A 72,089-nucleotide genomic window follows, 5' to 3' on the forward strand; every position below is an offset into this window, starting at 1 on the left:
GGCTGTACAAACTTACATTCCAACCAGCAGTGGAGGAGAGTTCCCCTTGCATAAGCTGTCTGCAGTGTTTTTGATCTTAGCCATTCTGACAGGTATAAGGTGATATCTCAGAGTCATTTTGATTTGCATTTCCCAGACAATTAGGGATGTTGAGCAATTCCTTAAATGTCTTTCAGCCATTTGAGCTTCCTCTGTTGAGAATTCTCTGTTTAGTTTTATAGCCCATTTCTTAATTGGATTGTTGGGCATTTTGATGTCTAATTTCTTGAGTTCTTTATATATTCTGGATATCAGCCCTATGTTAGATGTGAGGCTGGTGAAGACCTTTTCCCATTCTGTAGGCAGTCACTTTGTCTTGTTGACCATGTCCTTTGTTCTACAAAAGCTTCTCAGTTTCAACAGGCCCCATTGCTTGATTGTTTCTCTCAGTGTCTGTACTACTGGTGTTATATTTACAAAGTGCTCTCTTGTGCCAATGCATTGAAGACTACTTCCTACTTTCTCTTCTATCAGGTTCAGAGTAACTGGATTAATTTTGAGGTCTTTGATCCACTTGTACTTAAGTTTTGTGCATGGTGACAGATATGGATCGATTTGCAGCCTTCTACATGTTTACCTCCAGTTATGCCAGCACCATTTGTTGAAGATGCTTTCTTTTTTCCATTGTACATTTTTGGCTTCTTTGTCGATTCCATTGGTCCACATGTTGGTTCTTATGCCATTACCAAGGTGGTTTTATTATGGTAGCTCTATAGTAGAGCTTGAGGTTGGGAATTGTGATGCCTCTAGAGGTTGTTTTATTGTACAGGATTCTTTTGGCTTTCCTGGGTTTTTTGTTTTTCCATATGAAGTTGAGTATTATTCTTTCCAGGTCTGTGAAGAATTGTGTTGGTAATTTGATGGGGATTATGTTGAATCTGTAGATTGCTTTTGGTAAGATCGCCATTTTTACTGTGTTAATCCTGTCTATCCATGAGTCTGGGAGATCTTTCCATTTTCTGATATCTTCTTCAATTTCTTTTTTCAGGGACTTAAAGTTCTTGTCATATAGGTCCTTCACATTCTTAGTTAGAGTAGCCCCAAGGTATTTTATATCATTTGTGGCTATTGTAAAGAGTGATGTATCTCTGATTTCCTTCTCAGCCTGTTTGTCTGCCATATATAGGAGGGCTACTGATTTTTTTCATTGATCTTGTATCCTGCTATGTTGCTGAAGGTGTTTATAATCTGTATCAGTTCCTTGGTTGAATTTTTGGGGTCACTCATGTATACTATCCTGTCATCCGCAAATAGGTAAAGCTTGACTTCTTCCTTTCCAATTTGTATCCCCTTAATCTCCTTATGTTGTCTTATTGCTCTGGCTAGAACTTCAAGTACTATATTGAATAAGTATGGGGAGAGGGGACAGCCTTGCCTTGTTCCTGATTTTAGTGGTATTGCTTTGAGTTTCTCTCCATTTAATTTGATGTTGGCTGTTGGCTTGATGTGGATTGCCTTTATTATGTTTAGGTATGTTCCCTGTATTCTTGATTACTTCAAGACCTTTATCATGAAAGTGTGTTGGATTTTGTCAAATGCCTTTTCTGCATCTAGTGAGATGATCATGTGGTTTTTTTCTTTGAGTTTGTTTATATGGTGTATTACATTGAAGGACTTCCATCTGTTGAACCACCCTTGCATCCCTGGGATGAAGCTTACTTGATCATGGTGGATAATTATAATTGTTTTGATGTGTTCTTGGAGTCTGTTTGCCATTATTTTATTCAGTATTCTTGCATCAATATTGATGAGGGAGCTCGGTCTATAGTTCTCTTTCTTTGTCTTTGTTTGGGAATAATTGTAAATGACTCAGAGATACCACCTTACACCTGTCAGAATGACTAAGATCAAAAACACAGAAGTCAGCTTATGCTGGAGAGGATGTGGAACAAGGGGCACTCTTCTCTACTGCTGATGGGAATGCAAGCTTGTACAGCCACTTTGAAAATCAATATGGCACTTCCTAAAATCATATCTTTTAATGTCAGAAAAAGTAATGCTAAAAAAACAATTGGCTATGTCCATATAGTTGCTACAGAGATAACCCAACAAATATATAGAATCCTTTATTTTACAAAGATGAAGCATTTACTTACATATGTAACAAACTTGACCTGTGAAAATCATTGTCTAACTATTATACAGCACAATACAGCACATGTTTAATGTGTAAAAATTAATCAACAGAAAATACATAGGCTAATCATTTAAATTTAAAAAAAATAATTATTTTACAATAAAAAGATATTGAGGCTCAGTAGTATTGCTCTTATTTTTCATTGATAAGAAGGAAGCTAATAAAGGTTAATATTGTCAATGACAAACAATATAAATTAAGTGAAGTAGGAAAATAACTGAACAAGAAAGATTATAACCTAAGTCCTCTAGAGAAGCAGTCAGTGTTTTCTACTGGTAAGCCACCTCTAACTTTACCACCTTCTATTCCTGTACAAGTATATATTTAATAATAGTAATCTATCTCAGAGACTTAAAAATTCCAGATGTATACTCTACTAGTGAAGTGAAACTGTAGCACTACTCATTTAGAGTAATAATTTTTGACAAATACATTTCTAGATACTATTTCATTCATGGAAACAGAAACCCATGGATTTCAAACCAAGTGGTGTATCATATGGAATCACATTTATACCAGATCACAAATGGACAAATATACCTTCAACAGTTATAATATTTGAAAATATTAAGAAAAGTATTACCTAATATTTTGAAATTAGTCTCAAAATACTTCTATAAAGTTACTAGATGCAAGGGAGAAAATGAAGATGGCTATGTACATTTGCACCACCATGGAGAGCTCCAGTGCATAAATTTTCCATGTTTGCTGAGAAAAATCTGTTTTTTGCATTCTGGGGTAAGATTGGGTATAAGCCATATCACAAAAGGCCATAGTGGAATCAAATTCCAATAGTTATTGAAACAAGCATGTAATGTCTTCTTTATTAACTTATTTTATCGTTTTCTGTCCCTTCCCCTTACAGTTGCTCCCTGGATTCCTTCCCAATTAAACCTTATCCATGATGATCTTGTTATGGATGCTAGTTTTTAATCTCACCTAATGCAAAATACCAGGGAAGTAGCATAAATCACAAACACAATAGAATATTTTATTAATTGTTGTGATTTTGGAACAATTATAAAATATTTATGTGACAAATGATGTAATTTAACCTATATTCACTTTGTATTAGAAATGTCAAAATCATAATATATATTATAAAACTTTAGATTGTATAGTTTTATATTCCAACATACAATAGTTACTAATATCAGTCTAGAGAACATATGTATTATTAGAAAATATTTTTTAAACTGATACTTTTCTAGTTTTTATAATAATAAATTTGTTGACATTTTTCCTTCACTCTTTATTTACATTTAGCAATTATGATAAACTTGATCATTATCAAACAATGCTATTTCTTAAAAGGAACCTCCAGTGGTATCTAGGACATAAATAAATACATAGAGTTACTCAAGATAGGAACATCAACAGAATTACAGTCCAGATTTTGCCAGCAAAGAAGTTCTTGTCAAGGACCCAAAATGTCATCTAATCTTGGACTCTGTCAGTATATGACACACAGTGACTTTTCTTCAACCAATTTTTCAAGCAATATTTATGATTTCATGAGAAGAAATATTTACAGCAGATCCATGAGCAACACAAATAGACACAGGGCATGGGCAGAACTAACAGGTGAGTGAAAACATGAGTATATTGTCATGATCTTTCCTGGAAAATGACCAAGACCTTCTCAGTTATTGAATAATGTACTAAGCACTGTCCTCAACGTGTTAATTTGATGACATTGTCAGCCACACTCAAAATTCTTATCCATGAAATGAGTAGGAGGTACCTATATACTTAATGTGTTGTAATATTGTGTCAAGGGACTTAGCAGCACTAACAGTCAGTCATGCTGTTATTGATTGTCCAATGCGGAGTGATCAGCCCTAAAAGCTTATATTCTCAAACAATAAAAAAGGACTCAGTAAGTTTTATATGTATATTTGTGAATAAGCATATATATTTATGTATGTAATAATAATGTGAATAACAATAACGTGTAATTATATATTTGTAGGTATGAATTATAATCAAGGCAAAAGTGGCTATCATCTCGAGAGTGGGGGAGGGAAATGAAAGGGGTTGGGGAGAGATACTCTGGAGTAGCTGGAGGGAAAAAAGAGGGGAATCATTCTATTTCAATTAAAAACATTGAAACAAAACCAAGAAATATCAAAATAATTAGCTTCCCCCAAAATACCTACTTATAACATAAAATAACCACAATTATGAGTTTGTGAGATATATTGCCACAGAATTTTAGTACATTCTTAGTATTTACTATATGTACACTTAAGAAGAAATAGTAACAAAATAATGAAAATTAAAGTTTTAATTTGTAACTATGAAAATTAGAGGGTCTGCAAGAATTCTTACTAAGCCCTAAACCAAATAACTTCTACTAGCAGATGCTCAGGCTCACCTGAGTCCTTGGTCATTAACAGTAAATATTTCTCAATGACAATCAATGGTTGAAATTTCCTGGCTTGGTTCCAAAAATATTCTACCAGCACTTGCTCAACCACATGAAGAATGGAAATATGAATTAGCCACGTGACTCACTCTGCTGAATTTAAGTGACAATGGTAGTGAAGGAAGTCAATTGAGAGACCCTTCTACAGAGCTGAGACAAACATCTACTTTAGGACAATCTACAATTCCACATACTCCACAGCTTTTTAACTTGGTGATGAAATATGAACGACATTCTCCATTTTATTCAGAAGCTTGGAAAACATGGTATAATCTAGCTAACTACCACTTTCCTTAGAGAATATGCTTTGTATCTTTCATGTAAATGTAAACTGTTCCCTAGTCATCAGAGAGAAGGATACAGTGGACACCAAAAACTTGGTATTTGATACGAGTGACCTAGTTGATAAAATCTGCTTAAGAAGTCATACAAAAATTTAGATAGTTGGATGGGACATCATCGTCATTTGGGAATCTTTCTAATCTTGTTAATGGCATTAAAAGTACTAAAGTCCACACAGGTTCAAGGGTATTATACCATTTCCAATCACACACATTTGCATGGATCTTTGATTATTTCTATACACACACACACACACACACACACACACACACACACACACACACACAAACATTTTACAATGCTTTTCTTAAATCCCAGTCACATATTTACAAACTAAAAGATTATATATTATGATAAATGAGGACAAAACAGACTATATGCATAGGGTTACAATATTCAATGCTTTTCCAACAATAAATATCAGTATTGACACATTTTAGGAAACTTAGAAGTGATATTATGTTTTAAATATGCCACAGTTAAACATTAGCTAATGAATCAAATCTAGCCCTGTGCTCTTTGGGGTAGCATTTTATTGACCACACCCACTCAAATTGTGTCTTCTTTTTTTATACTCCAATGGCAGAACTGAGTAAAAATGACAAAATGTGTATGGCAGAAATAGTTGTAATACCTGTTTAAATGATAAAATTAAAAATTTAAGAGAGCGTTGCAATAAATATTTACATGGAATTCCACTTGTCCTACCATGTATTGATTGCTTGATCTAATCTAAGGAACATTTTTAGTGTTTATTTCAATTTTATAGCCAGATATCTAGTTATTGAATTTTGGAAGGATTATCAAAGAACTGTATGAACAATTTTGCAGATTTTTCTGACTCGCCTTGTTTTTAAGGAAAATATATTTTCAAATTCACTATTGAATATTGAGATGTAGTATTTCTTCTTAATTTTATGAATTAATTCACAATATCCAGAGTGAATATTTTAAGATATTTGAGAGCATAAATATAATTTACAGTATTAGTTTATCAAACTTGCATTTCTGTTAATATTCTATGAATTCTAAAACTATTAATATTTTAATTTTACTTCTGATAGCCCAGTTTTCTATGCAATTGCTTCCAGTGAACATTTGACACTCTTTGTTTGCATCCCCACTGATGTCAGTAAACTTGTTTTGGTGGGTATTTGGAAGGGCATAAAACATAAAATGATTTAATCAAATGATAATGAGCATACACTTTCAACAAATACAATGTTCGACATTTGTAGCTTCAAAGCACCTTCCCCTGTATATCTGAGCATGTGCCTGTGCCTGTTTCTCTCTGTCTCTCTGTCTCTCTGTCTCTGTCTCTCTCTCTGTCTCTGTCTCTGTCTCTGTCTCTCTCTCTCTCTCTCTCTCTCTGTGTGTGTGTGTGTGTGTGTGTGTGTGTGTGTGTGTGTGTGTGTGCAAAATATCTGATTAGAATAGGCAACCATGTTTTTAAACTGGGTAAACAGTCAGGTTATTACATACTTTGAATCCAGAAATAACCTGTAGTTTTATGAAGAGTGGAAAGTGTATGTTCTACACCATTCTATCTCCAAAGTTTAAACTCCAGATATCTATTCGTTCACTGTATAAATTTCAAGTCAATCTATCGCCACTTAAATCTAAATCTCTACTATTTATTGTCCCAGTTCAAAACCTATGAGACACACAGGTGTATTTTCAATTCTATATAAATTCTAACAATTGTTTCTGTTCAAGTGTAATTTTCCTACAAGTTGTGTCCTTGGGTAACTTGCAAGGATAACTTGGGATTATTAACTCTTTAGTGTAACTTGAAAATTCCTATGTATATTAGCTCTCAGTGTTCTTTCTTTCTTATCATCTAACACTGATTTCTGCTCCTTCTTAATACATAGTGTGTCTCTCAGTCAAGTACCACAAACAAGGGTTTCCATTTGTCTAATACAGCACTGTGGTCTTTTCTTTCCATAGAATTGCTTGTAATTACTACCTTCTCAAGATATAGAAAAAAAATAACATGTTGGATACCAAACACATTGAAATGATATTCAATGACACCATTCTCATGTGAGGTACAGACAGCTTATTCACTGATAACTAGTTAGTCAGTGGCAGGAAGTAAAGACCATCCTATGTATATAGAATAGGCTGTATTTTCTCACAAATACAATTTCCTCACCAATATTTCATTTTATCTTTTGTTCAATTATTGAAAACTAAAAGTTAAATATAGCATAAATATAAGCTATAAACATACTCCCAATTGATCATTCAATTCAAGAATGTTTAAGTTGAGACCTGGTGAGTTTATAATTAGTTAGTCCAAATTATTTTTTTTATATTTTGTACTAAGATGTTAAAAATATTGCTATGTTGCCAACAGAATTTGAATATTAAATAATTCCTTAATCTCATGATGCATTCAGGTTTTCAGATGACTTGTAGCTATTTGCATCCACAAATTTAATCGGTACGCTGGGACCTGTTAAAGTCCTCTAATAAATATTCAGTAGACAGCCATGTGAATGTAAATAAGAGCTCACAAAACAACATGTGTATCATAACACTGGTAAGTCTCATTTATTTTTTCTCTCAGAAAGAGATAAGATTGTTAGGTTCGCATGCAGGACACACTCCCTTGGGCAAACTACATGTATGACAGCAAAACAAATCACTCTGGAATTTCACACCTTGAACAAGTCTTTGCTGTGTTTTCAGCAGTCATTCTGAGCATGTATCTTAAAGCAGTAGATTTGGGGTACATCCACATTCCCAGTGAATACTGTTTCAATAGGACCCTATCAGAAAGCAATTAGATTTGCAAAATTTTACAAAATATTAATGTTTTCTGATTAATAAGATTCATGTAAAGTCAACTACTTTAGTTTCCCTGGTGTTACAAATAAATGAGTTGCTACTTTCTCACCAAGGATGTTGACAGAGAAACATGACAAGAAAATTATGTTTAGCAGTGCTGGAACTGACCGATGTGGGATTAAACTCTAGTTGAATTGTATATTGCTTTGTATCAGCAATTTTCTTATGGGTATTTTTCAAAGTTATAACTGTTATTAGGATATGCAGTCATAGATAATATTTCTTCATTATTAATTTAATATCAAAAAATCAAATGTCTGAGCACTCCCAACATAATGAAGCCTAAATCTCAATATGATGGCATTTAAAGAACAAGCCTTATTTCCTCAGGTTTCAAGCATGCTATTTGTTGGAACTAAATTGTAATATTAGTGGACTTATGATATAGGAACTTAAAATCTGAGTTCATTCCACCACCCTATGAGTATAGTTATATTTTATTTGTACTGAAATGTAATTTTATTTGTATATTAATAAAGTTGCCTTGAGGTCAGAGCAAGTCATAGCAGAAGCTGGGTGGTGGTGGTGCACGCCTTTAATCCCAGCACTTGGGAGGCAGAGCTAGGCAGGATCTCTGTGTGTTCAAGGATACAGCCCGCATGGCAACACACACCTTTAATCTCAATACCAACCATAGAAGACCTGGAGGTCTGTAGGACAGGCAGTGAAGTGGAGGTCATGTGGCTGGGTTTACAACCAATGAGAAAACAGAACAGAAAGTCTATTAAAAAAAAAGAAAAAAAAACACACACACAGAAGTAGCTCTCTTGTGGAGAAGAAAGGCAGAGCAGCAGTGAAGGGAAAGGTTTTCAGCTCTCAGCTATTGCTCTGACCTCTTTGCTTTTAACTCTGCAACTGGCCCTGTGTTTCTTATTTAACAAGATGGTTACATATACATATGAGATCACAAATAAGCTGTCTTTTCAAAAGATACAAAGAATCCCAATAAGAATGTGAATATTTTAGCATCTTCCCTTGTAATTGATAAAAATAAGTTCTAGTTGAACATGCAGTCACTTCTACATTGCTCAAGATGGTCATAATTAGATCTAATGCCTAAAGACAAACAAAAATGACAGACAATTGGGAAAGGCATCAAGGGAAGATTAGAGAAGTACAAGTCTTATTAGTCAAAGTCTAAGTGTGAAAAATACAGATTGCAGTTCATGAAAATCTCCCTGTTAGTCAACATGTGTGAAGGAAACACACAGACATGTTAGGGGAGTAGATCTAACCATTTCCCTCTTATCTAAATTTTTTAATATGTACTCTTGAAGAGAACTTGTACTGATAGTACCAAAAAGCAAGAACCTAAATACATTTTTGATAGTTTTGGTACAAAAATGCATTTTCTGCCGTAATTTTTAGCAAAAACAAAATGAACTCAGCTTCATAAGCATTATACAAAGAAACAGTATGTAAGACAATGTGATGAAAACATCATGTACCATATATAATATTTTAATGTAAATTATCGCTGATCTATGTGTTTATTTACTGCTTATAAGTTTCTATATATTCGTGTGTATCTCAGCACCTGTGTGGAGGTCAGTGAAAAGCTTACTGGAATTTGCTATGTTCTTCTAACCTGTTGATGTATGAGTCAGGTTACCATGCTTTGTGCTCAGTGCTGTTCCAAGCTGATAAATCCCATAGGCCCATGTATCATTTAACATATATAAAATTGTGTTGTTATTAATACTATTTTGAATCAAAGGGAGATGGTAACATTAGAGGCTTATCAGGAAAATATCAACGGGCTATTTAATTGGTTTATTTTAGTACATCTGTAGTTAGAGTTTTCCTGCCTGGCCCAGTCAGGACAAATCTCTCTTACCCACCAGTCCCACAGTCGCTCAGACCCAACCAAGAAAGCACACAGAAACTAACATTGTTTAGAAGCTGTATGGCCATGGCAGGCTGCTTGTTATCTACTTCTCTCTTAAATTAACCCATTTCTGTTAATCTATACTTTGCCACATGGCTTGTGGCTTACCAGTGTCTTTACATGTTGCTTCTCATGGCGGCGGCTGGCAGTGTCTCCCCAGCCTTCTACTTCCCAGAATTGTCTTTTCTCTTGTCCCGCCTATACTTCCTGCCTGGCCACTGGCCAATCAGAACTTTATTTACACAGAGCGATATCCACAGCACTTTCCCTTTTCTTTTTTTTTAAGGAAGGTTTTAACTTTTACATAGTACAATTACATATAACAAAACAATTATCAAGCAAGAATTACAGTTACAATATTATAGAAGTTATCCTATCTATCTTAGATTTATAAGTCTAAGGTTTTATATCTAACGTATCTTTTATCATAACTGAGGAAATTATAACTATCTAGTCTTTAATCACATCAAAGACCTCAGAAGGATATAATATTACCTGAGAACTGGGAGAAGGATGTAAGCATTTTTCAGGAGTCTTGCAAGAGTAGACAGAGACAGCTGGCAGCCTGGACAGTCACCTAATGATCCTTTGTAAAGTTGGGGCATTTCTCTTCAGCCCACAGGGCTAGAGTCTCTCGGTCATTTCTCTCAGTGTCCTGTAGAATGTCTGGCAGTTACCTCTGCGGAGCAGGAACCTGAAGGACCATTTTGTCAAGCAAAGTTCAGTGGTCACCTTTCTATAGGTCCTGCATGTCCAGTTGATCGACCTGTCCAGGCAAGAACAGTTTCTTGCCCAAATGGCTATTTTTGCCAGGGTGAAGATAAACTCCATATGAAGTGTCTTCAATGTCCATCCTCCTCTCTGAAGTAAATTGGTGCTGCCAGGAGCCGACATGTCTCACTGTCCAGAAAGTCTAAATTTTAAAAATATTTTAAATGCCATATTCTGAAGACCTTTGAAGTGTTTGAGGATTACCTGTCTATCTGAAATATCTCTCTGTATATCTAGAAGACTTAACTAACATGGCTACGAGTATGATTATCATAGATGACTAATTATTAATCTATTTTTAATTATCCATTTCAATTTAAAATGAGCTATACAAACATAATACCTTAAACACGATTAGAAATATACACACAGTATAACAAAATTAACTTTAAGTTTGTATCAATAGACTAAAATCTATACCGATGTAAAACATTTTAAACAAGTTGTTGCTCTTTAGAAGTAAGTTCCTTAATCTACCCTTTCATCCTATTATATCTGTATCATATCCCCTTTTCTTCTTTAGAAAGAGATCTCATTTATAATCAAACTGCTTTAAAGAAAATTATTGGTTTTTCTCTGTCCCACACCAGAGGGCTCTTCTGATTTGGGACACAAGAATCTCTTAACCTTTTCTTTTAGCAATATGTCTGGGTTTAGAGAAGGAGTGAGCCAATTCCATCTCCAAAGCCAGCTTGATAATTTTGGGAACATGGGTGTAGTTTCTCTTACTACTTCCTGCTGGATGTGGGTGCTGTATCTTATGGGGACACAAAGAAAATTTTAGGATTATGGAGTAGTCCATTAGGGTGAACCTCTGAGCCATTTGCCTAGAAAGCATTCTGGATGTTGGATCATTTGGGCCATGGTGTCATCGGAGACCTTTCAGGTGGTCTTGGCTGATCAAACCTGATGTATCTTAATCTGGAACAAATCCACAGCCTCTGGCTTTCTGTGGAAACAAAAGCAGAGACTCTTTTCCAAAGCAACATATCCTTATATCCAAATTTTGAAGTCAAGTTACCTTTAAAATTTACATATTTGTTTAACTCAACAGCTTTTACAATCAAATCTTTTTCTGTAGTTAAAAATCCCAAAGACAAGACAAACCAGATTCTCTGTGTAATATCCATCTTTGTAAGACTGAAACGCCACTGTGGCTGCTGGCTCCACCCACCTCAGCTTCCCAACATGGTGGTGGTACAGTTTACCACCAGCTCTGGGTCTGGAGCCATGTGTACCATCAACTATCAGAAGCAGTTTTGTCAAAGCAGTGCATAGCCCAGAAACTTTTTTTTTTTTAAACTACCAAAGGCTAAATTCACCACGCAGCATACATCCTTAATAAACTCTTCATAAGAAAACTCTCAGGTTCCTGGACTCTCTCTGACATCCCCTCAGACAATGGTTTCTAAGCAATGACAATTTGGTGAGTATATCTTAGCCAACTGCTTCTCCTTTGTGAACAATGTGTTGGATGGACATTTACCATCAACAAAGATGGCAAGAAATGAGGGTTTTAATCAGACGGCATTTGAATCTAATGCATTTTTAATTTTACTCCCATCATATCTTTTTGTCATTTAAGCTGCTTCAGGAGCTTTCTCCACAAAGTTCTGTTGGTTCTACCTTAATTTTCAAACTTAAACATCATATTTTCTGAAAAGACATGTGGCTTTAATCCAGAGTTACCTAGTGGATTATGTCTATTAAAAGCTAAGAAAGCATATCAAATGCTAATAAATAAAAAAATAAATAAGACAAAAAAATGAAATAAAATTTTTCTTAAGCTGTCTGCTATATTGATACCAGATGGTATATAAATATTCTCCCATGGTGTTTCAATTTTTTTATATATCTAGCTGAATATAGCAGAACCTTATTAAGATGAACAAATTAAAGTAGAAACAATGCATTGTGTGTGTGTATGTATGTGATCAATGTGTTCATGTGCATATATGTTATTGCTGTGGTTGGAGGTTAGAGATGGCTTTGCTGAGTCTTTGTTTTCAGCATTATATGGGGTCCAGAGATGGAACATATGTTGTCAATACATCACTACATGCACCCTCACTGTCTGAGGCATCTTTGTCTGCCCAAAATAGATTGTTTTTAAAGCAAAAATATTTCTGTGAATAGTCATATTTTAAAAATCATTGATTTACTATCATTGTGATATATAAAAAGGTGTATGTCAAAAGTAGCATAAAGTGATGTTTATAAATTACTCATTTTGAATTCAATACTTATAGTTGGAAGTTTTTCTGTGTCCCACCTGGTCCTGCAGCCACTTGGACCCAAGTAAACACACAGAGGCTTATATTATTTGCGAACTTTATGGCATAATGTCTCAGGCTTTATGCTAGCTAGCTCTCACAACTTAACTCAGCCCATTTCTACAATTCTGTGCATTGGTATGTGGCTTTGTGGCTTACCAGGACTTACATATCTTGCTTCTCCTGGAGGTAGCTTGTAGTGTCTGACCCATGTTCCTTCTTATCTCTCTCCAGTTCTAATATACCGCTTAATCTTATTCTGTCTCACCATTGGCCAAACAGCTTTATTTATCAACCAATCAGAGAAACACATATTCACAGTGTACAGAAAGACAGCCCACAGCACATACTGCATATTATTTAGTTTCACATTTTGGAAGCCAAATGTAGACAGAGAATTTCTGAGACTGTCTGGATATTATATTCTTAATCGACATTTAGGTTCTCCTAATCATAACAACAGCTACTATAATTGTAATTTACTCCATTTCTTATTTTCATGTACACTTAACTTTTATTTTAAATATCAGTATTTTCCCCCAGGCTCCCTGATTCTTTGAGGAACACTGTATACTAGAAGCAAAAACTTTTGTTTACTGATATTTGCATGAATAATTACAAACCCCTCACAATGCTGTCTCCAAGCTTCCTTAGCGGAATTAACCTGGTTTTCTAGTTAAGCAAATGTAATGTTTTCACTGTTCCACAGTAGAAGCGTAGTGCCATTCCATTCTATGTAAATTATACATAATTAATTACACGTTAGGTCACTTCCAATGTCACTTCATGGTCACAACAATAATGACTCTGCCGTTTTCTCCTAGATCTCTACTACATAAAAATACATAGATTTATTGCACTTCAAACTAAATAACATTTGAACATAAAATTTTTGACTTACTGGCCTCTGTACAGCCTCGGATTCAGATCTGTAAATGGTAAAATCTAGTTTTATAGGCCATTAATTTGTCTATGCTTGAGAGGTAGAAAGTACTGGCAAGACTAAATCATTTCACTAAGTCCTTGATCGTGAATAGAATCTCTGAAAAAATTATTTTCTATGATGTGTTTTTACATTTATTAGTTCAATTCGCTTGAGTATGTTTACAAGATAAAGGTAGAATAAACCCCTAAAGTGCGGCTCCCTTTCACTGTTTTATACACTTGCAAATAACAGTTTGAATAGGAATGCTGCTGCAGTAAACAGTCATACCCAGACATCTCTTCTACAGTGGTCCATTATAAACTGATTGGAAACTGGAGATTTTACAGTCTCTCTGGTGTTTTATCTCTATGGTGCTATCAGAGACAATGATCTTTGAAATGAGATATTTCATTCACATTTAAGTTTCCTCTCTTGTAATGGTATTCACTGCTTGACCCTCATGGAACAAGAGCCTAGTCAATTATACCACTTAATCTAATATGGATTTATTTAGATTTAAAATGTTAAATATCTGAATGATTTTTATGTCATTTTTAACACCCATTTTAAAAGCACGTTTTATTGTAAAGGAGAAAATTTTAGTTATCAAACAACACAATCAACAATTTTGAGATATCAAAACTATCATTAAGTTAGACTTAAGTGAAATGATTTCCTAAATCTGTTACTGAATTCTATCTACCTTAGTCATCTTTCTTTGGTATGAATATTATTGTCTTCCCAGGAAAAGGATTTAACACATTTGTTACTTACATACAGCCCAACAAAGCCCAACATGAGTTTTGGAGGGCCTCCCATACATCCCTTGTTATGGTATGTGGTAAATATAGTAGAGCCTGAACATTCGGAAGGTGGAACATCTGTGAGTACCAACCTGTTTGGGCAACCTTTTCCATTTGAAATGGTACACTATGATTCCCTGCTATGAGTATTAGGGAGTATGAAGCTGAGCTTCATTTAAGTGGACAGTCCTTTGTAGGAATCCCAAAGTGGACATCTTTCCCTAGGTGATTTACAGTGGTATATGTCCTGGATGATTAAAGCCAGCTGTATGAGTCTAGGGATTTCCCCAAAGCTTGGTCTTACATGGAAAGAACAGCAATGGCATTGGCGGAAAGACTTGTGAATACCATCTGCCACACTAGCCTCTGATTTGACAATAAAAATGGGAGAAAAGAAAGATGAACTAGATATGTTGGCTTTCCATTTCTTATTCCTGATGAGGGAAAATCCAAACATAAAAAAAAAAAATTATGGTGTACTAAAAGTATTTTTATGAGACACAAAACTTGGAATGTGTGAGAATGACTTGACAGTGAAGGAGAATGTAAAATAGAAGTGAGAGTTGATACTTCTCAGGTCTAGATTTAATACTGAGGAGGAAACCCATGTCTCAACCTCTACACTGAGGCTTCCATGAGGTATCTCACAAAAACAAAATATGATCTGTGGAGAATAGTCTGCATGTGAACTGTGTGCATTAAAAAAAAAGAGCCTTTCATAGCTGGGCACATAAGACTATGGGACAATGAATGATGTAGATAGGTTCTGTCTGCTATAATGGAAAAACCTGAATAATTAAAACACTCAGTCTCGCTTGAAGGAAAGGATGCATAAGGTGAGGTAATAGAGTGAAAAATGTCATTACCAAAATGACTCATATGATCTATAAGTGATGCTTGGTTATTGCCAGTTGAAATTACCAAGGGAATCAAGGACTGGAAGGCAGTATGAGAAGGACCTGTATTATTGAGGGAAATAAGCACACTACAGATAGTGCTCAGTGTCCAGTGTTCTGTTAAGAAGAGTTAAGAAAGATTCTATGCAATGGGACATTCGGGAATATCATAGAATATCATTGTTTTTTCTACCCTCATTGTGGGGCAGATTCTTTAGTGTTAGTCATAGTTCAATGATATGCTGTATATCTCTCAACCCTCATCCAATAAGCTTATATTAATAGTAGATGGTTATTAACAGTGACCCACATCTTGCCAATGTTCACAGAATAAGATGTTGTGGACCTCTCATTGGTAAGGTGACATATATATTGCCACTCCATCCCTACATCTCAGGAATCGCCATGGAAGCAGAGTGAAAGAAAATAAGCCAGAAGCAGTGGTTAAGGAAACCATACTGACAAATAGGACAACTGTGTGTATGTACTTACAGTGTTTCGATGCCATGCAGAAAATTTGTACAAGCTCAAGACAGACCAAATCTCAGCACAAATTTGTCTCAATAGATGAAAAACAATATAAGACACAACTGTTGGTGTGTAGGGATGAGGGCAGCATCTGGGACAAATAGAAGAAGGAGGAGAATATGATCAAATGCATCATAGATAATGCTCGGGTAATTGAGAAAATAAAAATGGAGGACTTGATGAATCTGAATGATCAAGAGCAGCATATAAATCAGGTTCAAAGTCCGTGTGTCACTCAGAACAGGATTCAAAACAGTTCCTTAAAGACACAGTGTAAGAAAATTTAACTTGAGCTTGAGATCTTGGGAAAATTATTTCTAAGAAACTGAATTAAAGGTAGGTGAAGATCAGAAAACTCTAAAGATTGACCAACTTCCAAAGAGGAAACAATAGAGCCCTTTTTAGATTAATAACAGCAACAGAAACAAAACTTTTCAAAATGACAAGCAGTTGCCTATCCAAAGTATCATATGTAGTTTTGTCTTAGAGTAAACTGTACTGGTGGGATATTTTGTCCCAAGATTTGGCTCTTTTAACAACTCTGTGTGTCTGATAGAAAAAGGAGCTGGCTTTACTATTCAGTATAAAGGAAATGACAGGTAAGAACTTGGCTGTATTCTTCCTTGACCCCATATATTGAAAGTGTACATACAGTCTGGCAGTGTTGAGCCTGTCACAGGTTGACATTTGCAACATGGCTTATGGCATTATTCCATGATGAGTGTCTGGGTTGTTAAAAGAATATAAGCATGCATTGTAAGCATGTAGTGATCCCTTGCTCATACCTCTGTTCTCATCATTGCTCATTGGATGAAATAACTGATTTAAATCATAGGGATTTTTAGTGTTACATTGTACTATGATAATTACCCCTTTAATGGTAGGCTTCAGAATGAGTAAATATTTTTACCAACTGCACATCTGATCAAGGGCTTATATCCAAAATATATAAAGAACTCAAATAACTTATGGTCAAGAAAACAAATAGTCCAATTATTGTGATGAGGATGTGGAATAAGGGAAACATTGTCTACTTTCTATAGGATGGTTTTATTTGGATAAAGAAAGAAGGAAAAAATAGAAGAAGTCATAAAGAAACAGAGAAAGAAAAAATTTGTAGAATACTAATCTTTGCAAAAACATTTGAAAGAGCAATGGATGCAGCTGTTGAGCTATTCTATTCAAAGGTGGACATGGGAAGACAAAGGAACACACATGAGCCTTACATCAATTCTGCTGCAACTGTAGGCATTGATCAGTAGGCTTCTGTATGGTAGTGGTATTATTGACACTGCAGAGTCCTAACTGGTCAAAGTGTTTACCACAAAAGACTGTGGCTGTAGCATGGTGGCTGAATACTCAAGATAAATGAAAGAAAATAACAATACATCTATATTCCCCTCTATAAGCCTTACAGAACTTTACAGGAGGAAGAGGCAGGATGAATATGAGAACTGAAAGAATGGATAGAGTGTTTTGTATCTGTGTCTTCTTTATTAAACTATTCCCTCCAAGAAGGATAGGGAATACTCTAAAAGATGATGTACTTACATATGACTTAAAAACATTATACAGTTTCAATATTTGACTCATGGGGACTCTTCCCAAGGTTTTGTCACAGTAATCCAATACTTGGAAAGTGGAAACCATTTAATAATAAGTTGTGCAGTATGCTCCAATGATGTAATTTTGATTCATTTCACTCATACTTTGGAGAAATATTTCACTGATGCAGTGAATAGAAAGGTCAAAGAAACCTTTATCCACTACACAAGAAGTAAATCCAATAAACACTTTGTTTCTCCAGTTCTTTATCATATCTGACACTGATCTTACTGTATGACATGTATATTGTTTCCATTAAAATTTATTCTACAATCTAGCGAGGCTTGATAACAAAGAAAGCCAAAAGAACACTGAATGGATTTCCCTGGGAAGAGCAAATAGTAGAGATCTCTTGGGTAAACTGTGGGCAGCGGTGTGGGGGATGAGAACTTGAGGGAGCTATTGGGTAGGTTGAGCTCAGGAGACAGCTTGGCAGCAGGATGGAGGGAGAGAATACCAAAAGAGAAATCTTGATTGAGGGACTTTTGGGTACAAGGTACTCCCAGAAACCACAAGGATGACCCCAGCTAAGACTCATAGTAACACAGGAGAGGGTGCCTGAACTGGCCATCTATGGTAATCTGGCTGGTGACTCCCCTAATTGGCAAAAGAGAGCCTTTATTCAGTAAATGATGGAAGCAAATACAGAGATTCACAGCCAAGCTCTAGGCCAAGCCCAAGGAGTCCTGCTGAAGAAAGCGAAGAGGAATTATACTAGCCAAAGGGCTAAGGTTATGACTAGGGAACTCACAGAGACAGCTGGCCTGAGCTCATGGCAGCACATGTATTCTGGTCCAATAGTCAGGGAGCCTGAATGGGACCAACTTAGGCCCTCTGCATATCTGTGACAGTTGTGTAGCTTGATCTGTTTATAAGGCTCCTAGCAGAGAGGCCAGGACTTGTCCCTGGAGCTTTGCTGGCTTTGGGGAACCTGTTCCCCATGCTGTATTACCTCACTTGGCCTATATGCAGGGGAAGGAACTCAGTCCTACCTCAACTTGAATTGACATGCCATGCTTTGTTCAAATCCATGGGAGGAATGCCCCTTTCTGAATGGAGATGGAGGAAGAGTGGATGGGGGGGAGATAGATCTAAGTGAGTGAGTGAATGGGAGGAGAGGAGGGAGGGGAAACTGTGTTTCATATGTAAAATAAATGAAAATAAATAAATTAAATTTTAAAAAATGTTTAAAATATAGGCAGTATATGATTATGGGCAGTAGCTTAACAATTTATACATTTCAGGTATTCTTCGGATGACTAAGTTAGACAATGCAGTGAGTATCCTTTATTGGTTCTACAATGAAACAAATTAATACTTCAGTATATAAATTGACATATATCTGTAGTAAATCTAAAAACCATTTTGTTACATCAGTGATACTTGTATGAGAAAAAATGACATGGAAAAGCAGTGAAACAACATCATTTTATTATGTTAAAGTGGTCTGACGTTATTTTGTGCTTCAATGAATTCACAGTGTTACTCAATGATTATTTATGAACATTGTATTATTGCAATAAATGAAAAGGAATATAAGATAATAGTCAAATTTTAAAATATTTTAATGTAAAATCCTCTAAATGTGATATTTGCTAAATACATTATATTTCTTTGAAATACCATAGGGAAAATTATATAATGTTTAGTGATATCCTATTATGTGAATTTATTGATAAAATAATCCAGCACCACATACTTTGTCCACTTTTCCAAAATTATGACCACTTTTAGTATACCACATTTTGTACACACAGATAAACATAGAGAAATAAAAAAATGAACTGTTTAATGGTAACATTGACTCATGGACATGACAGTTTTATATATAAGTAATAACAGCATGTCAGACCTAAAGAGTTGGATCAATTATAAAAATCCTCTCCATTGTCTGAGATGACATTGAATTATTTTAAAAGAAGATAAGAAATATTTTAAAAAGTGAGTAAAAGAAGATAAGACACATGGATAAATAACTCAGACATTTACTTAATTATCTTAATTTCCTGTTTGTGAACTGTGACTTAATAAATCTTGGAACTCATAATTATAGGTGCTCCAATGTTTGAAATATGACTCTATATTTTGCAGAATTTAAGCTAAAGATCTGATTTTTAAGAAGAAAAAAATACACAAAAAATATGTCTTGATTCCCATCTGCTGTTTTATGATTTTATGCCAGTAATTAATTGAGGTAAAATGAATGTCTTTAAACAAGAAATAGTGATAATAACAGTAGATAATAAATATTTTTATGCATCAGTAAAAGCAAAAGCAGTTTTAGTACTTAGTTGGATCTCATTTACAGAAATAAAATTGGTGTAGATGAGCTGATGTTGCTTTGAATTCTGGCTTAATAATTAAGGAGATTATAGGATCTGCTTTTTTCTGGGGTACTCTGAGTCACAATTGTTCACTGCCTAGTTTACTGGGTCTTCTTTAAATTCCAAGTGATAACTTCCAAGTAAGTGTAGCCTTCCTGATACCTGCTTCTGAACCAGTATTTGAATGAAGACTTTGTACCCTTTATTTGAAAGAAGTTACTAATTAAATACAACCCACTCAATACCAGATGGAGAGAAAGACTTGACAGTCCATATTCATAATCCACAAAATGGTAATATATAAAAACAGAACTTTAAAATAGATATATGCTTATAGTTTAATTTTACACATCAACAGGTAATGTGGAAAATGAAAAGTAAGAACAACTTGAATTTGGGAGGATTTTCAAAGAGAATCCCTGTAGGAAAGTTAGCATCATGTCAGCATCCCTAGACAATTTAGTTTCTTAATTATTGTGCAATCTTATTGCCATTAAGTCATTAGAGTAGGAAGTGTGCATTCATGTAGATGGAAGTCTAATCAGCTTTGGTTTTGCTTGATTGTCTCTAAAGCTTTAATAAGAGAAAGAAAAAAAATAAAGGAACAAAACAAGAGCACATCAAATAAATTATGGAGTGTTCAGTAGAGGAATGGGAAATGTCCAGGAGGTACGTTCTCATAAATTCAGGGATTGGCCAAAATTATAAGGAGTGGCTAGAGGTAGCTCCCTACTATGTGAAAGAAATTTGGCTGGGAATTTAAAATTGACAGCAAAGACAGGGAAGAGGAAAGGTTTGTATTTCAAGAGCAGATCAGTAACATAAATCAATGATAGAGAAAAGGATGCAGGATAAATACAACTTTTGGGGGAATATCAAATAGACTTAATGGAGGAAAATGAGATATAGTGATGAACACCAAATTCCATATATTAATATATTGCATCTAGTAGATCTTGAAGAACTGTTTCACATTATATTTGCTATGTTTTTCATTCTAACTGTTGCCTTAGCAAATACTTGCATGACTTAACAGACAGAATGCACACCACCCTCTCAATATGGAATGTTTATGCATTGCTTCTCCAGAGAACCTATGAAACAGATGAAGATAAGAACCTACTAGGCTTTCACTGGTGCATGATAAATCTCCTGGCAGCCACAAGTTTAAAACAACCACACCCACCCACCCCCTCACACACAAAATCTCATTCCCCTATCAATAATCAACTGCCAATAAATTACTCCTCATAAAAAGATGAAGTCCAACGAGCGCATTTCCCACCTATGTTGAATTTTGTCTATCTTAATCTTGTTCCGGTCTTATGCCTGTGATCATGATGGTGAGGGTCATGAGATTAATCACCATGTAAGGTCAAAGATATTGCCTTTCACAGCAGTCCTATTCTTGTTTACTTCTTTTGTGCTTTGGTAGGCTGTGTTGGATGGTATTTTTTTGTAGATGAAAAGGAAAATTTGGGTGATGGATTCTATCATATTTTATTGTATATATGTTTGGGAATTCTCAAGAATAAAGAAATTTTAGCACCAAGATGAAACCCACTAAACATTCTGTGGAGTTAAATTTATTATATTGTATCTTGAGAAATGGGAAAGAAAATAAACAAATAAAAACCTTTATTTTATGCAATAAAAATGCTGAAAATGTGTATCGGTCTAGTATTTTAGAATTGGATTTGCAATTAGCATCTAGTGTTGTTTATGGTTAATTCTGCTTCTATCTGGACAGTTGCTTCCCCAGAGGTGACCTTTATGCAGTTGAGTACCACTCTAAATAAACCCTTTTTTTAATGGGTATCTATATCTGCCAATGTCTTTCCCAAACCATTCAGTAAACAACAACCCAAACAAACTCCAAGAATTCATGCTGACACCAAGTTGATGACTTACTTCTTCTGATACTATAATGGAGGTTACAGTTAAAGAATAGGCCATTCAAATTTTCTGTATGGGATTGGAATTATAGACATTGTGAATAACAGTTAGTAAAAACAGAAACAAATGTCAGCTCACAAAGGGAAACATATCTTCTATTTACACATCTCATTTCCAATTTAATTATATCTGGCTGAAAATTTGTATATCTCAACTTTTTAGAGTTCTCATTTTCTTCCTTTTTTTGTATTCTATTTCCTTTTCTTTAGTCTTGGGTATATTGTTTGGCTTATTTCCTGTAATATAGTAAGAGGCAGACCATGTTTTTCTAGGTTACTAAGCCAGTAATGAAATAGTGTTCATTAACCAAGGAAAGCAAAACAACTATTTCTTTGAACAGGTTTATTAAACAGACTTGAGGTATCCTTACTTATAATTTACTATATTAATTTCTTAATACAAAATTTTCCAGTTTTTTTCTTATTGCAGGTACACTTGATCTTTTCTTATGAAATACATTCATGAAAATTTTTATGTAGTTTGAATGTACTTAAGTAAGACAAAATTTAATTAGCTGTCCAAATAGCTATAGGAAAATTAAACTAAATTAACTAAAAAGTAAGACTCACTATTATGTGAACAACTTCCTTAATTTGACCTTCATGATGTCTATAAAATATATTGTTAATTTATTCTTAGGGCATGTAAAACTATACAATAAAACAAATAAAATGTATTAAAAGCATTATTTAATTTTGTATTACAGCCTGGAAGAATAGGTATTGAAAAGCAAAGTCTCTAGAAGAGGCTCTATCATAACACAGGCTCTATCCAAGAGAAAATGAGTAAACTTAGTGAAGAGAAATACAGAAAGAAAGGCTCTGTGATCTTTGAAATTTAGGGATTGGCCTAACTGGGGTGATGGAAACTGAAAAACCACAGACATATGAACAGAAAAGCTGACCTCAGGTGGGTCACATGTTCTGATGGAGATTAAGACACACCCGCAGTAACCTGGAGCCTCAACATTTACTACATTCAACATGGAGAGAAGGAGGAGGATTTGTTCTTAGTGGGAGAGGTCTCTGTATTAGAATAATCTCAGGCTGCCATCATTTCAGAATATGGGACCACCACTGACAGTTTCTGCGTACTGACATTTAGGTAAATGTCACCTGTTTGTAAACATCTGTACTTTTACCAGAGGGAGGCTTTACATTTCTGAACATGAAGTGGGAGGCATTTGCAATTCCCATGAGTCTAAGGCACTGAAGTCTTGACTTGGCTGTGCTCATGTCAACAATATACATTAAGGGTTCTTGAATAAACTATAGGGAAAAAAATTATTTTTTGTAACTTAAATGAAGTTACACAACTTACAGTGATGGTATTACTGCCCACCATAACCATAGACAATCTAACAAAAACAAAACAAAACAACAACAACGAAAACAAAAACCAAAAAACCGAAAAAAACAAACAGAATTAGGAGAGGGAGATGTCCCTTCTAGTGCCTGGTCAGGGGATTATAAGAGACTTCCAAACAAAATAGCTATTACTATTCAATGTGACCATCTTAAGAAAAAAAAAAAAGGTCATATTATACTGATGAAGACATCACATACATTATACACAGGATGGAGTAATCAAGTTGAAACTGAACTGGAACCTCCTCCTTGTGGACTAGTTCTCATAGCACCCAGTGATACTGTGAAACTACCAAAGGAGGAAAGCAATCACCAGTTTCATCCATCATGAATGCCCACAAACAGCAGCAATGATCATGACAATATATCCTGAAGGGTGCAATAATACCCGTATTTTGGGGGCATTGAAGAGTTGTCTAATTGGACTGAAGACCCTCACAGCAGGGAGTAACAGTCTGGTGTTATAAACTTAAGAGAATGTCTCCTGCTTTAAAAGTCACTGACTCAGGAGGAGAACTTCAAACTGCCAGTTTTCCTTCAACAATTGTGAAGATTGTAATCTTCAAATTTAAGCCAAATAAAGCCTCTCCTACAAAAATAATGGGCAAACTGACTGAAAAATCAAAGAAAAGAAATCAAACTCTTCTTGTTTATGACTTGCATAGTATTTGTAACCACAATATTCTAAAATGCTTTTGATAAATTTTATATTTACTGTTACTGTCCAAATGACAACTGACAGAATACTGTATTATAAATTACAGTTATGTAAAGGGAGGAGTTTATGATGCTTTTTTTACTTTATAATTTTTTTCAGATTATAATAAAACAATAATTATTTTAATAAAGATACATATGCATCAATTGTTTTTCAAAAGCAAACCTCTAGAATTAGGAACAATTCTATCAATGAAACGAATGTCACATTGTAAGTGTGTGAATTGCATTCTTTAAGTGTACGGAAACAGTTATTAAAGTGCTTTTCACACATCATTTAGCCCTTCTCCTGATCTTACAGCAGAGCTGTTGGAAGATCTTCATTGTAGTTTATACCTATGGCTTTGCTACTTGACAAGGAATCAGATTCTCAATTAAATCTCCAATGTTTGAACAATTGACTTCTTTTAACAATAGAAGGAGATAGATGTGATAAAGAGTTAGAATTCTTTTGTATAATCTTGCACCAATGAGTCCAAGTGAGAGAACGTCGTCCTCCAGTCATACTATATGGTAATTTAGAAAACATTACCACAGCTTTGTTTTCTTGAAGTATATTTAACAATAAATGCATTAAAATAGAGATGCATGTGAACAAACTTCAGAGCCATTTTCCTTTGATGAGAAGGCAAAGAAATAATGAGTGGCTATATCCAGCCTTTTTATAATGCAACATGTTTCTCAAATTTTATATTCTAAGCATATAGTAACATGAAAATCAGAATAAAAAAAGAAAAAAAAGCTCCACAGCTGATAAGCATAATGTTATTTATTTTAGGCGAAATAGTTTTTAATATTTAATTTTACTTATTTATGCATATGTGAATTTGTGTGTGAGGTGTGGAATGTCCCTTTACACTGTATGCATATATATCACTGTGATTGGTTTAACAAAGAATATGACTTCCCAGAGGCTGGACAAGATAAGGTTAGATGAGAGAACCAGTCTAAGGACACTGCAAAGAAGGAGGATAGAGTCAGAGAAGTTGCCAGCCAGATACAGAAAGATAACAGGAGGTGCAAGATGAAAGAGGGGTAATGTCACATGGCAGAATGTAGATTAATATAAATGGGTTAATTTAATTTGTAAGAGTTAGCTAATAAGAAGCCTGAGCTATTGGCCGAGTATTTATAATTAAGTTTCCAGGTGGTTATTTGGGAGTGACTGCTGAGACATAGAGAAACTCCACCTACATGTGGGTGTGTATAGAGTCAAGAAGAGGACATTAGATCTCCTGGAGCTGAATTTACAAAGGTCATAAGACACCTGACATAGTTCCTAAGAACTGAACTTCCACTGTATGAGCAACAAGTGCACATAACTGTTATACTCTCTCTACACCCCATCAAAACAGCTTTTACTGAAGAATTTATAATCATTACATATTTTAGTATTTTTTAAAGAATAATTTTATTGTAATGTTTTGTGTTTAAAAATTTATTATCTATTTTTTGCTCTGATTCAATCATGGTTTCTATGCCCTCTATTGATACAATATGACTGATAATACTCCTTCCATTTGAACAGTACACAGAATTAATGAGAGAACTCTAAAACTGGACAAACTGGAAGGTTTCTATATCACTGAGCATCTGTTCTTGAATGAAAGTGTGTCTCTAATCTCTTCAGTTTTCCCTCTGTTCATAGTTCAAGAACTGATGACTTATTAAATATTCCCACCTTCAGTACCCACATGATGATGGGATACAGCCAAGACAGAATCATGATGAAGATTCAATTACTTTTGTTAATACTTGGAACATTTACCTAGCAACTTTGAATTAAGCACACCTCTTTACAAGTATTCTATGCTGATTACCTTGGTATAATAAGAAGCTCATTTAGATAATTTTACATAAATTGCATGACTGGATAGTGAACATTTATTTAATTGATGTGATTTTTCCCTTTTTCCCTTCTGTTGTCTCTGAGCTACTATATTGGAATACAACACATTTAAAAATCTTAAATAGTAATATATATATCACAAACACATTGGATAATGAAGCCAAGTTTTCCTACATTAAGAAAACCTAATTCTTGGTTATTTGTTAACTTGACTTTCTTATGAAAATTGAAATGATTTATACATATTATAGAAATAGAGAAAGCATTATGTTGATCATGTTCCCAAGGGATCTTTATCAACATGGCTATTTGAAATATTTTCTTTCATTTTTTTGTTTTTATATGTGTATATTTATTTGTGTGTATGTGTTAGAGTTTTTGTTTATGTATCTGCATGTGATTGTATATATGCCAGAACTGGATTTGTGTAGTTGGAAACAAGCAAAACAGGATGATGTTAACATTCCCAGGAGGTTTCATTAAAGAGGCTGGAGATGAAGTCATTTCTTTCTGTGTATGTACATATGGAAGTATATAGCTTCATGGTTTACTTATTTTTCTAAAGTTCTAAAAGCTTAAAGCATACCTTTGTAAGTGACTTCATCTCAATTTCAACTAGATACACATTCAAGTCCCAAATGGCAGGACACATTTTTTGGCACAATATCTTTAAATGATATTATGGAAATTATTGAGAATTTTATAGGCAATGCTATTCTCTGAATCAAAAGGCATAGTAATAAAGGTTTCCCAAAGTGTAATTTTCTCATGTTAAGAAAGACCTTCCATTTTGCATTAAAGAGGAGAATTGGACTCAATTTAATTATGTATAGGCCATGCAAAAAAAGGATAATTACGTTTCTCATTATCATCACAGCCTGGAATGGTCACAGTCTGTCTTGAGACTACAATTAAAGAAAAATTGGCTGGATGCCTTAACCATTTCCAAACTTTCTTCCCTTTTATGCCTGAAGCTCTACCTTGGATCTTTAGCTCCTGTGCCTCTAGAGATAAACATTATGATCAGCACAGTCTCATACATTTGGTTTATAGGGTCATTGTCATTGCTTGAGATACTTTTTGTTTTCTAGCCCTCAGCTATGTTATTCAATAGGACTCTCTTTGTACTATCAGTCTTTTCAACACATTTTAGAAAGTGTTCATTATTTTTCTTGTAAGCAGCATAACAGTATATAAAAGTTGAAGGGACAGTAAATATTAAAGTAATTTTAATTTACAGAAATTATACATTATGCCATTGATTTTCAACTTTTATACTTCTAACAAAATTATTTAAAAAATCAACTTTAAGACTGTATAAGTTTTCAGTGAGTGTCCAGATGTTTTAATTCTGTCAAGAGCCCTATTGTAGCTACTAATATATGTGGTCCTTTTCCTCAAAATAAAATGATTTGTTCAAAGAAGATATTATAAGATTTGTTGGTAGACACTTGCATCCTTGCTTTTGTTTTCCTAAATATATTCACTTACAGGATATTATCATGTAAAATGGGCAGTGGAAATAGAAATGGCCAGAGTTTGGAAGAAAGTTAGCATTGCCCCTGAACTTATCCTAGCTGCATATACAGAGCTGGAAGGGATAGAGACCACATGGTAATTTCCATGTACTCAGCCTTGGAACTCTGTAGTAGGTATTGGGGTGAACGCTGAATGATCAGAGAAACAGACCATGCCTCAGCTACCTCACCTGGCCAGTTCCTCAGCTGATCCCGTTTCCTCCGACTGGAAGCCTCTGTGTCCTTATTCTAATGGGTCTCAGCTGAACTGCTGCTAGAAGTCTAAAAGCTTCACCAGCCAAATGCTTCTAGTTTCTGCTTTTCACGCTTTATATATCTTTCTACTTTCTGCTGTCACTCTCTGGGATTAAAGGCTCGATTTCTGGGATTAAAGGCATGTGTCACCATGCCTGGCTGTTTCTAATGTTGCCTTGAACTCAGAGATCCAGAGGTATTTCTTTCTTGGAATGCTAGGATTAAAGGCATGTGCTGCCACTGCCTATCCTCTATGATTAATATTGTGGCTTTTCTGTTCTCTGACCCCAGATAAGTTTATTAGCCTGCACAATATTTCGGGGAACACAATACCACCACAGAACTCAATCTTCAGTCTCACTGTCACTCTCTATTAGCTCTCCCTCATTCCTGTCAATACTCCACCCTACAAATCCCTTTAAATGAACAATTCCTGCTAGTACTTTGTTAGAAATTGCATTAAACTTTAAAATTGTGTTTAATGAGAATTCACAATTTTAATGCATAACTTCTCTTCTTTTTGTACTTAATTAGGTCAAATTGCAGGTATAATACATGTAGAATAATATTTAGAAAAAGTATGTTAAATCTTATACTCTCTGAAGTTAATTTCCATGCTTTCATAGGATTAAACCACTTGTTGGTCATAAATGATTTTGGTATCTTTGAAACTCTCCATTTTGCTAATAATGTACCTAAGTATACTTTATCTGCTTATTTGGTTGATTAAATATGACAGTAATAAAGGAAATCAAGGTAAAATCCTAAAGATCTTAAAAATTCTGATTCAAGGAATTTATGCTAATCATCACAGTTGATCCATTGATTTTTTTGCTGCTATCTTGTTTAACTTTTGATTTGTAAAATAAAACAATAGCTGTTGGGACATATGGAAGACACACATTTTTATCCATGATTCTACGTGCTGGTAACTTTGAACCTCTCATGACTCAATTGCACATGTAGGGTCTTTACACTCCATCATTTCTCATGATGAAAGCCAAGGCATTACAGAGAGTAGGAAGGAGCAGAACTTGGTCTTTTAAAGTGATATTCCTATGAGTGGAACCTTCATGCTCTAAGCATCTCAGGAAACTATTAAAAATAAGTTTAATGTGAATATTAGATGGGCCAGATAGTCTAAGTAAGTCATATGACTTACTTCATGTATAATTTATTAGTTTACACTAAATTAAATGTGGGAAGTATAAAGCTCTAGTCCATTGACTTCTGGTTGAATTCTGAATTATATTATTTAATTGTACGACAATCATATTATTGGTGCATGTTTGTTTTATGCTGTGTTTACTATATTATCTCTCTCCCCATGTAATGTTTTATAAATGTAAGCTAGTTTAACTGCATAAAAGAAAGTGTTTCATCTTGGCTTTTGAGTAACGTCTTTGGCTAAATTTTGTGTATTGTGCTTTCTGCAACTCTTCCTTGTCTTTCCTTCACTTTCACTTTTTCTTTTCTCTTTTAATTACATTTTTGAGACAGGATCATTTAACCCAGGCTGGTCTGGAACTCCTCGCACAGCCCAGGAGTACCTTGAACAACTTCATGGATGATGGGTGTGACGACTTCTGTATTATACTTTTCACCCTGTAGTAGCCAGGAAGCAGAGAGATACAGCAGGTGATACTGGCAAGCTGGGCCAGCTCTGTCAGATGAACATCTCCAGCACCTTAATACCACACTTGATTGGAATTGCTGGTATCAGTGTAGGCTGAACTGAGAACTTTGGACTCATACGACTTTTGTTCTTTTCTGTGAGTTTGCTCCCCCCCTTCTTTCCTCCCTTTTCTCTTCCCTTTTCTCCTTCCTCTCTTACTCTCCTTTTTATGTCTTCTTTTCTCTTTTTTAACATTTTCATGAAACATGAGCACTTTGTTTATGGCATAAAATGAAATTAAGATTATTTTTCAATCTTTTCTTGAGATGATCACCAACTATGATGATTCCTGCTTATAATCTAGTAGTAGGATCCAGAATCACCTAGGACACAAGCCTCCAATTATACCTGTGAGGAATATTTAATTTCCTTTAATATCTTGGCATGCCCATTAGAGTATTGTTGAGTTAGGCTAAATTGGGAAAGTCATCATTTATTTTACCATATTGTCAATGTGCATCTATGGTTTGAATACAAAGATTTCCTCAAAGTAGCTCACATGTTGAATTCTTGGCCCCTCCTTGTGGCAACATCAGGAGGTGATTGGATTTTGAAGGCACTAACTTTAATAGTTATTCCATTGTTCAGTTTGTAGAGAATGGGGTATTGAGAGTTGAGGCCCTGGATAAAGAATTGGGCAACTAAAAGTATATGTTTGAAAGTAATATCTGCCTCTCTGAACTCAAACCACCTCCTTTGACTCCTGGCAAGTACATAGTAAGCAGCTTTGCCTTATTTCTCTTCTCTATTGGCATAATGCTCAACTTCACCAAAGCTCTATGTCAATTCAATAATGAAACCATGGGTTGCAAACTCTAGAATTCTGAGCAAAACAAAACCACCTATCCTTTACATAGACTTACTCACATATTTTGTTTGATAATGAAAATGAACTCTAACCGCAATTATAGGTACTTCAAAACAGTATTCAGCAAGAACCATAGTTTTTAAATGTCCTCTTTATTCAGCATTTCCATTTTTATTTTCATCAAAATGACTATAGAGTACTTATCAATATTTTATATCATACACTAATTTAAATTTTAATATCTTATTTTCTTTTTCCTATTCTTAGATCTGAATCTTCTTTTTATTTTAGAGATATGATAAATATTGCAGTTGATCTTGAATTCATAATTTTCAGGTACTTACCTATTTTTATTCTATTTCTCAGAAATTTTGAAATAAATTAGACTGAAAATATATTTGCACTGAATTAAGATTTTAATAATTAACAAAGAAGCTTTATCCATTAATTAAGCCAAGCAATTGTTCCAAGACTCTAAAGCTATTTAATGAGTTAAACTGACTTGAATTGACTGCTAATTTTTGTTGTATTTAATACATATCACCAGAATGTCATGGATGGATTCTGGTTATTTTACTTTAACTGTCTGAAAAAACATAATTGTAAAGGATTAGATATATAGTCTGAAAGAAAATACAGTCATACAGGAATGATTTTTTTTTGATGATGGTTATTATCCTTAAGTGGAGAAACTATGACTTCTAAAGATTGAACTTATTACATGACAATCATTATGCCAAAGAACATCACAGCTTCATTTGTTTTACTGAAATAAACAGATTATGTTTGATGAAAGGATATCATGTTGGAAGGATTCTAAACTTGAAAATGGGAAGATTTAACATTTTTCCTGTACATAACTAAGCAAAGTACGTACTTTTAGTCATAGATGGCTTTTAAATGAATCAACCTGTTTTAATAACATTGAAGTAATGACTAAACTCAATTTGTGAGAAAAATGCAATAGAGATATTTATTTTATGATATTATTTATAGAAATCCTTAAAATTTTATACTAAAAATTAGGAAAGCTATTTACAGCTACTTAGCTATTTTGAGTCTTGAAGGCATCATTTGAAGTAACAAATGCTTCAGTGCACTGTTATAAAAGCAGCCTCAAAACTGTAAACTATTGCTGAAATAGCCTTTGGGGACTATTTTAAGTATCTGAAGGAACCCACTCATTAGTGCATTGATTTGAAATGTTACTACAATGCTAAACACACAAACTTCCAAGTATACATCATTTATGGAAAATTAATTCCCAGATATTTTACATCTCTATTATCTCTACATTATACAAGCTAAGGGGATATATTATTCCATTCTTTTTACAAAGATCAAGATAAAAATTAGTGGTAGAAAATTATAAAAAGCTTAAGTAGAGGCATTTATAAAATTAAATATATTTTTAAAAATGATGAAAGTTTTATGATTTTAATGTTATGAATATCTGTAAATGTTAGAAATTAACTGTGGAATTTATTGTATACCAAATAAAACAGGTAACTATGATTTCCAGTTTTTAAATTAACGATATTTATATTGCTTTAAAAAATTAGTCTATATTTGTTGTACTATTTCAGAGAGTATGTCACATCTTTCTATTACACAAACAAGCAAAAAGGTTTACTAAAAATTGTTTAATTAAAATATTATTGCATCACTTTGACTGTCACTATCCTCCTTTTAAACCCTACCATTTATCCTTCCTCCAGCATTTCCCATGTTTCTTCTGTACTTTGCTGGACATGTCTTTCTATGTGCTGTGAATGTGAATGTGTTGCTCCAATTGATTGATAAATACTTGAAGACTAGATAGTTATAATTCCCTTAGTATGATAAAAGATAATGTAAAACCTTAGACTCAAATGTAGGATAGATAGGATATCTTCTTTAATTTTGCCAAATACAAATACACTAGATATTATAACTATAATTCTTGCTTGATAATTGTTTTTTTTATATGTAATTTTACTATGTTATAGTTAAAACCTTCCTTTTTGAAAGAAAGGGGGAAGTGCTGGGATGTTTTTCTGTATGCTGTGATTGTGTTGCTCTGATTGATTGATAAATAAAAGGCTGATTGGCTAGTAACCAGGTAGGAAGTATAGTATAGGCAGGATACGCAGAGAAGAGAATTCTGGGAAGTGGAAGCCTAAGGCAGGAGATGCTGCCAGCGATTGCCATGAGAAGCAAGATGTAAAGTACTGGTAAGCCAAGTGCCATGTCGCAACTTATAAACTTATATAAATGGATTAATTTAAGATATAAGAACTAGATAGCAAGAAATTTGAGACATTAGGCTAAACAGTCAAAGTAATATAAGTGTCTGTGTGTTTATTTGGCTCAGGGTGGCTGCAGGCCAAAGAGGGACTAGAGATAACTCCAGCTACAGTACTTGCTTTCAAAATGATTACCTAGTTTTTTTTTTTCTTTTTTCTTTTCTTTTCATTTCTTTTCTTTTCTTTTCTTCTTTTCTTTCTTTTTTTCTTACTCTTTTTGGTGTGTATGTGTGTGTGTGTGTGTATAAAGGGTTGAATCCATTTACTGTGGGTTTTGAGTATATCACTTCAATAGCCACTAATACTGTCAATGCTAAATACTTTAATTGTGTTAGAAATTACATTCATAAACCGATTCAAAACCTATTTGTAAACACAAAAGAAAAATAAAACATGTTTTTGTTACTAATATCAAAATTCTGTTGAAAGCATTCAATCAATATGTAATTGGTAACAGAGATTGTCTTCTTCATGGAAAGCAAAAATAACATAATAAGATATAAATATTTCCCAGATTGCCTACATGCATTTCTTATCAAATTAACAATATTTTTAGAAGAAATATGTATGTCTATGGACAAAAGTCTGCAAAACAGTGAATTCATCTAGCATCTTTGTCCAATCTTTTGCCCAAAACTGTATGCTCTGAATGCTGCCCAAAACAAAATTTCAGGCATACTTCATTGAGACATTAGTAGATTATTTTAATTCTCTTTGAGACTTGGTTGCACAATTATTAAATTTTAATGCTATAAATGGCAATGTTGTGTCATGATGTCAATACCTTAATCAGGCCTATCAGATACTGTTGGAAATTTCAAAGAAAATAAGCTTTAGGTCAATATTATAATTTAATAATATGTTCAAATAAATTGTTCGATACCTTTTGAAGTTCTTTGAATTATATCAAAAAAGGGTTCAAAAATAAAAAAAAATCAGTAATTTATAAAATTTAAAACTTAAGATTTCAGTCCAAAATAAAGTTATTATACAATATGTACCTGAATAAAAATCAAAAGTATTGTAAACAAGAATTAAAAACTAAGAAATTGAAATTTAAAATCCAATAGATTCTAGCATACTACTGGGTGTTTAGAATGAAAATGGACCTGATAGGATCATATATTTGAATGCTTAATCATTAGGAAGTGGAATTGTCTTGGAAGGGTTGGGAGATGTGACCTTATTGGAAGAGTTGTGTCCCCAAAAGTTAAAATTTGGGGTTTTCAAGTACCTACTCACTCCAGGCCCTGTGTTGTTCATTATCTGTCTGCTGCCTGACTATCAGAATGTCAACCTCTCAGCTACTCCTTCTATGTTATACCTCTCTGTTCTCTGCCATGATGATCATGGACTGAGCCTCTGAAACTGTAATCAAGACCCAGTTAAATGTTTTATTTGATAAAAGTTGCCTTAGTCATGAAGCCTCTACACAGAAATAGAGCAGTAACTCAAAGAGTCAGTTCACTTAAAAACATAAATAAAAAAACATTCGGGTGGGTAAGCATAATAGGAGAAAACAAATTTATCAGAATATTTTCAAAGTCATTGGCTAGGATGAGAATTAAGTTGGTATAAAATACACAAGAAATATGCAGATTAATTTAATTTAATACTACATTATATATTTCAGATGTATCAAATATATTTTTATTTTCCATATATGGGTATTTTGTCTGCATTTGAGCATATGTGCTCTGTCCATTCCTTATGCCCAAAAAGGTCTAAAGAGGGTGTAGGATCTTCTGGATCTAGAGTTATGTTTGGCTGTGAGCCAAAAGTAGCATTTGTTACATAGACCTGGGTCCTCTATAAGAACAGTTTGTGCTCTTCATTATTGAGTCATCATTCCAGGACCAAACATACACACACACACACACACACACACACACACACACACACACACTCACCTACACAAACACACACACACAAACACACACACACACATACACATACATACACACACACACACACACACACACACACACACACAAGTACTAAATATTCATATATTTAATAGAATGTAAAAGACAAGTGACAAAGAATGGATTATGAAACTAATACAACCACAAGGCAAAAGAACTTTTAGCAAATACTTCAACATTTCATAATTTATATTAGGAAATGCTAAACACTATTAATACAGAATGAAAAAGAAAAAAAGTAGTGATTTTTTGTATAACAAGAAAAATAAATCCTAAATTTATTTAAATTCAGATCTATCATATTTATTTTACTCTATTAAACTCTATTATGGGTACAGATATATATACTTGTCAGATAAAATGTTAAATCAAATACTTTTATCTGCCTTTTTTTAAACATAAATTGGCCAAAACAGTGAAGTTGATATATTCACTGGTGAGAATTCTCATTCACATGTTGGCTCAAGGCAACTGGTTTTCATTCTGTTCTACTTACTTCAAACAATAAACACTCCACAGAAATTTAGAAATGTTTTACTTTTAAAGTTAATTTCTTTTAAAATTTTATGAGAAATAAAGTTCATGGGGACATTTGGAGGATTGTATTTTTAAGTTAAATAATTTTGGAAAATAAAACTTTAAGAAAAAAGGGAATTCAAATCCATGGAAGCCTGTAAACCCAGAAACAATGAAGCAGTTGATTTGGTGATATTCTTCTTTGGAGAGTTTTTTTTTTTTTTAATTTTTTAACAAAGTCTCCTGAAACTATCCTTTTTCAAACCTTTTTAAAAATTCATAAAGTGATTGGAGTTGTGCTAACTTTGTTCCTTAAATTTATTATTTATTTATAAGATTGTACAGTGTCATTTTGAATAGCACTATTCCTATATAGGAAGCAAATGCAAAGATTGAATTTTTAAGTGATTTTTGGTGGATCTATATTTCATGCACAAATGTACAATTAATGATCCATCATTGAAATTGTAATATGCTACAGCTCTTTGAAATATGGAGCAGAATGAATATCACAAGTGAAGAATTATCAGTAGGATTTTATCAAGAACTTATTTCAGTCCTCTCAGTATCTGAATAATAGAGCAAAATCACATCTCCACTAAATCATTACTCATGCAAAAAATGAAAATTTGAAAGATTACTCTGGTACATAACACATATAATTTTGTGTAAATTGACAATGTGGTTTATCTTATATCCTTCACTGTTTACTGAGGTAAAAATAGTTTAACAGAAAACACCAATGTGAATACTACCCTAGAGAAACATTCCAAGATCATGAGTATATTGCAAATTTTGTTGATGCTTCTTTTGAGTTCAGAAATGTGTCTATCTGTTTTGTGATCACAATTACTTCAGATTGTTAGGTTTCATATACTCTGCTGAAACCCCAAAAATTTCTTCCATAATGTACCATTGATATTTTACATAATTTATATCCAAATTATATAGTATAAAAGTTTCTAAACTGTGATCATAAAACGAAAAAGTTGAAAATTCAGAAACTTTTACTAAAACTTTGGCATATTAAAGAAGAATATAAACTGGCATAGCCTATCAGTTTCAATAATATTCAAACTTTAGTATTTCTTCATTACATTTTGAAGACTAATTTGTAGTCTTACTTATAAAACAAACCCTAAGATTAAGAGAAGTTTTAAAACAAACATTGAGTGTTGTTTTCAATGAATTCTTATCTTTTTTATATTTTATTAATTGGAATATAGACAATATATGTGCTACATGAATTCCTATCTACATATGTATCTGTGAATTATTGAAACACAATAATGAAATGAGTATATATGGATAAATATGAACAGAAATATGCATGCAAAAAAGAAATTCATTTCTATAGAACTATGGAATTTCTCATGGAGAATTATTGTGATGAACTCAGAATAATGATACAAGACTGACTTGATGCTCAATAATAATAAAGGAAAGTTTGATTAGATTGAAATGTGTATGTTTTGTAGACACAATATTTGTGATTATGTATAATGTAGTTATTTTAGAAAATATCAGTAATTAATGTCTATTCACATAACATAAAATAAATAGATGTGCTTGGAAAGTAGAGAGTAGGAATGCTTTTCTCTCTACCTTTGTCTTATTTGAGCTCTGACAAGATTTTATGGCACATACCTAAACTAGGAAGAATACTTGATTATCTATTTCAATCTGTCCAAATTTCAACCTTACATGGTAACATTGCCATGGAGAAAAATCACACTTAATCTGAAATTTTCATGACTACTAAATTTGGTATATATGATTACATATTTTGACAACTACTTTTGTCTTAGTTGAGTTATAACACATGTGAGTTCAGGTAGGAACCAATAATTTAATATAAATAAGTAAATTTCAATTCTATTAAGCTAAGAGAATCTCACATCACAGATGGTATTTCTTCTGACTTCAAAATAATTCCACTATTATGTCTCTAGTTGTGATTATATCTTCGAGAAGGTGATTGTACACATTTACTATAGAGAGAAAATAATACTTATCAGTTTAATAAATGACAAAACACAGAAGAATGAGGTGCTGAGGTCTGTCCACTGTGTTCTACTTGGAGGAATAACAGTAAGAAGTAACAAATTTCTCATATGAGCCTTATTTTTACTATTCACAGACACATATTAAGATATATGTCAATCTTGGTCTCAACAATTCACACTCTTACAGTCCCTCCTCTTTCTCGACAATTGGACTCCTGGAGCTCCACCTGGGGCCTGGCCGAGGATGTCTGCATCAACTTCCATCAGTTATTGGATGAGAGATCCAGCATGACCGTTAGGGTGTTTGACCATCTGATCACCAGACTAGGTCAGATCAGGCTTTCTCTCAAACAATGCCAGCAGTCTACAGTGGATGTATTATTGTGGATTTCTGGGGACGTCTCCAGCACTCTGCCTATTCCAGTTTTCATGTGTTCATCGGGGGATTCTTGGCCCTGGAGGAGATGGGAATGGAGGGGAGGGGCTGGGAGAAAGGTGGGGGTAAGGGAGGGAGGGGGAGGACAGGGAAACCCATGGCTGATGTGCAAAATTAAAACACAAATATAATAAATTTTAAAAAAGGGAAAAAGATATATGTCAAATATATTTTAATGTATAAAGTGCTATAGCAATAAATAAAATGGAAAAATGGGTCTTGGCATTTTACATATTATCTTAATAGAACACATTTTGAGAAGAGACCATGTGATCAAATAATAGACCTAATTCACAGAATAAGTCCTGTAATTGTATAGAATAGTAGACAACAACAGGAAGATATCATATCTCTGAGCTGTTATTTCATTGATTATTGGTGGAAAATATTTAGAGGAATATACCAGGAAAAGAATTGTAGAAAAGATTCAGAATTAATAGGGCTTTAACAGTATCAGACAATGTTAGTCTTACAAAGACTTTTCGTTAGCATTTTATTCAGATGAAAGTAGGACTTCAACAGAATTGAATAAGCATAAATATTATTTATCTCACTCTACCTAACATGTGGAAATCAGATTGCAGGATAACAAGAATGGAAGCAGATAGACAAGCCATGAAGCAATTGGAATATTCCAGGAATGAGATCACCAAATTCCACCATTCATTAGGAGTCTATGTTGCATGTCTTATGTCTTAACACAATGATTTTTCACTCAGGCAGAGTTTCTTCCTGAGATTGGCTATATGAAGCATGCCATTTATCTGTGTTATTTCCTGAGCGTATATACCAGTCATCCTTAACCTGGGACTGTTCTATACCTCTACTCGATACAATGGAGAAATCTTTTAGCTGTTCTTCCTTAGGAAAAGATTTACAGCTATATTCTTGTGGATAAAGTAAAATGATGCTGCTAAACATTCTACATCTGATAATACTCCAAAATTTATCTAGCCCCAAATGTTAATAATACTGTAATTTAGAAACTAATTTCTGTACCCAGTTCCTGGTGATTTCAGGCATGGAAATATTGCCTAGAATACAGTCCTTGAGCTTTTTCTGACTCTCATATCCTTTATCTGGTGCAACACCCATCTAATTTCATATCATAAGATGGAGTATAATTGTAATACCCTAAAATTTAAATTACAACCCTAGAATTACACTAGATGGTAAGCAGCATTACTTCTAATCTCTGACGCCTCCATCAACTCCATATTTTAATTATATAAACCAACTATCTTCTAACATGCTACATTTACTTTCTAATCCACCATTGAGAGTTGTTTTTTCCTAGTAAATCTGGTTTATTCCACTTTTCAAATTTATCAAACCTTCAGACTCTCTTCTCATTCCTACTATTTTCAATGTTGATTACCTTATATAATGTTTAATTTTTACTTCTTTGGACATTCAGATTCATTTCTTTCCACAGCAATCCATGATTGTTTATGCAATAAATGATTCAATATCTTAGGTGATATCTTTTTACAATGAATAAATATTTTCACTATTATGAATATATTCGCTTCCATGACATTCATGAAAATGCGAATTGATACTGGCTACAAATGAATTGGTTGCAATGCACAAGAATAGCCAATCATTTTATGAGCCTTTCAATGATCTTTCTATATAAAATGATCCTAGAGAGTTCCAAATCTTTTCAATGGATGAAAAACTAGAAAACAAAAACATTATGAGATGGTAAATAATATCTATTCCATAAAAAGGCATATCCAACATAATAAATACTACCAATTTTATCTCTCAACTTCATCCTAGAGAATACAAAGAAAAATTAAACAGTTTCTCGTTCTGTGTATGTTTTCTGTATAACTTGTTACCATGGTTGTCACAGTGCATCATATTGATGGCATTCAATATTATTCCTTATATATATACATTTTCATTGTAGTCCCACCATGTTTTCTCAAACTAAAAAAGCAAGAGTCGGTGTATCATTTAATTGTAATTTTTTTTAAAGATTTCTTATATTTTTGAGATTATAATATGATTACATTTCCTCCATTCTTTTCCTCATTCCAAAATTTCCTATGTGCTTCTCCTTCTTCTTTTCAAACTCATGGTCCCTATTGCTTTCTTCTTTTCAATTATTATATATATATATATATATATATATATATATATATATATATATTTATAAATATATTCTAAGAAGTATAGTAATGTATACCTTTTATATATAAATACATACTAATACATATGCCAATATGTATGTTTATGCATATATATTCTAATAAGTATATATATATATGTGCATATACTCCTTAATACTTAAACATTAAGCTGTTCAATATGCATAGTGTTACTTGAATATATGTTTTTAAGACAATGTATACTGTTTCTGTATTTGTTCAGTTCATGTTTAGTTCACATAGAGAGCAAAATACACCTTTACTGAAAGAATGAATATGAGTGTTCCAAGTGTGCAGTTAAATGTGCAGGATAAGGAAAGAACAAAATTCGACAATTTACAGAAGTTCATGGAATCTTTAATGTAAAAATGACACTTCAGCCGGGCGGTGGTGGCTCATGCCTTAAATCCCAACTCTCAAGAGGCAGAGGCAGGTGGTTCTTTGTGATTTCGAGGCCAGCCTGGTCTACAGAGCGAGATCCAGGAAAGGCACAAAGCTACACAAAGAAACCCTGTCTCGAAAAACAAAAACAAAACAAAACAAAACAAACAAACAAACAATACACTTCATATAAGTAAAAACAAGAGCACCTGCTTACATAATATAAATTTTATTTTCTCATGCTGTAATTATTTTATGCTATGAAACTATACTCTAAAATATTTTATAATCAGTCATTTTATCTCCAGATGAAATAGACTTATAATTAATTTTATAAATATATGGTATTAGTGAGCATTGCAATGAAGTTAAGGCACATTGTATATATAAAGTGAATAAACAGTTATTCAAATATATCTTTTGTTCATACACACAAGGATATTTAATAAATTTTTACATTAAATATAAAATAATATCACTTCTTAAGTCTTTGCCAAACAATCTTCATCCCTTCACTTTAAGGTGATATCTGTCTTGGGAGGAGCAGCACTTGGGAGGCTCATGTCTTTGATCCCACCTCATGAGGTGGAGACAGGAATATAAAGTGTGCAGAGCCAGCATCTTGGGTCCTTTTCAGTATGATGATCCAGAGAGGTAAGAAGTCACTAGTGGCTGCTCCTTTGCATCTCTAATCTTTTAGGGTATTATCCTGATGTCTGACTCCTGGTTTTTATTAATAAGGCTAGTTAGGATCATGCTTCAGGTGAGCTGTGTATTTGGATCTCACAAATTTAGCTTTCAGGTCACAGGTCTGGAGATAGGCACTTGTGTGTAGAGAAGGAAATGGACAGAGGGAAGGATGGGATAAGAAAAAGAGGCATGTCAGTAACTAAACCATGTTCACTTGCAAAGCTTATTCAAAACCCATAGATCCAAAACTAGGTTGGTGGGTATGGAGATGACCAGGTGGGGTAAAGTATGAGGAAAGGAGGAGTGAAGTGACTTACCGGGTAACACCATATGTAGAGTAGCATTTTTGAGAACTCCTGACAGTGCAAGTGAGTGAGTCTCTCTTTTGCTTGCCAATGGGGCTGTTTTCCTCCTGTTGGATTGCCATGTCCAACTTTGATATGAAACTTTTGCTTCCTTTTATTATATTTTACTTTGTTGTCTTTGCTTATTTCTTAAAAGTCTGTTCTTTTCTGAGAGACAGAGAGGTAGTGGACCCAGAAGAAAGGGAGGTAGGAAGGAACTGGGAAGAGTAAAGGGAAGGGAAATTATAATTTGGATATAATGTATGATAACACTATTTTTCGAATAAAATATTATAAGAAGAAAAAAGTGTGAACTGATGGAAAATGTCCCCTCAAATATGCCCTGCTGGTTTGATTATCAAACTAGAAATTTTCTCAGAATGATGATTGAAATATAGAAAATAATACATACCTTAAAGAACTATAGGGGTTGGGGATTTAGCTCAGTGGTAGAGCGCCTGCCTAGCAAGCACAAGTCCCTGGGTTTGGTCCTCAGCTCCAGGGGTGGGGAGAGAATTATAACCCTGCTGAGTGAAAAGTAATGGTACTGACCAGAGCTGGTTTAGGGATCCAGATGTCAAAGCAAATCGCATGAAAACAAACCACCATCAATTCACACGCTGTTTCCCACAAGACTCCAGGAAGGCATTTACTATGCCCGAAGAAGGTATTCCACAGCCATGGGAAAGCAACATGAACAAAATTTCCATAATTATCCATTTTGTGAATAATCTGTTCATCCTAATAGGAAAACAAACAAACAAACAAACAAACAAACAAAAAACAGGCTACTCTTAATAGTAAGCAAAGAAAAAACAATTAGAGAAAAAGGATAAAAATGTATACCACATATTTTTCCCATTATTTAATTTCAAACTATGTATCTACTTAAAAGGAATCACACTTGATTCCAATCCATAAAGATACAACATTCTGTGTTCTGCTTTATGCATTCTAGGGCATATGCATAATGATTTCACATCTCATAAAACTTGTTTGTCTCATTTTAAGACAAACAGTAAGAAAAATTTAATTATAAGGACATCTACATAAAATAGTGAGTGGTGTTCAAAGAAAGATGGCCAATATCTGTGCATGTCTATCATAAACAGGGTCTAGTGTAAAGAAGGAATTAGATACACAGTCTTTGGTCTTTGTGTAGTTATGCTAATAACCTGAGCCTGCTTTGCTGAACATTCCTCTCATAATTCTATCCACATTCTCACTGCCTTCAGCCAGCATGTCAAATTCTATGCTTCTAACTCTCTTCTTACTACCAGAGGGAGGGGACAGATTTGTTCATAATTTTTTTCTTTCCATCTGTATCATTTTCCATGTTTGCTATTACAGTATTGTATCATCAAGACAAATAAAAGGAACACATCAGTACATATTTACTGATACAATGTAGGCTTGTATGACACTATGTTGTAACTTAAATATCTTTCCTTATTAAATACAGAACATAGTTGAGCAAAGTACACATGCTTTTCTTACCTCTTTTACCAAAAATGTTTAGACTGATGCTCAATTTTCCCATTGGTACTATTATTAATGTATGTAGACAAGTTGTTAAATTATCTTATTAAATTTAAAAAAAAAAAAACAAAAAACAAAAAACAACAGAGCCAGAAGTTGGGGTTAAAGCCTGAGAGAGATCAGAGGAATAGGAAAAGCCTCAAGCTAACTTCACCTCACCAACACTTCAGTTCCCAGAGAGGGAGCTTCTTCCTGTATACCCATGCCTATATTCCTTTGTGTTCTGTTCTCTTATTGGTTCTCTCAGCCCAGCTACATTACTTACTCTTCCTGCCAAGCTCGGTCATTTTCTGTCTGTCTGTACAGACCTCCAGACCTCTATGGTTAGTGCTGAGATTAAATGCAGGTGTCATCACACACTCAGTGTGGCCTTGAATTCACAGAGATCCAGACATATCCTTGCCTTCCAAGTGATAGGATTAAAGTCATTGCCTGACTTCTATGTTAATATAGTGGCTGGCTTTTTCCTCTGATCCTCAGGTAAATTTTATTGGGAGACACAATACATCACTACAAATGTATCCCATGCTATTAAATATTGTTGTCCAGTGAGTACAAAATTCTAAAAAGATTTTGAATATATATATATGGACAATAAATATTATTATTGTGTGTTATGTACCACTTTTATAACAGACAATGTATTTATATGTTGAATATGTGTTTATGATCTAAAATAAATGTCAGTTATCCTTCTTTAACTTGTTTTGCCTTTGAATTATTCTTCAAACATTTTCCCCTGCCTACAATAAACTTGATAAGGGTTTATTTTAATACACATATTTAGGATTCGCTCTCCATTTATATAAAGAATCCTAGTGAAAACATGTAGCATTACTAGTTCAACTTAATAATTCAAAGGGTGATGCTTTCAATTACTTTTAAATCTTCCTCAGTCCAGTTGTAATAATGGACTGCCCCCAAACTCCAAAGGTATTTTGTGTTTCATAGATCAATATAAGTATGCACTCAAGGAAATCCAAAATAGGTCGTTCAAAATTGTATATAAGGAATTCTAAAATATGTCCTGTATAAAAGTGTTTGAAATTAAGAAGAAAAATGACTTACATTCATATTAAGTACTTGGACTCTGAAAGACATAGATAAAGAAATGCAGCTTAAAGTGAAACCATAACATCTCGGGTTATAGTCTAACAGTGACAGCAGCACTCAAGTTCTTATATTGATAAGAATATAACATTTTCAAGGTCAATAGTTTACAATGCTGCAATACAATTCCAAAATGCTTTCAGCAAAATCCACAGATGTGAGACATTATAATATAGATTTGCTTAGGGCAGCAACGTAGAAAATTATGTAAATATGTAATTTTTGGCCTTTTCATGGGACAAATTACTGAAAAGGTTCTTTGAAGTGTTTTCCTATGCAGGAGGGAAAAATGCTTTTGGTTTACTGAGTTTCATGCATAACCTTTCCACAGTTGTAACAATCACAATGTAAAGTAATTTGTCAAGTCCCAACACAATTCAATGATTGGGAGTAATGATCCATATAATCATATTATCAATTTGTTTTGCAGAAATAAATAGTAATGATATGAATATCAAGTGAGGTATTTACTTCCTTATACACAATTTATTTTTGCCTAAATATTTTTATAACTATATGACATATAAAAATTATTGCAGAAAATGGACTTGTCTTTCTAGTCTTGAAAATTATTTCAAACATAAGGTATAGAAAATATTTTAAATTGGATACATTAAAAAATAAATAAAAAACTTTTCAAATGGGTTTTGTAGGAGCCAGTGGAGAGGAGGACACCATGAGACCATAGCCCACAGAATCAACTAAGCAGGGTTCATAGCATCTCACAGACACTGACCCAACAACCACTGACCCTGCAGTGGTCTGCTCTAAGTCCTCTGCAAATGTGTTATGGTTGTTTAGCTTGGGGTTTTTGTGCATCTTCAAATAGTGGGTTTGTGTGTCTACTTTTTGCCTGCTCTTGGCACCATTTTCCTCCTACTGGATTGCCTGATCCAATCTTGATATAAGGGTTTGGCCATAGTCTTATTGTGTCTTGTTATGATGTGTTTGGTTGTTATCCCTGGAGGTCTGCTCTTTTCTTAAAGGAAACAGAGGAGCAGGGATCTGTGGGATAGGGTAAATGGGAAGAGAGTACTGGGAGGAATGGAGGAAGGGGATGCTATGATTGGAATGTATTGTATGAGAGAAGAATAAAAACAAAAGATTATTGGTGAATTGAATATGTTAAAAGTTTATCAGATACTAGATATTTCAAATTGATTTTGTTAAAGAGATGCCCTTATATTGATGTGTATCTTTTGTTACACAGTTTTATGAAGAGAAGAAATAGAATGGTATATACTTTTGAAATCGCCTGTCTTTTCAGGGAGGAGGTCAGGGTCATACTATATAACCCCGATTGACCTGGAACTTACTATGTAGATCAGAATACCCTCTAACTCATAGAGATATGCCAGCATTATATCCCACATGCAGAGATTAAAGGTTTGAATCACTGCTATTATTCTCTATATGTACATAGTAATATATTAACCCCTAACTTATTATCTTTATTCCCATAGAATATTGCTTCTCTCGCCAGGCAGTGGTGGCACATGCCCTTAATCTTAGCACTCGGGAGGCCAGCCTGGTCTACAGAGCAAGATCCAGAATAGGCACTAAAACTACACTAAGAAACCCTGTCTCGGGGAAAAAAATATTGCTTCTTTATCTTCCTCAAAGAAGATTATTATTATTATTATTATTATTATTATTATTATTATTTTACAATAGATGATGACTAACAAAGAGACCTGCATTTGGCCAAGGTGCAGAGAATAAGAGACAAAGGAATACAAAGCCCTAAATGGAACCTTTATCGCCCTTCCTTTTCCCAAGGCTTAGAAATGAGCTGGAAAGAGCGCCAGAAAGATTGTAGTATCCAAGGACAGTGGATGATTACAGTGAAACAGCGTTTATCAAATACAAAATGGAGCACATGAACCCACAGTGCCCATGAATGTTTTCAAAGGATCTGCACAAGAAAAACCCAGCATGAAGGGGAAAGGTAGTCAGGGAACCTGCCCTTGACTGAGGAACTATTGGAAACTGATGGCTGCTGGGAGAGCGAGAGTCAGGTTTCTCAGGAATCTGGACATTGAGAGACTAATGATGATCCAGTAGATGACCTTACATCTGTGTTCATAGGGTCAGCTCTAAACGGGCTCAGCCGAGGCAGAAAAGAGAGGCTTTGGAGTGGATTAAAACACCTTCTTTGTATGTATGAAATTATTAGATAATAAACATTTTTATTTGCAATCATTTTATTTTTAGTTTGACAATTTTGTAGATGAGGTAGCAACACTACAATAAGGCAATTAATATTAAAAATGTCAACCGAAGTTTTAAAAAATAGAAGATCTTATCTACTATCATAGTTCTCATAAAAGTATTTAGTTTTAAAGTAATTTAAAATACAAACTTTAAAAAAGGGAAGTACTCCAGTATAAACAGTAATATTACACAAAAGCATATGGGTACCTAGATGTAAAAATAAAAATGCAGAGTGTATCTAAAATAAAAGATATTAAAATTCACTTTTTCTGAAATGTTCAGCAGAAGAATACAAAGAAGCAAGTCTGAAAGAACATCACCAAAACAACAAATAATTGACAGCCAGAAATTTACATGAAAAAGCTGTATGGAAAGGAACCACTGAGAAGAAAATAAAAGAAATATTATAAAAATGTGCATTGTAAACGAGGAGCATACTTAAATATCATCTTGAGAAATAATTCAAAAACTCTATTTAAAGCTGTAACAAGTTTTAGAAAAGCAATTATAGAACAGTACATGCATGCCTATTAATACTCTCTTTATGCTGACCATTCAAGTGGGCAGACAGGTTTTAAAGAATTTTCATTTTCTTCATACTGACTGAGCTTCACTATTTTTAGCTGAGTGCAGATAATCACCTTTCAAAAATCCAATGCCCAGTGCATTATTTTTTCTTCCTCAGCCTATCATTTGCAAGCTGCCTTGAGACATTATACAGAGAACAATGTGCATATGAGATAGCATACATTTCAATCTTAAACCATAATGCAAAGAATTGCTAAGCATTAGAGTAACTTGCACTTTTGGTTTGGAATGCACTATTTTGTGTAAAGAATGTTTGTCATTGTTTAACTTTTAAAAATTGACCTTAACAAATAGACACATGAAATGTGCAAAAATATATTTTCTATAATCGTAAGAAATATGCTATAAATAAGTAAATGATTTTAGTTTTCTTAAATAATGTTTATTTTTCTCTTTTATTAATGAAAGTATTAACAAAACACAAAAGAAGAACTCATCTAATAGTAAATTTGAAGATCAAAATTTGGTAATATAGCCTAAATTCTGTACCGTTAAACAAAATTTGGTAAAGATAGCCTAAATTCTGAACCTGTTAAAAGAATGTTTTATCAATTGAAAATCAACTGATGCTTATTATAGATTTCGAGTACACTATAATTCATACAACCCTTTATTACCTTAGAATCATATAATACCTTTCATTTGGAACAAAAAAAAACTTTTATTTTAGGCAATTTCTAATCTTTGGCCTTCTGGGTAGGGCAACTTTCTTAAGATTCTCAAATGTTATAGATGTATCCATTGTGAGTTGGCTCCACAGCTCTGGGTTATTGGTTGTAGTTTTCTATAGTGGCCTCTGTCTGTCACAAAGAGGTGTTTCTTGGAAAGAGAGAAAGAATATATTTACCTATGGGAATAGGAAAGATGTTTGTAGGTTGTTATCATAGATGATGATGGTGAAACCTTCCCATAAAGATCAGAACACTTTATGGAAGATGTATTAGAAAAACTCTCTGTGCAAGAAGTTCGGGGAGTTGGCTATGATGTCAGGAGCTCCATCTATGAAGTGTCGCCAACACGACTGATTAAATATGACCTGAGAAAGGCAACAACAAGGGACTTGCCAAAGTTGATGGAAAAAAGCACAGGATGCCTTCTTCATCTAACACAAACAGAGACTGACAATTGAGCGCAGGCGGGAGGAGACTGGTCTAGACATCCCTAGGAAGAGGATAACAACTGATTCCTCAGTGTCAGTGTCATATGGTCAGCCTTGAAAACATATACACATGTAACATTTTACAAGCTGAGCAGGTCATAATTAGGACTATAGATGTATGTACATTTGCATGCATATGCAATAACAATTAATGAAAAAAGAGGTTGTGAATTTGAAAGAGATCAGTAAGAGGTTTATGTGAGGGTCTAGAGAGAAAAAAAGGGGGGATGTTGTAACAATATTTTTACTAAAAATTAAAAGGTTAAAAAAAGGTTTTCAATTTTTATAAGATAGGGGAATTATAGGTAACTTTCCAACAATTTCCTTATATTGGATTACTTCTACAGAAGGATGTTACTAAAATCCAAGTGATAGATGTGGGTGTTCCGTGAATGTGTTGGTGCTCTATGTAAATTTAGTTTTGTTTATCTTGTTTTGCTGTGTTCCCTGTCTTGCATCCTTCATAAAAGCTGAGAATACAGAATATACATCCATTTCTTCCTATGGAGAGGCATTATAATTATATAAATATTTTTATGTGAATGTACATATATTCAAAATTTTCTGTAGTTTTTAAAATATGTATGTATTATCTTAAAAATAAATAAGACATCAGGAAGGCAATATAACAAATCTAATTGTGTGTGAAATAAAGATATGATTATTGAAAGCCCTTAAAGATGAAAACTAAATTATCTGTCAAACTAAAATTTAAAACAAGAACAGAATAATTAAGCACATATTATGTAGGGAGGAAGTCCACAATATGATTCTAAAGTTCATCAGGAGAAATGGTTGAAGAATTAACACATATGAAAACAAGTATTCAAGAAAGTAGGAATGAGTTCATTGGTTTTAAAGATTTGAAAATATCATCACCTATTTGGAAGTAATGACAATTTTAACACTATTATTAACATAATATAAAAATGTAACATATTTTATTTTAATTTTGACCTTACTATGTTCATTTAATAGAAAACTTCTAAACATTTCATAAAAAACTTAAAGATACATGGTCTAAATAAGAAAGACAAAGTATATACCTATGCCATGCTTAGAAATTAAAACTGACCAATAAGGGCTAATTAAATTTTAAAAATAATGTTATTAGAAATTAACATAATAAAAATGAGATACATACCTTTAAAAAGTTAAACAAACATGTGATTGACAATACCTCTCTAAGCAATATATTTGCCTAACAAGTGCACAAAAGCTATTTGGTAGTTAAGCACAGGGACAAATAGCCAATCGAATGGAAGCACATGAATTATGAACCAACGGCTGTGGAGCCCCCAGCTGGATCAGGCCCTCTGGACAAGTGAGAAAATTGAATAGCTTGAACTGTTTGAGAGGCTCCCAGGCTGTGGGACCTGGACCTGTCCTTGGTGCATGAGCTGGCTGTTTGGAACCTTGCGCTTACACAGGGACACTTTGCTCAGCCTGGAAGGAGGGGACTGGAACTGCCTGTACTGAATCCACCAGGTTTATATGAGTCCCCAGGGTTGTCTTGGTCCTGGAGGACATGGGAATGGAGGGGAGGGGCTGGGGGAAGGTGGGAGTGGGTGCGGGAGGGGGGAGGACAGGGGAACCCATGGCTGATGTATAAAATTAAAGCACATAATCATAATCATAATCATAATCATAATAATAAAAGGAAAAAAAGCTATTTGGTAGTTAAGCCATACACCATGGAGAATAAAAATGCTCTGGTAGTTATTTATCACAAGACAAGTCCTTTGAAAATATTGTCAACAGTCATCATAGAGAAAAAAATTACAAAATGAATCGTTGTTTGTATTCTTGTATGCCAATGTATGTTTGTTTAAGGAATGCCAGTTCTGAGAGAGGGACATCCGAAAACAACCTGAGGCATAAAATCTCTACACAGAGTCTTGACATCCAATTCAAGTCCTACTGCTTGGGTACACTGCTCCTGTTAGAATATTGCTTGGTTGTGGCCTTGGATTTTTAAGCTCTAATAAACTATCAAGTGCATCCATGCTCAGGAGATACGAGGAGTGGGTTGCCAACATTGCTGGCAGAGCCAGGAGTCTAGAACAGAAGCCATTAGAGGCAGATAAGGCCCTCAAGGGTAACTGTTTTTAAAGTATGTATTTTATTTTAAACAGTGTGTGCATCTCTGCATACATATGTCTGTAGAGTGTCTGCAGAGTCCAGAAAAGGCCTGTGGTCCCTGGGAGCTGGATTTTCTGGCACATATAAGTGGCTTATTTAACCACTGGGCATTTGGGCATTTAACTCTGTTCCACTCCAAGAATATTGTGGACCTTTAAACACATCAATCTGTCTAGCCCTCAAGATGTACTTTACATAAAACTTGTTTTTCCTAGAATAAGCAGGCACCAGGCTTTGTTTAAAATCTTTCCTCAACTCTGAAATAGCATATCAAAATCTCGCAGTAACTGTACTTATCTCAGATCATGCAGCAGATAACAAAGTATTTGCTTCAACATCTATAAAATTTTCATTTTGAAGGTGACATTTTAAAATCACCTTCCTTTAGTAGGAGAAAAAAAGAGCAAAATTAAGCAATTTCCTCTAATTTATGAGCCAGAAAAAGAGAATTTCCTATATTACTGAGGAGCCTTGATTACAATTTTTTTGCTTGTTTCTTCCTTTCTTCTTGTGTGTGTGTGTGTGTGTGTGTGTGTGTGTGTGTGTGTGTGTAAGCAATGTATCAGTAGTGCATTCTCATAGTACATGGCCATAGCAGCATGTATTTCCAACTTTGGAGAAGTGCTCAGGATAATCTCCAGTTATATTTGCTTCTCCTTTTAAATTGAAGAATCTGTAAGTATTTTCTTCAAATGTGTCTTCAATTTAACAATGTTATCAGTGATCAAAGTACAAAGTAATAGTAAAAATTGCAACCAGAAGTCCATTGTATGTTGATCTACTTAGAGTCTGAATGGCAAATAAGATACAATGAAGAAATCGCTCCAGGGATAAGTACAAGGATCTGCATTTCAGTATAGTTTTACCCTGAACATATTAGTGGATAGTTGAAGAATTCCTGCTAATGTGAAAATCCTAGGAGGTTCAAGTCACTTGTATAAAATGGCAAGTAGTATTTTCACATAGACTTAGCAATTACTCCCACTCATGTCCTTTGAACTGTTGGTTACAACACTGACAACTATCAAAAAGTTCATTGTGACATATTACTTAAAGTCAATGGCAAGAATAGAGTACATCCTCTACATTCTAAGTTCAAAGAAAATATTTTAAAATGTATTCATAACCTAGGTTTGGCTAAAACCGTTGATATATATGTTTTAAAGGAACACATATCCTAAAGATTGAAGTATGTCTTTTAATAGTTTCATAAGTGGGGTCATAGTATAAGCAACACTGAAAAAAAGTCATAGACTAACATATCCTCTCCCTTTACCAGTGATAAAAACTCTTAGAAAAGATTTTGCATTTTATCCGACCTCTGCCCTCACTGTCCCCCTAATAATATTTAAGGATAAAAAAGAAAAAAAGGATACAAAATCTTGTCATAGAACCTGTAGCATGACACAGTGAGTCACAAAGTAAACACTTTTGTCCATCTATCTTGACTTGCAAGTGTTTATTGAAGAGTCATTGGTTTGTAGACTCTAGTTTCTGCTACACTATCGCAAAATGATTGGTATTGAGATGCATGATGTGAAAGATACAAAGAATAAATTTTGGTTATGAGCCTGGCCTTTAACAGCTGAGCCATCTCTCCAGAACAAGGAATAAGAGACCATGATAAATGAAGACCACATGAGAACAGGAAGAAGCAAAGTGCTAGAGAGGTCCCCAGAAATCCACAATGATACATCCACTGTAGACTACTGGCAATGGTCTAGAGAAAGCCTTATCTGACTTAGTCTGGTGATCAGATGGCCAAACACCCTAACTGTTGTGCTGGAACTCTCATCCAATAACTGGTGGAAGTGGATGCAGAGATCCTCAGCCAGGCCCCAGGTGGAGCTCCAGGAGTCCAATTGTTGAGAAAGAGGAGGGTCTGTAAGAGTGTGAATTGTTGAGACCAAGATTGGAAGAGCATAGGGACAAATAGCCAAACAAATGGAAGCACATGAATTATGAACCAAAGGCTGTGGAGCCCCCAGCTGGATCAGGCCCTCTGAATAAGTGAGACAAATGAATAGCTTGAACTGTTTGGGAGCTACCAGTGGGACCCAGACCTATCCTTAGTACATGAGCTGGCTGTTTGGAACCTTGGGCTTACACAGGGACACTTTGCTCATTCTGGAAGGAGGGGACTGGACCTGCCTGTACTGAATCCACCAGGTTGAATTGAATCCCCAGGGGAATCTTGGCCCTGGAGGAGATGGAAATGGAGGTGAGGGGCTGGGGGGAAGGTGGGGGTGAGTGCGGGATGGGGGAGGACAGGGGAACCCATGACCGATATGTAAAATTAAAACACAAATATAATAAAAATGATAATAATAAAGAACAAATTAAAAAATTTTCAAAATATAAATGTGGTGAATAAATTTTACCAAACAGTTCTAGATGCTCATGGTAATAACTCAATTCTTACATAATAATAATTTAATTTTTTCTCATGACAAATGTTAAATTTAAGGTTATATAAATTTACTTCATTGAAAAAAAGTAGATTATCCATTTGAAGCATTCCAGAATCTTTAGAAGTAGAAGCACTGTGAATACTATCCATAGAAAACTCGTGTGGAAATAATTGCATATTTATGAAATGACTATTGCACATTAAATGTGTGGACCCAGGACTGAGACATGTTTTTCAATTCCCTGCAGCTATTGTGATCATTCTCTGACTGCCCAATGCTTTGGTACTAATGGTTGCTTTTCTGACATCTCCAGTCTTATTCTTTGCATTCTTTGTCACTGTATTGGATGACCACATTCCACTATACCACTGTAAACATTTTCTAACCAGAAATTAAATTGATTATTCCCTACCACTTCACACTTGGTATGAGTATCTGATGCTAGAAATTTGATAAACCCAATCTTGGTGCAGTGAGTTTAACTCATTGCTAAAGTTATTCTACCTATAAAAACTCTTCTTCTGACTTGAGCTCTACACATCAAGAAAAAATGCAGAAATATGAATTATAAAAATATTGAAATATGATGAGTAACAATAGCAGAGATATTTTCTTTGCTATTGGTACACTAAATCTTCAATACTGGTTCATGTGAGTTTATAATTACAGGCACAATTAAGTATCTTGCCAGGGTTAGAATATTCTAGGTAACTTAGATAAATGTCACACATAGCAATTCACAATTTTTGTAATTGCATGATAAAATATAATCTATCAAATATTAATTAGTATTGAAATATTTGTCTAAAATAAAACAATCTCTCACTTCTATATAATAAATGATAATAAGAACTAGTAATTTTGTTCTTATATATTATTTACCTAACATATTCTTTGTGAATTATTTTAGTTTGCAAGATGTATATGGATTAAGCAGTAAGTTAACATTTTAGCTACCTTTAGACAATTATTTTTTTAAATACATACTAATTCACTTCATTAAGCATCAATTTTGCATATAAAATGTACATGTATACTTTGTGAACGATGTTCCACAATAGAATGCCAAGAAGTCTTGTATCCCTTGTGGCTGACATACTCATAGTTTCTAGCATTTAAAATGGAAATGATCATATTAACCTTAGAGGCAAATGCTAATCAACATTCTATCCATTCTTCTGGGTCTCACCTTCTTTCTAGTCCCTACTTCATGATATTCCCTGACTATTAGACAGGGAGATACAGAAGCTTATTTTTTTCCATAAATCATTCATAATTGGGTCAGTGTGCCATAGCAATTGCACAAAAGAACACAACAGACCCTCACAGTCAGAAGCATCAGAGTTATGAATCCACTCAGTTATTTATCACTGATCAATAAATATCAAACAATAATTGACAGCTGCGGTGATTTATCTTAACTTATCTTTATTGTTAAAACCACCTTTACCATAAAGTGTACTGTAATGGTACTAGATATCCACAGGTTTTCATGTTTATTTTATTAGTTTTCCTGTAATAAAACACCATGACCAAAACAACTTATTTTTTTTTAAGTTTTAATATATGGGTTTTATGGTTTCAGATGGTTACAATCCATGGTGTCAGGTCAAATGCATGGCATCTGTAAAAGTTGAAAGCTGCCATTCTGTTGCACAAATAGGAGGCAGAAAAAGCACTGGGAATGGCACCAGTCTTCTGAAACCTCAATGACTACCTCTCCTCCAACAAGACCACACCTCCTAGTCCTTCCCAAACATGACACCAACTGGAAGCAAGTACTCGTATATGTGAGCCTATGGGGTGTTGTCACTCAAACCACTGCAATGATGTAATGGTTATTATGAACTGACATTTTGATAGCATTACCTGAGCCTAATGTATGGGTAGTTCTCGGAGCAATTTTGTAGATTGGGTTGATTGAAATGGGAAGACCCAGCTTAACTGTGGGTAGTACCAGATCATGGGCTAGGATTCAACCATATAAAAAGGAGAAAGGATGCCAAGTACTCTAGTACTCATCTGTGTTTACTTTTTAATAGCAGGTAACGACAGCTATTTGGAAAATCCATGTGATATTTGAATTGACACATGGAAGCCTTTATAACCTGCATTCCATTTTAGTCAGTGGGTGATTATCCCTTTCCTAATATTACTTGATACTCATTTTCTTACTCTATATGTTCATCAATCAACAAAGTTCTACAAAGTCAAATTTGATTCTGTTTTAGGATTGGGCATGTTGAGATCAACCACTCATTTGTTACCTTGCCTGAATAACTAGCCTTTAAATCTTTGAGAATTAAAGTGTTTTATTTGTTTTATCAAAGATTAATACACATGTTTACTATTAGATATGAAAGCATTTATGGAGTATCAGTTTCATACTTATGGTGAAATGACAGTTCCAGAGCTGTTTATACCAGGAAGCATGTTTTCTAGTTTTGCCACTCTGAAGATTTTAGATGACAGCTTCAAAGATGAAGTAAAAAAAAATTTTTCTTAAATATGAATTCACTTTCAGTTGTGAAAACATATTTTAATTAAATGTTGCACAGTTTAAACAGTAAATACTGAATTCACACAGCACATTTTTCCTCATTCATGTTGTTGTGGTAGCCATTCTTGTCCACACATTTAAATAATAGTTTTAATTTCATTTGTGTTTGCCTGTACATCGGTAGCTCTGTTCTCAGTATCTGAGTGGGACTTATATTAATATTTTATTGTTGCTCAACCATACTATGTGCAGTCTTGGGAAGTGAAACTTGAACAGAAACCTTGAATAATATGATATATACCTCAAAAATCAGTTCTGAATAATACATTTTAAAAAGATGTCACAGTTTATTTATTATCATTTTTAACTATCTATAACTTTATTACATATAAGGATATAAAAATTAATAATATATGATTATTAATATAGGTTAAAATTAATGACAATGATTATAAAGTGCTGGGAACATAGTCCAAAGTTCCTTACACCCACAGACCTCCAGACAAACCAGGAACATTAATTGTCTTTCTAATTGGAAAAAGGTTAAAAGCAAACAACAGAAACACAACAACAGCAAACCATTTCTTCCATTTATGAACTGGGAGACTGGAAATGATTAATAGCTTTATCTATTGGGCCAGGCTCATCAAGCATCTACAAACATGCCTGGAGATACCCAATAGTCTAAATGTCCCTTATAGTCAGAGGTTCTCCCAAGCTCCCACAACCAGGATCAGAGGTGGCTAATAGTCCCAATGATCTCTGTACTATCAGTATGAACAAGACCAGGCCTGAATATTCCCAAGGTCCTTAAGCTAGTGCAGATAACCAATCTCTAGATCCCATCTTCTTGGAGGAAATGAAATGTACCCTGAGTTGAGTTCAATGTAATTATGACTCCTTGTGCACCATGGATTGTATTACACCAGGAAGCTTTACCCCCAATTATACTGTGTTTAAATTTGTTGGAAATGAACTGCCTGGCATCAAACACTATAGAAGTCTTGATCTAGGTTGATAAAGTCAATCTGAACAGAATTTTCATTCTCATTTCCTTGTGATTCTCTTATCTGCCTGATACCTTTAGAGACCCCATTAAAAAGGGCAAAGTTTTGCCACTCTGAAGATTTTAGATGACAGCTTCAAAGATGAAGTAAAAAAATTCTTTACAGTGGGTAAAGAAATTATTTTATACAAGTTATGTCTAACTTTTGCATATTATTTGAGAGTACATGAAAGTCATACAGTCAGATAGGAAACAAGTGTCTGGGAGGCAGCTGAGCAGTGATGACCACTGCCTGTCCTTCTAAAGGTCCCAGATTCAGTGCCTAGTTCCCACTTGATCACTCACAAACAACTGTATTTCCAGTTCCAGAGATACAACAAGCTCTTCTGGCCCCCACATACACCGGGCACACAAGTGGTAAATATACATATACACATAAGCAAAAATATCATATGCATGATTCATAAAATATTAAAAGCATTAATGTTAGATGTGACCTGATTATGGAAAAGAAATAAATGTAATATAAATTTTCAGGTGCCCTTATGAGATTTAAGAAGTTGTGTAATTATAATTTACTTTGATATACTAACTACACAAAAATAAAAGAAGTAATAAATATCTGTATTAAAGAGATATTTATATAGAAGCAATCTTTGGTATATTTAGTGAATAACCTTAACAGAATATATTTGTGTGTTATTAATGTTGATTAAAGTAAGATGGACTAAGAATGTCCTCTTCCATGGAAACCTTTGATGTGAAGGTCATGAGCCTAAATAAACCATTTGTTGCCTTGGTTAAGTACTTAGCTGAACAACAAGGAAAGTCAAAACTACAACATTGCACTTATGTAGGAATGTTGGCTTTCTATGTGGCTAAATACTTGAATAAACAGTTTAGGAGAGGAGGAGTTATTTTGATTTGGGGGTTTTTAGAATGAATTCCAGTCAGCTGGATCTGGTAGTCACAAGAGAGACAGAAAGGACAAGTCTGCGGAGAGGAAGTGTTTCACTTCTTGATGATTGAGAGGTATAGTGGCGCAAGGCCTGTAGCAATCCTCATGCTTCCAGGACATACTACTTCAAACTACTTCCTCGAATGAGATACTTCCTCTTAACTTTCACTGACTGCCAACAAAGCCCTCTTGTTATGAATCCACCATTGGCTGAATTCATGAAGTCATCTAGAAAAGTCTGAATCTCATCACTCCATAGATCCCTGAAGTGAAGGCATTGGTGTGTTTAGTCCATTAAACTGGGCATGATATTTTCAACTGAATTCCTTCTCTTTAGGAGAAAAGATTGTAGAGAGATGGACAGCAATGAATGCTTAGGAAGGACAACCCTAAGTTAGTACCTGTTCAAACCTATTGCCCTGTGTGTAGTCCAGCTACTTGCTGACAGAAAACACAATGTTCACTTTAATGGGTATAAGAGCTTGTTTATTCTGGAGTGAAATATAAATGAACATTACCTGGAGACATATTTATACTACCTCAACTTTCACATTCCAAGAGCATTAACACTTTGAGGATATTTTTAGTAGTAATGAAACAAAGAAAGCCATGAAGCAAACCGTCTGGGGCATAAAGTTGAGACTCCCTCAATTCCTGTGCTGTAACTAATTTATTGTTTCTAACAAAATACTGGAACAGTACTTGGAATCATCGTTTTTCTAATATTTTATTAGAAACATTAGGCAGGCAAGTTACAACACCAATGTGGGGAAAGCTTCTTGGCTGTAGGAATCAGATGCTATTAGGATTCTGAGATTTTTGTTTGGTTTTGTTAAGATAACACATTTCAAAAGACCTTATCTGTTAGTCAAAGAATGTTAGGTCAGACATGGAGGTGACAAAGTATGTCTATGTAGAAATTAAATATAGCCCAGGAGAAATTGTAATTATGCTCAGTACCTGCAATATTCCAACCTGCCCAGAGTCATAGTAAGTACAATAGGTTAAACAGCCCTACAGAGGGTACAATGGCAGATAGGGTTCTTTTATTGAACTTTCATTCCCACACTAAATTTAGGATGTCATAAATATGTTCACTTATTAAGTAAACACGTTATCAGTCTTCATGGGCTATTAGTAACTCTTAAATTTCTGGCTATAAGTTTTGAGAACACCTTTTGTGTATTGTATGGAGATGCCATTCACAAAATTAAATTGTTTTGCACTTTGCAGATACTACATATGAAACATTAGGATTGATATTTACAATCCTTTTGAGTGGTTTATTATGCATAGATGCTTAAATCTCTTCATCAAGTAGCAATCTATTTCGAGTGTAACTATATTATGAAGTACACAAATATATACATAATTGACATTTATCACTGAAATGCTGACTTTTCATTATTAATAGACATATATGACTTACTTGAAAAATAAAGGCATGGAGAAGGTAATTTTTCCAATTTTACGTGTTCCATGTGCCATTAACTCTTCCACTGTGCACGTTCAATATTCAATGAGAAATAATGTAAACCCTTGTTGAAATAGTTAACACAACGAAAACATTCAAAAGTTATCTGAAGTTTTCTGCCACTTCTTTTCTTAATGGCACAACACTAAAATTTAATGAGACAGTTCTTCATAATTATCGGTAAACTTCAAATTACTATGTAGGATTTTCCACCAGAGTATATTAAAATCTGACTGAGTACAACCTAAGCATGTGTGTCTTCAAATTTTACTGCAACAGCATTTGCATTTGAGCAATGAAAATAATCAACTTAATTTGCCCTCCTAGAGAGCATAGAAGTGGCTTTGATTAGCCCATTGAAAGCCTATGTTGTTTCCCTTGAGTTTGGATGCAGGGGGTCGAATTGCCAACATGATGTGACCCAGCGGGGATTCAGGGTGTCAAGGATAAAGCTGACTATATTAAAGACATAAGAGAAGGCCATCAACTTGGAATTAAAAAAAAAAATGTTCTTCATGAAGAAGCATTCTGTCTTCTGGAAGGAATTTATCTTTGTTGTGGTGTTTCATAGCTAATGCATAGGTTTTCTTCCTTGTTGCTTATCCCAAATGTGTGTGGAAATGACTATCCAAAAGATCTAGAAAAACAGTAGCAGTGCACAACATGGGGGTTGTACCTGTTCTTACTATTCAGGCTGGAAAATCCCAAGTTTCATGGAAGGTTAGGGAAAATACTCAAAGCATTCTTATTTAATTACCACAAATTAAATTCTTATATTCACAAGCCAGGTGGTGCTGGTGCATGTCTTTAATCCCAGCACTGGGGAGGCAGAGCCAGGCAGATCTCTGTGAGTTCAAGGCCAGCCTGGTCTACAGAGTGAGTTCCAGGACAGGCACCAAAACTATGCAGAGAAACCCTGTTTCAAAAAAAACAAAAACAAATAAATAAACAAAAAATTTCTTATATTTACAAATGCACGCTAACTGCCTAACAAATCATCATAGAAAGAGTAGTAGTAAAAATTGAACTGTTTCAAAATAGCTTAATTGAACTCAGCTAAAAACTCAATTGTCCTTAATATGTACAAAGGTAGTAAGCACAGATTAAAGAAAAGCCCACAGCACCTGCATTCAATAAATTTTGGAAATTGTGTAAAGAATTGGGAAAACTTAGAAATCAATAAGAATATTCAGTTTACACAAATAATATAATTTCTCGTTGCTGTGAATAAAACACCTTATAGGAGCAACTAAGGAGAGAATCTATTTTAAATCATAATTCCAAGTGAGGTGGCTTTCAGATACACTTGGAAAAGCCAAAGACCTTGACTCAGTTCTAATTTGGATGATTTCTTCTATCCTGAGAGCCAAACAGCATGCCATGGTGGCTAAGGTCAGGTTCTAAAAGCAGACAGCACAAATATACTTTACAACCATCCATGGAATCTACAGCTGGGCAGGAAAATTGTTTGACCCCCTTACATGGTATATAAAAAAGACCATTTCAACCCTTTTCCATAGTGATATGTAAGTTTTACAGAAGCAAATTCAGCTCACAATCCATTATCGTATTCTAAGCCCTCCTGAAGTCCACCAGGATCTCCCAGGCACTCCAGAGGAAAGGTTAAATGGTCCTTTAGGGATGCCTGGCTCCATATTCAGTTTCTTTAGCCATCACATGGGACCAGCATAAATTAATACCTAGGTCTGAGCATTCAAATGGCTGGGAGAGAGCAGTTCATTTCTCAGCAGGCAATAACACAGTACCATAAGGTTAGCATTGTTTGTCATACTCCCCACAGAACCTACAGTCTTTCTCAGCAGCAAAGATGGTAAGCCATTACAAACTTGACGCACCTAGGCATGTCCACATTCAAGAGCAGAGAGCAAATATTAATATAATCATGTTTATGCTCAGCTCAACTCTCATTTTCTTTTATTTATATAGCAGATGGCCCCAAACTTGGGAACAGTGATATCTACTTTATTATTTATTGATTTGTTTATTTACTTATTTACTTTGCTTTATTTGTACTTATGTTCCTTCAGTAAGGATTTCTAATCCAAATGATCATTTCCAAAACACACACACACACACACACACACACACACACACACACACACACACACACACACAATGTCCTCACTGTACAGTTCACTCACCTAGTGATTTTGATCTTGCTACACAATTAATATGACTGTGACAATCCCCCAGAGATATTGTTTCTGTTACTTGGGAAGTTACAACACAAAAAAGCATACCTCAGGAAATGTTTCCTTCTTCCATTAATGAGATAACTTAAGAATGGAATTATTTATGAATAGGAGGGAATTGAGGATGAGATGATAAGAGCAGAAATAGGAAACCAAAATCGAGACACATTATACAAGAAAAGAAAAATCTATCTTCAATAAAAATGAGAAAAAAGAATGGAATTCACAGACTCTTGAGGACAATCTTATTAGATATAAAAAACAAAACAGGGCAGACAAGCTATAAACCTTACCAGCTACTCAGGAAGAAAATAAAGAGTAGGGAAAAATTCTCAAAATTTCTCACTGATGCTACTTTCCCAGGTTATTCTAACTATGCTGAAAATTAAAACTAATGATCACATACTCCACTAGGAATACATACACTAAGTTTCAAACCTGGGACAAACAGCTGAGGTGCCTATTTAACATATCTAAGCTGAACCTGGCCACCAGGTTGTCCCAGCATCCCTCAGTCCCTACCTGCTACAGAGTATGTCTGGCACACCCTGCCCTCTACACTGAACTTTCCAGCCCTGGGAGGGGTTGGGCTACCATTTACCCAGAAGCTCTTCCCTATATATTCCAGGAATTTTGGTTACCCACTTCTTCTGTACATTGGCCCTTCCAGCGGCTGCACATGGTTCACCTCTTTCTTTTTCCTCCCACTCTCTCTACCAGCCAAACTTAGTCAAGTCCTGTCCACTCTGGACTTTCACAGTTGTCTTTGTCTATATCTCTACCTATGATGTCCCACATATCTATAGCAAAATTTCTCCTCTACCATAGCAAGAACCATTATTGTCCTTTCCTTCTCTCTCTCTCTCTCTCTCTCTCTCTCTCTCTCTCTCTCTCTCTCTCTCTCTCTCTCTCTTTTTCTTTTTTTATTTAATATACAATTACCGAAAGGGTTTTATGGACAAAAGAGAACCTTAGTGATCAGGGCCAAGGAATGCCACAAAAATCACACATGCAGTGACATCATGCAAGAGATTTATTGAGAAGTAAGGAGATACAAAGGTCACCTCTTAGTGGGGATGAAACACACACACAGAGAGAGAGAGAGAGAGAGAGAGAGAGAGAGAGAGAGAGAGAGAGAGAGAGAGAGAGAGAGAGAGAGAGAAAGAGACAGAGAGACAGAGACAGAGAGGAGAAAGAGAGAGCAGGCCATGATGGCTCAGTTTTCTATAGTGGACATGGTGCATGTGTATAGGGAAAATACATGATGGCAGGAGTTCTTTGCTGATTAAAGGTGGGGTGTTTGAATGTGGAGCACCTGGTTGTGGAACGTAGGCAGTTCTTATTTGACTAACAATTGCAATGCTCTTAAAAATAACTATAGTCTCTGTGTTTAAAATATTTGATTAAAAAGTGAGTATATACGTGAACACATGCATGAACACATACACACACATAGATATAAGGTTTTTCTAAGATAGTATCTATTTTTAAGGAAATATGAAATAACATAGTCTGATCTTAATAAGAGTAAAAATGAGCATATATTTAAGTCACCACTTTTCATTCCAGAAGGCTTTGCAGTAACTTCTACAATTCCTGAAAGAAAGTGTAAGCAAGACTACAGAGAATCCACCTATTGAACGGACTGACCCAGGGGTGGGAAAGAGTTGTTGTTATTATTATTATTATTATTATTATTATTATTATTATTATTATTATTGATATGAGAGAGAGAATAACCAGAGGACTTTGGCCAATTCCAAAGTCACCATGGCTACCTCTTTGGCTCACACAGGAGAAGAGCAGACTGGAAACAGCTGGGGCTATCCCTCTTGGGAGCAGGGAAAAACCTAAGGGATATGTATATATCATTTCAGGCTGTGGGGAGGGAATCCAACTAAGCTAAGAATCTTGGAAGTTTAGGGTGGTAGAGGAAGAGCTTGAGGATTGCTGATAAGCATCATAGATATATGTCAATAGGGAAGTGGCTCTGACTGGCAAACAGAAACCTATTTCACAGATTTCTAAGGAAGGGTGAAAATAAATTGTTATTTATCTGCCAGCAAACTTATAGTCCAGATTGAGATGGGTCAAAACTACTTTGGGACCTAGGCAGCGGGCCTGCACCTTTTTAGGGTTTTTCCCTTTGTATCTCACCAAAAAATAAATTTATGAGTAAACACATTTACATACTCTCATTAGTAGGATTATCATATTAGCAGGCCACAGCATAAAGGATGATTTTCTTTATAATTATTTCATATGTCCCAACATTCTTCCTTTTAGGTTTTTTGTCAAGTTTAGTTTAATTTTAAAGAATTATGTCAAAAATCATCAAGATATAAAGTCAGAATAAAGTGGTTACTAGTTGTTTTATTAAAAATAAATACCAGTACCAAGCTGCTTTTATTACTATAGCGCTATAGTAGAGTTTGAGGTCAGGGATGGTGATATCTCCAGAGGTTGCTTTACTGTACAGGATTCTTTTAGATATCCTGGGATTTTTGTTTTTCCATGTGAAGTTGAATATTGTTCTTTCCAAGTCTGTGAAGAATTGTGTAGGAATTTTGATGAGGATTGCATTAAATCTGCAGATTGTTTTTTGTAAGGAAGGAGGCAGGATCTGTGGTTGGTATGTAAAGTGAATAGAAAATTTCTTAATAATAATAAAAAAGAAAAAGTATAATGCCCCAAACCTGCTTCCACCAGAAACCACAGCATGTATTTTTTTCCTTTTTATTTTCTTCTTCTGTATACCAGTGGGGTGGGGGTAAGAGAGAATAAACAAAAAACAAACAACTGTTTTCAAATCATTCCTGTTTTGAGGTGGCACAGGTGTAGTGGGGAAGTTCCTGGGCCTGGGTGGAAGCCATAGTTTTTGAGTCCAATGTGAGGATGCTTTGTCCTTGTACTGTCTACTTTTACATCAATTTGTCACAAACTAGAGTCATCAGAGAGGAGGGAAATGAGAAAATGCCTCCATAAGATCCATCTGTAAGGCATTTTCTTAATTAGTGAACAATATGGTAGGGGTAGTAGGCAGCCCATTGTTGGTGGTGCCATCCACAGGCTGGTGGTCCTGGATCTTGTAAGAAAGTGGACCGAGAAAGCCATGCAGAACAAGCCAATAGTGACCTATGGCCTCTGCATCAACTCCTGACTCCAGGTTGCTGCCCTGCTTGAGTTCCTGCCCTCGCTGCTTTTGACAGTGAACTGTTACATGGAACTGTGAGTGAAATGAACCCTTTCATCCTCTGTAAATCAATAGATAGATAGATAGATAGATAGATAGATAGATAGATAGATAGATACAGATAAATAAAGACAGCTCAAAGTAACTTGGTTCTTGGGCTGCAAAATTCAGACTCTCCTTAATCATGATATCCTCGTTGTAATTGTTTCCCTATGTCAGAAGCATAATAAGCTGCCCTATTTTGGTTTCCAGCAATGCCAGAATCTAGTAAGCAACAATAAATTTATAAATTATGCTGGTCATGTTGGCTACCATTTGATAAATAATAGTGATTTCCCTTTATATCATGTTCATTGTTGTTCACAGGCCCCTGTTATTCAAATTTTAATTAATGATGACTAATATTAACTCTATGATTCAACACTTTATTTAGACAGTTACAATGTTGAGTTCAATTTGCTAGCAGCTGAAAATGCCAAAAGCCACATGGTAGAGCCCCAGATACTGAGGGAAAGCACTATCCAAGTGAGGCATAAAACTTAATCCTGAGGGGAACGTAGGTGGAGAGCAAACAGGAAAACTTGCTTCAAGCTTAATTGACTTTGGAAGCCCATGGGATATTCAGCAGTTCTCTGCATTTTGCTCTCTCGGTGTTCATTCTAGATAGTTCAATGACAGGCCACTGGGCATGAGGCTACCACCGCTTTTCCTCTTCTATTGGGTTCAAGCAGTGATATGTTCATACTGTCTTCGTCTTGGTGTGTTTAGAAGGTTATGGGACTGATTTCCTAAGGCATTTAATCACTTTTATTAGTATATAAACAGGAATTTTATCATGGCTTCTTCACACATTTGTGACATTATACTTTAATCACTGGTATGGTAGTAACACTGTTATGTGCAATGTGCCTCAAAGATACTTCACAACTTCTTGATTCTGCTTTTGTACTTGCTTATATAAGGTAGTTACCTTCTTGTGCCACATAGTTTCTGTTGGATTCTTAATGAGCATATGCATAAAAAAGTTGTAAATCCATTTCCTCTGTATTTGTACTCAAAATGTGATCTAAATATTACCTTGAAAAATTGAGTAACCCAAGACAAAAAATATTTTGCAAGTTGATTTTTCACAAAATTTAAAACATTACAGTAACCTAGATGTGGACACAGTAATTTGGAATGGGATAATAATATAAGAGATGTAAAATGAACTCCAAAAGTGTGAAGGACAAAAAGAAAAAGACTTAAGTTTAACTGTTGATTCTTTGTAGAACTTCAGTTTGATGTGCATCTGTGTGTGTGTGTGTGTGTGTGTGTGTGTGTGTGTGTGTGTGTGTATGAGCATATTGGCAATCCATGCAGAATATTTATAAATTTGTTTGTATTCATGCTTTATTTCTCATATACACATATTCCCTATCTCATTTGCCAAGAACAGAAATATATCTTCTCTCTCCATTTTTATTTTTAGGCTATGAATCAATTGACATAAGTCAGATTAACCCAAAAGAAAACATATTTAACTCTGTACATATTCACTGGAGTCCCATAAAAATATAACTATTGATGAATGTTGGATAAATTGCCTTGTTTTGTGACTATATGTCTCACTATGATAAAGGTTGCATCTGAGCAATTCTCTTGCTACTGTCCAATGAAGAGATATATTCCCTTCATATTGGAACTTCTTTTCAGATCTAAAGCTATGTATCAAGTTAACAAAATTTAACTAGGCAATAGTGAATATACTAAAAATGAATATATGTGCTTAGATGTGTATTCTCAGAAATTTAGATACTAAAAATCACACCTAAGTCTGTGTTTCAGTCATTAGAGTTAAAGCAAGAAATTTGAATACTGAGCCTATTATTCTAATAGTATTATAAAATCTCATAAACAGGATTAGTACCTGCCTGTACCAAACAGTTCAACTTCCTAGACCTTGTACCTTGTAACATAGTGAGAATATGGGAACTAGATTATTGTTATGAAAGTCAAAATATCAAAATATTACTGGACATTTTGAGTCCCTGTGGTTTGATCTAAATTAGAAGAATTTTTTTTAATGAGGAATACTTTGTAAAATCCTCTCAAGTCTTCTGATTACCTCTCTCAAACATGATTATTAATTTCTGTTGTCAGTTTGATGTGTTTTAAAACCACCATTGAAATAAAATCTTGTGTATGCCTGTGACAAATTTTCTAGATCGTTTAATTGGGGCAGAAACACCATCCTGTGGGATAGTGTTCTGGACAACCAAGAGAGAAAGAGAGAGAGAGAGAGAGAGAGAGAGAGAGAGAGAGAGAGAGAGACAGAAAATTTAGCATTAATATCTCTATATTTCCTGTTAGTGGAAGCTGTTCATCTAGCTTTTAAAAATCATTAAAATTAGTATGTCTAATTTCTCTTCATTCTACATTCTTCTTGTACTAGAAGAGGTAGTATTTAACAAAGAGGATTCCAAAAGTTTGTTCTTAATTCCTTTAGTTCCTGGTCCAAAGTGTGATGTGTCATCAGCAAAAGGAACTTGTCTTCAAATTCTCGGAGGCAACCAAGGGTAACAGCATTGTGAGAATGAAAAATATTTAAAATGCTAGAAAAATGCAGTAATATTCAACACTAACATGCTTTGAGGTTTCCTATATTGTATTAATGTTTTGTCAAGGCAAGACAATTCTGAAAAAAAATTAATATCTCTGTAATAAGGGCATTCACACAGAAAACAGAGGCAGATATTTATTAAAGGGACAGTGATAGTTAACTTTGTCAACATGATACATTTAAAATTACCAAAAAGAGATTCTCCATATTGGATTTGGTACTGTGTACATATCTGAACAGGATTATCTTCATTATGTTAACTGACATGGGAAGACAGTCTACTGAACTTGATGTCATTCCCTACACAGGAGTTACTTTACTGTGTGTGAATAGAAAAATTGAGACAGTTGTAGTGGTCTATAGCTGTCCTATCTGTGTACTAGAATTGATTGCCTTTTCTCCATACAATTTTAACAATTTCTTGTACTAGAAGAGGTAGTATTCAACGAAGAGGATTCCAGAAGTTTGTTCTCAATTCCTCCAGTTCCTGGTCCAAAGTGTTTATTGTCATTAGCAAAAGGAACTTGTCTTCAAATTCTGGGAAGCAACCAAGGGTAACAGCAATAGCTTATATAGTCTCGTTCCTTTGAATTCTTCTGACTAACAAAGAAAAAGTAGATTTCTCATGCATGGTACTGAAGTTTTCCAAATGAAGTTTTAAATGATTCTGTGATTTTTTTTCAAGGAGGACATCAAGGTAGAGTTGAAAATAACAGCTATTGATAAGAAATTGCATGATTTATTATGAATGAGCAAACCGGCAATAACTAATATCAGTATAGAATACTTGGGAGACATTGGAATTAATAAATGCAGATAATGTGGTAATATGCCTTAAGCTGATGTATAACCTGGATCAGTAATTTTTGTTATCCATGCACTCATACTCAAAAGGTGTTCAGAAAGCGTTTAATTAAAAAGTCACCTTCTGGAAGGTGATGTTTCATTTCATCTGTCCTCTTAAAGATTAGTTCCATTGACTTGCCTCTTTTACACTTTCAAATAGGTTCCATTAGTTAAATCAGTGACTACAGTGATAAATAGGCTGACATAGATATTTTAGTTATGACCAGTGTCTTTATACATAATTTGATATAAGAGTTCAGGACAGTATCATTTGTTGGAGATAACATGGTTCTTTCACCTTACCCCTAAATGATTTGGTACCTAAAAGACAGTCGGTCAACTACTGGTTCTAAACTATGGTCATGATGCCCAGAGAAAAGCTGCTGAGGTGCTTTTATTCTCTCTGTAGTTTTCCAGAACATCTTAATTAATGCAGATAGAGGCATTCATCAAGTGTATAGGAAATATTTACTTTTACCTGTATTCATGAAATATATTGTTGATCTAATGCTAGAATGTAGATATTACAGAGATTAAACTTCTACAACTGCATTTTGTCAAAAATCTTTGAACTATCCTTTAATTTTGGAATATACATTAAATACATTGTAAATTAAAAACATTTATTGATATTAGAATAAATATTTTTACTTCAAGTAGAAAACTAATGGATGATGTCATTCTGTATTCTATGAATATGTGTTGCTCTGATTGGTCAATGGTGAGGCAGAATAAGGTTAGGCAGGACATTCTAACTAGAGAGGGAGGAAAGAAAAAAGGAAAGAGAGGAGAGATTGACAGCGGCCACTAGGAAAAACAAGACATAAAGATAATGATAAGCCACAAGCCACATGGCAAAATATAGAGTTATAGAAATGGGTTAATTTGAGATATAAGAGATAGCTAACAAGAAGCCTACCATGATCATAGTTTAAAAATAATATAAGCCTATGTGTATTTATTTGGGTCTGAATGGCTGTGGGTCCAGTGGGTGAGAGCGATTTGTCCTGACCACGGGCCAGGCAGGACACAAGCAAACCTTCTGGCTACAGAAAACCTTGAATTGTATAATATCCTAGTTGTATCTGAATTTTCATTGAGGTTCTAGGAAAAAGCACAAGTGCACAGTCAATGTTTGCCCACAGTCAATGAATATATTTTAAGACTAACTCCACCAAATGACACAAGAAACCATAAACACCTCTTTATAATCTTGTAGACTTGTTATCATGGAATTAAGTAAAATATGTATTTACTTCCACAAAAGTATTTTATTAAATACACTTCATGGAAATTCAGTCTTCATAAATAAATATACAGCTTTCTCATGACATTCTGAATACAAGATCCAGTGTATTCTTTATAACATGCTACTCCGATCTTGTACAACTATCATTGTTCAATCTATTGTGTTACTACTTCCAAAGATATAACTCAGTTTAACATTAAATATATAATCTAAGATGATCATTTTTGCCTTACCCAATCAGATAAGTATTAAAATGAGAGAAACATATGGTTAAAAAATAAAATGATACAAAAAAGAAAGACTTCCTTCTTCTGTGTTCAATGCACAACATTTGTCTGTCTTTGAACAAAGAGTTGAACCAGAATTCATTGAGTCCTGTGTTTTGGTTCTCCAGTTTTACAATGGCAAATATTTGAATGCTGTGGATATCGCTCTGTGTAAATAAAGTTCTGATTGGCCAGTGGCCAGGCAGGAAGTATAGGTGGGACAAGAGAGAAAAGAATTCTGGGAAGTAGAAGGCTGGAGAGAGACACCGCCAGCCACCGCCATGAAAAGCAACATGTAAAGACACTGGTAAGCCACAAGCCATGTGGCAAAGTATAGACTAACAGAAATGGGTTAATTTAAGAGAGAAGAAGTAGATAACAAGCAGCCTGCCACAGCCATACAGTTTCTAAACAATGTAAGTTTCTGTGTGCTTTCTTGGTTGGGTCTGAGCGACTGTGGGCCTGGAGGGTAAGAGAGATTTGTCCTGACTGGGCCAGGCAGGAAAACTCTAACTACATTTGAATTTTCAATGAGGAGCAGCACACACACACACACACACACATACACAGACACATGCACACACTCATACACATATATACAATCATGTATGTGGATACTCACATAAAATAAGTCTCTGCTCATCAGTTTCTCTTTGTCTATCAATTTGGTTTAATTTGGCTGAGGAACTCTAAATACAATAACTTTTCACAGATTTGCACTACAAACAACATGTAACAGTTAAATTGAAATGTGCTTTAATTGCTTTCAGTTTTTTTTTTTTTTTTTTCAACACATAAAGGAAATACGATGGCATATTACTTTCAGGGGAATGTTAATAAAAAGAGAATGAAATTAATGCAAAGCTAACAGACCAATGACTAAGGATATAACATGAGTAGTTTCAGTCAATATTATCTTCATAAATAATAACATTTACTGAACTTATGGAGACATATACTAAATTTAAAGATGAAGTTGAATCATATGATTCCTGAATCACTTAAAACTGAAGTTGGAAAAATTGAGTCTAGAGACAGTCCATTGTGAATGCATCTAATCTCCTTTGAAATTAGGAAAATTGACATCTTAGTTCTAAGCAATAATACACTGGTAGAATGGACAATGCTGTAGAAACAAACCATTCCCTGGCCCAGTCACAGTGCAGAGGCTTTTTCTTTTTAATTGTCATCTCATACTAAATGAATACATCAAATATTTTTCCTTTTAAATTTTTGAAATGATAGAATATTGTAGCTGGAGACCTTCTCTCCAGCCCCTGCCAAGCCTTGTTAGTCCAACAACCCACTTATAAAATAAACACACAGATGTTTATATTATTTAAACTGCTTGGCCATTAGCTCAGGCCTACCATTGTCTAGCTGTTACACTTATATTCAGCCCATTTCCATTAATCTATACTTTGCCATGTGGCTCATGGCTTACTGGTACCTTACATCTTCCTTGTCCTGGCCTCTGCTCTCAGTGACCCCTCCTGACTTCCCATTCTCTCTATTCTCCACTCACATAGTCCCACCTATACTTCCTGCCTGACTACTGACCAATCAGTGTTTTATTTACCAATGAATCATCCACAGCACTCCCAGCTCCCCTGCTTTTTTTTTTTTTTTTCTAAAAGGAAGTTTTTAACTTTACCATAGTAAAACTACATATAACAAAACAGTTATCAAGCAAGAATTACAGCTACAATATTAAGGAAGATATCCTATCTATCTTATATTTGCGAGTCTAAGGTTTATATCTAACTTATCTTTTTGTCATAACTAAGGAAAATTGTAAGTATCTAGCTTCAACTACATCAAAGACCTCAGAAGGATATAATATTACCTGAGAAATAGGAGAAGGATGTAAACAACTTTTGGGAGTCTTGCAAGGTAGACAGAGATAGCTGGCAGCCTGGACAGTCACCTAATGTTCCTTTGTAAAGTGCTGTGGATATTTCTCTGTATAAATAAATCACTGATTGGTCAGCAGCCAGGCAGGAAGTATAGGCATGACTGAGAGAGGAGAATTGGGAGAGGAGGAAGGTATGGAAGCGGCCACCAGGACAAGGAAGATGTAAGGTACTGGTAAGCCACAAGCCACGTGACAAAGTATAGATTAATAGAAATGGGCCAAATATAAGAGTAAGAGCTAGACAATGGTAGGCCTGAGCTAATGGCCAAGCAGTTTAAGTAATATAAATGTCTATGTGTTTATATTATAAGTGGATTGTTGGACTAACAGGGCTTGGCAGGGACTGGAGAGAAGGTCTCCAGCTACAGAAAGAATATAATAAATTAGACATAATTATGACATTTCTGAAGCATAATTATAGTAACTCCCCTTCCTTTCCCCATCTCCCACTCCCTGCTATCCCTCACTTCTCTTTTGTGTTAGGTTTATCTCACCTAATATTATACTTTTCAGGTACATCCATTTCTTGAAAATGTTATAATTTTATTTTTCCTTTTAAATAATAAAATTCATTTATGTGTATGTGTCACATTTCCATTGAACAGTCTCCTTATCTATTCATCTTGGATAGTTCCAATTACCTGATATTGTAAATACAGCAGCATAAAAATTTTTGTGTAAGTATCTCTGTGATGAAATACAACATCCTTTGGGGATGTTTACAGGGATGTCATAGCTAGATTTCTTGACAGTTCTTTTAATTTGTTGAAGAATCTCCATACTAATAACCATCATGGTCTAATTATTAACACTCCCAACACTCCCACCATAAATGTTCCTCTTTCCCAACATTTTCACCATTTTTTTGTTTTATAAGAGCTCAGCTACTTAACAAATAATGTTGAAAAAACTGGATATCCATCTGCATAAGAATGATGTTCAATTCATGTCTTTCATATAATATTTAAAAAATCACCATATTACAAAACACCATTAAGTGAACATATACCTTAATGTGTAACATGAATATTAAAAGGTCTTATTAATAATTTTAAAAAGAAAGAAATAAAACAAAACAAAACAAAACCCAGAGCCAGGTTTTGGGGTGAAAGCTGAAAGATCAGAGAAGCAGAGCAAGCCACAACCAACCTCACCTCACCAACTCCTCAGCTAATCCTGTTCCCACATATCCTCAGACTGAAAGACTCTGAGTCCTCACCCCGAGGGTCTCAGTTGAACTGCTCCTTAGTTCCTGACCCCTTGAGTCTTAGATACCATTCTCCACCCAGACATGTCACTTCCTGGGATTAAAGGCATGTGTGTGTGTTTTCCAAGCAAATGCATGAGATCTCAAGTGATTAAAGGTGTGTGCCACCACTGCCTGACTCTGTTTTCAGTGTGGTCTTGAACTCATAGAGATCCAGACTAATCTCTGCCTCCCAAGTCATCAGATTAAGGGTGTGTGACACCACTCTCTGGCCTCTATGTCTAATCTGGTGGCTGGCTCTGTCCTCTGATTACCACATAAGTTTACTAGGGTATACAATATATTGGGGTACACAATATATGACCACATTGGCATATAACCTAAAATGCTAAAACTTCTAAAGCAAATTGTAGGAATATATGAAGATATAAGTATAGGATAGACTTTTCTGAAACAAACAAACAAAAATATTAACATGGATACTAGCCCCAAGAATAAATAAAAGGGACTATGTGTTTTTAAGTTTCTACACAGTAAAAACTAACTAACAAACAACCAAAAACCAGTTAAAGAACAATTAGCAAGCAGAATGGAAGGAAATCTTTACCAGCTCTGTGAGACAGAGAACTAATATCCAAATTTACAAAGAAATACAACATTTATATATAAAAACCAATTCCCAACAATCAACAAATGCATAATGACATGAGCAGAAAGTTCGGTAAGGAGGGAAAGAATGAACACTGCGAATTTTTAAATTTCCTCATCATCTTCTATCATGGAACATAGATGGATG

This window comes from Onychomys torridus, chromosome 12, assembly GCF_903995425.1.
Source record: "Onychomys torridus chromosome 12, mOncTor1.1, whole genome shotgun sequence".
NCBI lineage: Eukaryota > Metazoa > Chordata > Mammalia > Rodentia > Cricetidae > Onychomys > Onychomys torridus.